General features: G+C 43.1%; 6 protein-coding genes and 3 long non-coding RNA genes across 24 annotated transcripts; 4 read left to right on the forward strand and 5 right to left on the reverse strand.

Moving 5' to 3' along the window:
• Positions 2,860–11,605, reverse strand: LOC110436795 (DNA-binding protein REB1). Of its 2 annotated transcripts, none has more exons than XM_021464296.1 (10): positions 11,446–11,605; positions 8,498–9,530; positions 7,813–7,897; positions 7,406–7,517; positions 6,531–6,643; positions 5,654–5,751; positions 5,454–5,530; positions 4,874–4,948; positions 4,198–4,260; positions 2,860–3,280 (listed from the first exon to the last, which is right to left on the reverse strand). In XM_021464296.1, exons 2-10 carry the CDS (start codon positions 9,518–9,520, stop codon positions 3,094–3,096), a joined length of 1,833 nt encoding a protein of 610 aa, XP_021319971.1. In that variant the 5' UTR covers positions 9,521–9,530; positions 11,446–11,605; the 3' UTR covers positions 2,860–3,093. The 2 variants fall into 2 exon arrangements, with proteins under 2 accessions (XP_021319971.1, XP_021319972.1); XM_021464297.1 differs by lacking the exon at positions 11,446–11,605 and adding an exon at positions 10,416–10,678 and having other exon boundaries at positions 2,912–3,280.
• On the forward strand, positions 12,149–15,757 carry LOC8080867 (RNA polymerase sigma factor sigA). Its single transcript, XM_002443872.2, has 9 exons — positions 12,149–13,148; positions 13,509–13,707; positions 13,821–13,913; positions 14,002–14,130; positions 14,333–14,386; positions 14,477–14,554; positions 14,642–14,704; positions 14,976–15,088; positions 15,277–15,757. Exons 1-9 carry the CDS (start codon positions 12,484–12,486, stop codon positions 15,383–15,385), a joined length of 1,503 nt encoding a protein of 500 aa, XP_002443917.1. The 5' UTR covers positions 12,149–12,483; the 3' UTR covers positions 15,386–15,757.
• LOC110436796 lies at positions 17,875–19,268 on the reverse strand. The gene is made up of 2 exons (XR_002454642.1): positions 18,975–19,268; positions 17,875–18,331 (listed from the first exon to the last, which is right to left on the reverse strand). It is a non-coding gene; the product is annotated as an uncharacterized LOC110436796 (long non-coding RNA).
• LOC110437075 lies at positions 21,697–22,407 on the reverse strand. The gene is made up of 3 exons (XR_002455134.1): positions 22,078–22,407; positions 21,923–21,992; positions 21,697–21,843 (listed from the first exon to the last, which is right to left on the reverse strand). It is a non-coding gene; the product is annotated as an uncharacterized LOC110437075 (long non-coding RNA).
• LOC110437074 (putative disease resistance protein RGA1) lies at positions 23,457–30,601 on the reverse strand. 3 transcript variants are annotated; one of them, XM_021465227.1, is made up of 5 exons: positions 29,628–30,601; positions 28,900–28,947; positions 24,893–28,786; positions 24,062–24,180; positions 23,457–23,956 (listed from the first exon to the last, which is right to left on the reverse strand). In XM_021465227.1, exons 3-4 carry the CDS (start codon positions 28,713–28,715, stop codon positions 24,104–24,106), a joined length of 3,900 nt encoding a protein of 1,299 aa, XP_021320902.1. In that variant the 5' UTR covers positions 28,716–28,786; positions 28,900–28,947; positions 29,628–30,601; the 3' UTR covers positions 23,457–23,956; positions 24,062–24,103. The 3 variants fall into 3 exon arrangements, with proteins under 3 accessions (XP_021320902.1, XP_021320900.1, XP_021320901.1); XM_021465225.1 differs by having other exon boundaries at positions 24,893–28,947; XM_021465226.1 differs by having other exon boundaries at positions 24,062–24,162; positions 24,893–28,947; positions 29,628–30,599.
• LOC110436888 lies at positions 35,012–36,128 on the forward strand. The gene is made up of 3 exons (XR_002454769.1): positions 35,012–35,113; positions 35,848–35,959; positions 36,039–36,128. It is a non-coding gene; the product is annotated as an uncharacterized LOC110436888 (long non-coding RNA).
• Positions 39,976–45,319, forward strand: LOC8080869. Of its 3 annotated transcripts, none has more exons than XM_002443873.2 (3): positions 39,976–40,591; positions 43,674–44,334; positions 44,431–45,319. In XM_002443873.2, exons 2-3 carry the CDS (start codon positions 43,721–43,723, stop codon positions 45,146–45,148), a joined length of 1,332 nt encoding a protein of 443 aa, XP_002443918.1. In that variant the 5' UTR covers positions 39,976–40,591; positions 43,674–43,720; the 3' UTR covers positions 45,149–45,319. The 3 variants fall into 3 exon arrangements, with proteins under 3 accessions (XP_002443918.1, XP_021320804.1, XP_021320805.1); XM_021465129.1 differs by having other exon boundaries at positions 39,977–40,591; positions 43,671–44,334; XM_021465130.1 differs by lacking the exon at positions 39,976–40,591 and adding an exon at positions 42,617–42,877 and having other exon boundaries at positions 43,671–44,334.
• Positions 41,370–42,182, reverse strand: LOC8080868. Its single transcript, XM_002445071.1, has one exon. It carries the CDS (start codon positions 42,180–42,182, stop codon positions 41,370–41,372), a length of 813 nt encoding a protein of 270 aa, XP_002445116.1.
• Positions 56,734–65,275, forward strand: LOC8080870 (protein FAR1-RELATED SEQUENCE 5). Of its 11 annotated transcripts, none has more exons than XR_002454956.1 (7): positions 56,734–57,223; positions 57,306–60,092; positions 61,075–61,820; positions 63,426–63,521; positions 63,673–63,772; positions 63,866–64,158; positions 64,227–65,275. XR_002454956.1 is itself a non-coding variant. In XM_021464837.1 (3 exons), the coding sequence occupies exon 3, from the start codon at positions 57,604–57,606 to the stop codon at positions 60,136–60,138; it is 2,535 nt and encodes an 844-aa protein (XP_021320512.1). In that variant the 5' UTR covers positions 56,734–56,909; positions 56,987–57,223; positions 57,306–57,603; the 3' UTR covers positions 60,139–60,385. The 11 variants fall into 11 exon arrangements, 2 of the variants coding, with proteins under 2 accessions (XP_021320512.1, XP_021320514.1); XR_002454960.1 differs by having other exon boundaries at positions 63,678–63,772; XR_002454957.1 differs by having other exon boundaries at positions 61,075–61,123; positions 61,737–61,820; positions 63,426–63,772.

Genomic DNA, 69,855 nt, shown 5'->3' on the forward strand with positions numbered 1-69,855 from the left:
ATATGGTTAATATATATCTTAGAAAAATCATATTTTTTGTGGTGTTGAATGAAGATAATTTTTATATAAAAATTATAGATTTTGATGAGATCTACAACTTTTTAGTTTTTAGTTTTTCTATTTGAAGTTATTAAGATGCTAAAAAATTAACAACATATTTACATCTAAGGGTATTTTTGACTTTTCACTCTCGCGGTTGACACAGTGCCTTAGAGAAAAAAAATATTTGAAGCAGTGGTGCTGAAGTCTGCTAAACTTTTTTTAGTGGCTCACAAGGAAACTGCGAGACGAATTTATTAAGCCTAATTAATTTTTCATTATCACATTTTTACTATATGAGTTAGGGATTAATTTGTTATTGATTATAGACTAATTAGGCTTAAAAACCATCTCATAAGTTAGTCTTAATCTGTGTTTAGTTTTATAAATAGTCTATGTTTAATATTTCATGTATATGTATAAATATTCAATGTGATAAAGATTAAAGTTTAGTTGGTGAAATGAAACAGGGTCCCACCTGACCTGACTGCGGGCCATGAATTTTGTTTTCTAGCATGCTATAACCTTAAAACAAACCGGACATAAGGGTATTTTTGTGTCTGACCAAAACTATAAAATGCTCATACAAATGAAAATACTATAATATCTAAAATCCAAAAAAAATTATCAACTGAACAAGGTCTTATAGCATGCGAGCTTGAACATATTGGCAGTTTTTGTTTTCTAGCATGCTATAACCTAAAAATTTGTCAACTGAACAAGGCCTTATAGCATGTTATACCGTGTCGCAAATTACAGATAAACTATGCAATTAGTTTTTATTTTCGTCTATATTTAATATTGCATGCATGCGTCTAAAGATTCGACGTGACAGAAAATCTTGAAAAGTTTTTAGTTTTTAGAAGGAAGTAGTCCATAGGTATTATAATAATCTATATCAGCTGGCTAAAACACTGTGAGACCAGCCATAAAGTAGTCCATAGTAAAAAGGTACCCATAAGTTTGCAAAATTTTTAGGTTTTGGCTGCTGTAGCACTTTCGTTTTTATTTGACAAATATTGTCCAATCACGGAGTAACTATGCTCAAAAGATTCATCTCACAAATTACAGGTAAACTGTGCAATTATTTTTTTATTTTCATCTATATTTAATGCTCCATACATGCGACTAAAGATTCGATATGACGAAAAATCTTGAAAATTTTTGCGAACATCGCCAGTGGCCACTGCCTCCCTCCTTGTCATCCAGATGGTAGTCGAGGCGCATCTCTTCGTGGTAGCGTCCTTCTTGTCCATGGGCACTCCAGTCCACGCGGAGGAACGAGTAGCCCGCTCGCCGGTCTTACAGTCCTGCGCCGGTCGGGGCTGTGCGTTGGCCCGCTCACCTCACCTGTCACCTGTGCATGCGCTGCGGTTGGCGGCCGCCTCGCTAGCCAGCGGCACGCACTGCGGTGGTGGTAGCACGGCGGTGGCGAGGCTGCTCGCTCCCCCCACAAACGACGGCGGCGAGACTGCTCATTCGCCACCGCGCGAACGTAGCGGCGGCGTCGCGTCATTGCGTGGCAACCCATTCCCTCCGTGGCGCCTGGACAAGCTGGTGCATAAAAAAAAAAGATAAACAGTGGCACATACATTTTACTTTCTTCTCTGTGCACTCTCTCAAGTCTCAACACCTCCTCTGTGCACTTTCCCAGCACAGCACTGAGGAACCAACAATCCTTGATGACAGCATTTTGCCTTGTTTAGTTGGCAAAATTTTAGTTTTTTTGGCTACTGTAACACTTTCGTTTTTATTTGACAAACATTGTCCAATTACGGAGTAACTAGGCTCAAAAGATTCATCTCACAAATTTTAGGTAAACTGTGTAATTAGTTTTTATTTTTATCTTTATTTAATGCTCCATGCATGTGACCAAAGATTCGATGTGACGGAGAATCTTCAATTTTTTTTGCGAACTAAACAAGTTGAAGCATCGACAACTGTAATATGCAATTTGATGTTCAAACACTCGTCTCTTGTTTCAAGTATTGCACAACTCACACACTGTGCCTAGTGTTAGGGACCATAATTTAGTGGTAGTTTTTCTACGTTGTTGATACATAAACTAATGCCATGCCTAAACACGCTAGCACTTCATATACAAGAAGTTTTTTTTTAGGAAAATTAAGGTGGGTTGTTCACGAATCCGCAAATAAGCTAATTTTTTTGTAGGTTTGGAATGGAGTATTTCCATAGAAAGAGTACATGAAATAAAACTATAGGAAAGTTTAGGTGGAAAGGTGTTTGGATCGAAGGAGTCGTCAATTCCTTTCTTGTGGAATGCTAGCAAATGCATGCGATTTCAAAGGGGAAAAAAAAGCATTCGATCCTAGCCCTTGGTTTCCTGTTCATCACGAAGTCCAAGAAAATATACTATGCTTTATCATTATTATAAGGCCTAGATTAGTTCACCCGAAACCATTTTTTTTTAGTTCTCATTCACACCAAATCTTGCGGCACATGTATGGAGCAAATGTAATAAAAAATCAAAACAAATTACACAATTTGCCTGTAAATCGCAAGTTGAATATTTGTACCCAAAACCAAAAAAAAAATAGGAACTAAACAAGGCCTAAATGACTTAGAATTTAGTACTTCCCGGTCTGAACGGACTCAGAGTAAAACTATTAGGCCGTCAACCATGCTTCGGTCAAGTTCTTGGGTTCATTCTCAGTAAATTATGCTACTGTTCTCACAACATATCAGCGAATAGTACTTTTAACCATAGCTTTTCCGACTTGAGTGATTCCTAGTCAGTCTAATCTGAGCCCTAGTGCCTAATCAAATATCAGAAGACAATTAGCCCCTAATAGTGATTAGTTGGACGACAAAACATCTAAATTCAGTGGAGGAACAACATTTCAAATCCAGATACATAAGCCCTCAACAATTAATAACAGAGTTTGTTGAAGTCACACTGTAGTGTGCACTGAAGGTCTGAAGCTTTAGAACCATATGATGCTAACATTTCTACAGATCCCATATTATAGCATACGTATTACAAAAGCTAAACAATTTTACAACAGCACACACGCTGAGGGGTTATGCTAGCCATTACAGGTCAGAGCCTCCAGCAAGTTCGCCGGCCGATAAGTCACCTGCTTTTGATTCCCTGTACGGAAGCATTTCTGGGCAGTACCGCCTTGCAAGCACTTCCACTTGCTCAATGAAAGGCTTATCTCTGTGGCCACCGAGCAGGCGGACCATCTGGTTCCATCTTTGACGGCAAAGCTCCCCAGACCTGAGTAAGAGAAAACACCCTGTTACTGTAACCACTAACCAAAGTGGTCCGATAATACTTACTCCCTCCATCTCAAATTGTAAGTCATTCCAAGAATCTTGGAGAGTCAAATTTTTCTAAGTTTGACCAAATTTATATGATAAAATAATAATTACTATGATACCAACTAAATATCATTAGATTCTTCCTTAATTATATTTTCATAATATATTCACTTACGTTACAAATCTTAGTATTTCTCTCTATAATTTTGGTCAAACGTAAAAATGCTTTGACTCTCCAAGATTCTTGGAATGACTTACAATTTGGGATGGAGGGAGTAGCTTTGATATATGGAAAGCATTCCATTCTATTTGAAAAAAAAAGTCGCTTAATGGGTATACAGTAACAATGTTTCATACAAATTTTACTATTTATCTATTATAAACAGAATATCAGAAGTTTTAGCTGAATAGGTAATTTGCTACACAGTAGTCTTGGTAGGGGAAAAAAACAAGCTCCATAATACTGGAATCTTTACTAAAAGGGACACCTAGGTCATCTGTAAAGTTTTCAAATTTCAAGCACGGGAAAAGGCAACAACACAAGCAAGGATCTCAGCAAGAAAGAAATGATGGCATATGAACTAGGTTCTCACTCTATGGTCCCCAAGAGCTCAAAGGTTCTCAGTGTTGTAATGCTAATGCTCTTTTCAGAACAAATGTTTTTTTTTTCCCTCAGAAAGGAAGAGGCAATCCATCAGATCAGATGGAATAACACTAAATGATTTGTAGTTCAGTGAAATCGAGGACTGGATCAACTCGATTAAATTTTATGTTAAAAAAATGAGAAAGAGCCAATACTAAAACTACTAAATTCTAGCAACAAGCTATGCTGAAAGATTGAAGCTAAGTCAGAAATCAGCAATCAACACTCACCTATGCTCAACAAGGTTCTCCCAGTCAACTTCTTCAACACAAACAGCATCAACATTTTGAAGCCTGGTTTATTGTTAAGAAAATTTAGTGCAGGCAACAAATAATATATCGTGATAACAAAGACAGAAAAGAAAAATGCTACCAAGAAACAAGACAATGCTACCAGGCAACAGTAACAGGAGGCATATTGCCTACAATTCAAACATATCAGCCACACATTATCAGTCTATCATGGTGAACATGGTAAATATTGTTCCGGTACACACCTCCTTCATCTAAAAGAACTTGCATTTCATTCTATTCATTCAGATTTTGTGCATGAAAAGAGTAAATTAAAAGAAAGAGTAATCAAATTCCATGTCTGGTATTAGGCCTGCTGGATGCTACCTAGGTGCTCTAACCACTAGGCTAGACACCCTTTGGCGTATTAGACCTATTTTGAATTGGTATAGAAGAAGGATAATTTGTCTGGTTTTAAAAGCACAAGGGGCAAGTTGCATTAACTCAAAAGCAGAGGGATCAAATACACAAGTTTTCCTTATTGAAATCATAGATTTATACCTCAAAGTTCAGAGGCACTTTCAGGCCATATCACAATCATAATCCCAACGACAAGCAGATGACATTTTGGTATGACAATAGTACAATATTTGATAAGTAACCCATAGAAACTTACGCTTCCACTAGCAGATAATCATCTTTATCTGCCCAGATTCCTTCTTTAACCAGTGGTGATGCCAATTGCAGGTACCTGTTATGTATGAATAAATTTCATTTAACGACTACATATGTCCGAAGATAGTATCTTCATACATAAGCTGAAAATTTAGGACAAACAAACCAAAATTAGAAATAAAAGGATTGGGTTTCAATAGTCAAAGCATGCCAAACTGACACTATAATAAAATCTCAAACATTTTTTAAGCTAGTAATCATTTTACAATAGTTTTGATACAACCAAACCATGTTAGTTTAGACAATGTGAAAAATAATTCACATTGCAGTAGAGTCTGTACCAATGCCAGACTGCCAGTTATCAGCATCAGCCTCACTGGAAAATGTCTCTTATAACAATAAATATGCCAAAGAGATACCATGCACTGCACTTCTACGAACAGAACTGATACCCAATCAGTCTGAGGACGGACAAGTCAGACCAACATAAAAGAAAATGCAGAAAAACTTGGAATATACAGAATTAGGCCCATATTCAAGGAGGAAATTATGTTATCCATTAAATGGCTGGCAACACTAACCACTTCTGGCAGCACTCATGGTTATTACGAGTGGTTAATTTATCACTGATAGCCTCCCAAGAAATGTTATCTCTTATCTGTCACAAATGAGTATACTTGATTATATGGAATAAAGGATACAACAATGTGAAAGAGCACTAATGGAAGATGGTAAACATGAAACTGATATAAAATATGCACAAGGATAAAGAAATACACACCTGACGGTGACCAGGGTCGAAGTATTGGTGGGCTTTCATACGCAAGTCCAAATTTACCAAGTCAAATAAGTTTTGGTACTCATCCTGAGTCCAATGCCCTGAACATCTCACCAAATGAGAGAGAGAGAGAGAGAGAGAGAGAGAGAGGGGGGGCAAAGTATTATCTTTCTATATCACATAATGAAACTTCAATTCACGGTAGAAAAAACTTAGGACACATCCTTTGCATTGTGAAACCCTGTTTACATCAAAATCTAATTAGTAAATCCTAAAACTTACGGTCTTTCTCAAAGTCTAATTTGTACATCCTTTGAAACTATAACTTGGTTAAATTTAGCGACTCAACACATTGTAACTGAAGATACAAATACACAAGCAGTCTAGCCATGTTATACAGAAGTACCGATGCTTTGACACTTTGTCCAAACAGGTGCCTGTCATTCAAAGCTGACACAAACCAAATGAAATTCGTGGTTGTTGCCATTTGCCATGCCTCTAATTTTTAACAGTGTGCTCAAATTAACCATCTGCACCCAAAATAAGGGGTACCTACTCCAAAGATGAAGGTGTAACTATTGGTGAACCCTGTATGACTCATACCGAGTTTCAGATTATATATATGACAAAGAATGAACACATGCTATGCAAATATCTCTGTGGAATATAACATAAGTTATGGAACAAAACTAAAATAAACTAAAGTAAAAGCCTATTTTATATCCCCATAATCTTGTTTTTTTATTAAACCAAATGAGTGCCATGAAACTAATGCAAGAAAAAAACATTCTGATAGTGTACACCAAACACAACAATGAAAAAGAAGGTATAGTTGTAATGATGAAAATGATAAACTTAAAGGCTATACAGTGGAAGACACCTCTTCTCAAATTTTTGGGCTTCATTCGTCTCCAAAGATCTTTTACATGGATTTCATTCTTTCCAAGTTCTTTTGCTAATACCCTCCAATTTCTGCCATTCTTTTCAACAAACCTGTGTCATGCATGGCAATCTTAATCACCTGAAGCCAGTCATCATAAAACATAAGATCCTACATTGCTTCTCACAATAAATGCCAAGAAAGTATGCTGCAATGTGAATGATACACAACATCTAGGCTTTATATTACGCAGCAAGTACAGGATATACAGTGACGCCAAGAGATAGGATATCATATTGAAGAAAAAATCATCAGTTACAAAGAAAATTCAACTGAAAGGAAAGTACTAATCTTAAACACAGTACCAAATTAAATATTGCATTTTAGGCTAAGTTTGTGAAGAATGTCTTTAAGGCTCGATGGGGGAGGCAGAGAGCATCAGAACGACATAGCACATTACCGTTAATATGCTATCATACTCCCTCCTCCAATCCAAAATTGTAAGTCGTTTTGGCTTTTCTAGATTCATAGTTATTACTATGTATCCAGACATAGTTTATATCTAAACTAGATGCATAGCAAAAGCTATGTACCTAGAAAAGCCAAAACGACTTACAATTTGGAACGGAGGGAGTATTTAATCTAACTTCAGTAATGCAGGGATGCTAGTAGCTACCTCGGCATCTCGTAGCACATTTATTAATTTATACTACACAGAATCAAGATAGAATTAAGGACTAGTGTTCCATGTAATCCAACATTTTGGTTGAGCTCTACAACTAAAACTAAAATGTAGAAATGTGAAGTAAACTTATTATATATAATGGAAAACTAAACTAAAGTTCAAAATTCTCAGTAGGAGGATTTTATGTTACCGTCGAACTATCTCACGCTCCTCTTCAGTCCATTTACGCTCAGCACTCCTTTGAAGTAAGATCCTTGCACGTTTGTATACGGCATCTGTGGGTCTATGAGGTAATGATTTTGCTGCAACAAATACTTAGTAAACCATCTGCTAACTAGATCAGGAAAACATAGACTTTGACAAGACATGATTCATTTTACATTATTCACAAGCCAAATTCCTAAATTATCAGCAAAGTGCATATTCAGCAAGAATAAAATTTGCAATCAAACTATTGCTTTCAGCATATGAGCCTAAAGACTGATTTCAAATTGTGTTTACAAGTTTACATGTGTAACTGATATACTAAGTACAAAAGGGAAAGCCGGTATAAGAGGGGGAATGTAAAATAGATAGCTCCAAATGTTTATGGCTTACCTATTTCAGGCCAACAACCCTTGAGCTCTGGATATTTTTTACAATCCCCAATCATCTCTAACCCTTTCTCTCCTAATTGCCTCATCTATATTGAGGAAAACATTAAAAGAAGTGAAGTCTGAACCATGGAGAGCACGTAAACTATAGCCACCACCCACCGATTTATTTATTTGGTAAACAGAGCAAGTAGAAACATGATATAGCACTGAAACTCCAAAAATATTTAATATATGTAGTACTGGTTACCAATCAAATATAGAACATGAGAATACCTAAAAATATAGGTTAAGACTATGTAAAGAACATTCTGAACTCTCCCATTAAAGTTAATGCAAAGGATGAGCGATAAAAAGTATAACAATAGCTATTACATGAATGTTGAATACTGAGTTGAAGTATCTTATACAAAGTTACAAACAGTACATGAATAAGTAAAAAAAAAATGAAAAGTTCATTTCATCAATATGTTCAGTAGACAACAGACAGTAATTGGCTAGTACATACATTAAAATTGGGAAAAGAATTGTCAAGGTCCATCTTTGTAAGTTGAAGAATAATAATCCACATCACTTAGTAACAAATAATAGTAATCCACATATACTTATAAGCAAGCAAAGGCACTAAATAGAATGCATACAATTTGTGAAACCCAGCAGTATATAAACTATAAAGCAAGAGAAGAAACCTCTGCATATTTCACCATGGCTTCCATTAGCTTCGCATCTTCCTCAGAGGTAAACCGTCGTCCATGCACAAGTTCAATTTCACCACTCCCATCACCCTCTACATCATCACTGCCACCTATATTAAACACCTCCACATCATCAGTGAAGCTCACTCGTCTACCCTTGTCCTTTCGCTTTGCCATGTTTTCTTTTTCTCTTTCACCGTCATCATTCTCATCCTCACACATTTTTCTCTCTTTGATACCCTTACCATTCTTGCCCTCTCCAGCTGGTGCATTTCGTCTTAGGTCAACACCAACATTATTTCTCTCCTTTCTCCTCTTTTTATTGCTCTCTGTCTTCTTCCCAATCTTTGACATGACAGATTTATTGCCCTCTTCCATGTCCCAGGTAACTAAACACTCCTTTTTCCTCCTCTTATCTTTCCCTAAAACAATTTTAGCAGAAGAACCACTCGAGGCAGTCTCATCATCCTGATGCTTTCGTTTGCACTTCTTTGACTTCCTATCATGTTCTCTTTCTCTGTTGTTCCTCTCCGCATCTTCTGACCCAACATTTTCATCAGGGTCAAGTACCTGATTCTGGCCATTAGTTTCAACCTCTTTATCTTTCTTCTTTTTCTTCCTATGTTTCTTCACAGAGCTTTTGCTCATAGCACCCTCTGCATGCTCCAAGCAGGGGTTTTCAGCCATCGTGGCTGACACATCAGCTTGCTCCATCTCAATGCTATGGTTCCTGTCACCAGAATGAATTGAGCTATCACAATCGCCGCCACGACCCTTGTCCTTACGCTTCTTCCCCTTCTTCCATCCCTTCTCTCCTTTGGTTATTTGGCAGCCTTTTTCCTTCTTGTTGCTCATAACAACAGCCTTGCCCTCACAATCGCCACCCTGACCCTTGTCCTTATGTTTCTTCCCATTCTTCCGTCCCTTCTCTACTTTGGTTATTTGGCATTCTTTCTCCTCCTTGTTGCTCATAACAGCCATGCCCTCTCTGCACTCTGTGCCGGAAACCCTCTCCATGGGCTCTTTGCTGCAGCCCAAAAACACCAGGAAATTGACCAGTATTAGTATTCTGTGAGGTTTCACACAAGTAGCACCAGTGGTGGACCTCCAAAATGGACCGAACAAGGAGCTGACTACTCAATAACTATCATGTTCGATACTTATGCTCTAAGTTACACGGATACGTGTATCAGTATCCGAAGGATACAGATACGCGGATACGGCAATTTCCTAAAAAATCCGATATGCGGATACATTTACTATTTTAAAAATAAAATAAAATAATAATAATAATAATGCACGTCTGAATTTAAAACTGATGATAATAAAACGCCACATAGCATTGGACAGTACTTGCAGCGCCACGTAGCATTCCCTCCACCAGTTCTAGGCTTCTCCAGAATGGTAGGGGATGAACTCACTGCACTGCAGATCGAGAATGAGGAGAGGAATACGAGGTGGGGGGCAAAGAAATCGAGCAACAACAAGCTATGAACTGAAGAAGAAGAGATTGAGAACAGAGAAGGGGATGATCTCACGGGAGTTCCCTGGATCCACGTCGCAGGGGCAGAAATTCCTCGCTGGCGGCCAGCGAGCAGCTAAGTTGCACGGATACGGATACGCGTATCGGTATCGGAAGGATACGGATACGCGGATACGCCGATTTCCAAAAAAAACCCGATACGTAGATACGTTTAATATTAAAAATAAAATAAAAAATAAAATTAATGGAACAAGAACTCACTACATACAGGAAATCAAGCAACAAGAACTCACAACACTGCTGAAATACAATGGGGAGAGGAAGATGAGGTGTGGGGACTGGGGAGGGGAGCAAAGAAATCATGCAGGATGCAACATCCTACGAACTGAACTACTGAAGAAGAAGAGGAGATCGATCGGATTTACTCACGGGATCTGGATCGCGAAGAACTGAAGAAGAGGAGCAAGCTGAGCAGGGCGGCTCCGTGGCTGAGCAGGGCCCGTGCTCGACTGCTCGTCGCCGGGACAGCGCCAGCAGTCGGTGGGCGTCGGGCAGGCGTCGAGCGGGCGGCCGGGCGTCGTGGCCTCGCGGCTTCAGCCGTCGCGGAAGAGCAGGTGCACAGACTCCACAGGCGGCTCCGCGGCTGAGCAGGGGTCGTGCTCGTCGCCGGCGAACAGGGACGGCGCCGGGCGAGCGTCGAGCAGCGTCGCGCTTCACCCGTCGCGGAAGTCGGGCGACTGCGGACTCGGGGTCGGGGCGACTGCGCGTCCGCGCTCTGTCCCAGTTAGGGCGACAGGCCTCCTAATGGGCTGGGTCGTATCCTAATTGGCTGATACGTGTATCCGGTGCTTGATACGTATCAGCCAAACGTATGGCATTATGTAAAAAAAAACGGATACTCTTCCAGTACGTACTGACCGCGTATCGGCGTATTCTACATTAATTTTGGTTAATGTAGAGCTGCAGAAGCATTAGCCGTGTGAAAACTGAAAAGCTTGCATTTTGGTTGTGTTTGAGCCTTCCAACAACTGATGTTGTCAGGCACTCAGGCATCTTGTCTGTCCCTTCAGATTGCAAAACAATCCATAGGCCGATCCGTTGAGTGCTTTATATTTTAAAAGGACCTGTGAATCGAGGTACTGAGGTACAAATGTTGAGAGGCGCACGAATATAACGGGATAAATATCAAAATTTCTCCAATCACAATACCCATCTCGCGAATTCAAAATTGTACCCAGTGATTTCCTAGCAGTAGAGTGTGTCATCGAAATGCAGTGCAAGGGATGGAAGCAAAGGAAGGGGTGCGAAAAAAAAAAATCCGACAGACATCTGAACTCGCCCGCATCATTTGTATCACCCAAATTTAGCTAGGGTTTAGGAGAGCACGCATCGCGGGTATCATCAGGGTATGAGTATAGAAACCCTAAGCAGTAGGAGAGGAGTTGAGGGGTGCACTCACATCGCGGTGGATACCAAGGAGGAGGAGGTGGAGGTCGCCGTGGGGGGATGCGGAGGCCGCGGCGGCCGAGTTGGAGGTGCCGAGCGAGATGTCCGGGCAGAGGAGCGGACCGGGAGGCGAAGCGGCGGCGCGGCACTACAGTTGGCGAGTCGCGAGAGTGTTGAACCGTTCGGGGTCGGCGGCCAGCTTATTCCTCACATGGGCTTCCAAAGGTTTCTTGGGCCGTGGAGAAAAAGGCCAGGCTTCCAAAGCGGGTTTTTCGGACAGTACGCGGAGAAATGGCTTCAACGGATTTGCCGATTCTGCTCTATCGATTTCCATTTTGGATACGAAAAATCTGATCTGTTTCTTCTTGAAAAAACAAACCAAAACAAAATACGAGAGAGAGAAAAAACATCAAGAGCTGCACAGGCCGGCCACTGTTGGTGGGCCATCGGGCGCCCCACGAGCCCACGAAACTACTAGTAGTAGAATAGAAGGAAAACAAAGAAAAAAATTGAAGAGCGTCGTGTGGCCCGCGTGCCGCGTGGAGGCAGCGCGATCTTTTTGGTGCCGCCCTGGCCGATCTCGTGGCGGAGGCACGACCGCAGCAGCAGGCAGCGATGACGACGAGCCGATCGGAAAGCGAGCGACGAGGGGGCAGCGCAGGGCAGGGCACCCAGAATATCTGCCGCCCACCAATGGCCTCGCGCCCCCTCGCGCCCCGCACCCTATCCTCTCCCCTCCCTCCTCGGCTCCGAGCAATCTCCCCCCGCCCCCACCTGCCCACCTCTCCATGCCGGCGCGCGCGGTAACACCTCCGTGAGTGCCCGCTTGTTCTCGTGGTAAAACACTAGCGGACCAGCGAGCGCCGAAGCTCTCTCTCGGTCTCTCCTCGCCCTCGTCAGTCTCCGTCTCTCTCTCTCTCTCTCTCTCCCGGTGGGCGGGCGTGTGGTGGCCATAGCTTCCCTGCCTCCACTTGTCGTCTTCGTTTCCTCGGCTGAGCCTGGTAGTAGGCTCAGTCCAGTTCCTCGCGGCCGGCCTGCTACTGCGCGCACCATGACCGCGACGCCGGCGATGATCGGGCTGAGCGCCGGCAAACGCCTCCTCGCCACCTCATTCGGCAACACCGACCTCGCGCCCCCGGACGCGCACCCGTCGCTGCAGTTCGCGCCCGCCGCGCCCAAGCTCACCGTCGTCGCGCACCGCGCCTCCGCCTCCTCGTCGTCCTCATCCTCGTCCCCCGCCGGCCACGCGCGCGCGCACGCCATCCGGGCGCTCAGGAACCACTCCGCGCCCGCGCTCGCCCCGCCTCTGCCGCTGCCGCTGCCGCCTCCACCCGCGGCGGACCCGGCTCCGGAGCTGGACTCGGAGTTCGAGTTCGAGCTGGAGTCCTCGCTCGAGGCCATCGTGCTGCTGCAGCGCTCCATGCTCGAGAAGCAGTGGCAGCTCCCCTTCGAGGACGAGGACGAGGACGACGAGAGGCTTACCAAGGCCGCCGTGGTGGTGGCGCGGTCCGGCGTCTCGGCGCGGCAGCGGCGGATGAGCGGCCGCCGGCGGGGACCTGGTCGGAAGAGCGTCACCGTCAGCCCGGAGCTGATGCAGAGCCGGAACCGCATCTACCTACGGGGCACCGTCAGTAAAGACCTCCTCACGCACAAGCAGGTCATTCAGCTCTCCAGGAAGATCAAGGACGGCATCTGGCTTCAGCACCAAAGATCAAAGTAATTTTTCAATTCAAATTCAAAATTCGTGCCCATCAATTGCACAATTGGAACGTCATTAGTATTTGAAAGTTAGCATCGTATCTCCCAAAACCAGTGTGTTTTTGCATTGTTAACATAGTAGCTACATGTTACATTGAATGAGTCGGAAATTGATACGCATATTTGTCATATCATGATTCATGAACCACTTAAAATACTCACTAGGCTGAAATGCATGCGCACATTACAAGTTTTCATCATTTGTTTTAAGTTTTCATGTAACATAATTGTGATCAAAGTTGCATGTTGAAGACTGAGTGTATCTAATGAATTCCAAATCCCTATCTGATTCCCCGATGTCCCCAATTTTGAGTTCAGGCTCAAGGAGAAACTGGGGAATGAGCCGTCATACAAGCAGCTGGCGCAATCACTGCATATATCGCCCCCTGAACTGCGTGCAAGAATGCGTGAGTCATTTCTTGCGAGGGAGATGCTGACAATGAGCAACATCCGTCTGGTGATATCCATTGCTCAGAAGTATGATAACCTAGGTGTGGAGTTGGCAGACCTTATTCAGGTGATGACATAAGCTGTGTCGATCAGTTAACATGTGTCTGGATATTCCAGCTGTTTATTTGTTACACTGTAAATTACTGTACTTGAAATGTAATGCGTCCATTGATATTGCAGGGTGGTCTGATAGGTCTACTCCGTGGGATCGAAAAGTTTGATGCCTCAAGGGGATTTAGGATTTCCACCTATGTGTATTGGTGGATTCGTCAGGTTAGAGCAGATTTTCTTGTCCTGCAGCAATTTCGACCTAATCAGATCATAGCTGAATTGAGCCTTCTATTCATTTGCTTGTAACCAGGGCGTTTCAAGAGCATTGGCTGATAACTCAAAGGCGTTCAGGCTCCCTACTTATTTGCATGAGAGGTTGATTGCAATTCGTGGTGCAAAGTATGCGTTGGAAGATCAAGGAATTGCTCCGACAGTAGAGGTAAGGAGGCTTTATTGATGAAATTTTGGCCACTTCTGTTCCAGCAAACCGCATAGTATTTCAAGATGCAATTTCCTGATTTATTATCTCAGTGATTTGGCTTATTTTTTAGTTAATTTCCTATTAATTCCAAACCTAAATATTAATAATAAGGAATGTTGAAACATTCTGATGTTCTTTTTGACTTTCTGGCAATCCTCAGAACATAGCAGAGTCGCTCAATATATCGGAAAAGAAAGTGCACAATGCTACAGAGGTAAAAGAACTTGAGTCTTACCTGGTGGGATTTCTTCTGGTTAATACATTTTGACATTTCTGCCATTCTTAAAAGCATTCACATATGCAGGCTGTGAACAAGGTTCTTTCACTGGATCAACAGGCGTTCCCCTCCTTAAATGGCCTACCTGGGGACACACTCCATAGTGTAAGCAGAGTTATATGAAGCATTCTATATTTTTGACTTGGGGTATGCTAGAAACTAACTTTATTCCTCTTTTCATCATGTTTTCAGTATATAGAGGATCAGAACGTCGCAAATGATCCATGGCATGGATTTGAGGAAAGGTATCTCAAGGTATGCACACTAATGTTCTTTTGAAGAGAATACTAATGCATACTAATTTCTTGTGACAGCGATATATCCATTAGTATCAAACAGTTGTTATAGCTTCAAATTTGTTGTTTGTTACGATACATGACCCTATCATAGTAATAACTAAGGAATACTTCTAGGCCTTTTTTTTTGCAAGTATGTCATTTTATTTCTGATGTACCTAGCAAATTAAAGATTCTCCTTCTATGATACTTCCACATCTGTTTTAACATAAATGCTCTGTTGGTGCCAGGAGGAAGTTAATAATCTTATAAATTCAACTCTCAACGAGCGTGAGAGGGATATTATTCGATTGTATCATGGCATAGGAAAACAGTGCCATACATGGGAGGACATCAGCAGACAGTAAGTATTCAGTATTCTTGTCTGGACTGACACAGAACAATCCATCTATACTCATAACCAAGTTTTTTTAAAAGTTGGATTGCATGCACAGTCTGCTCATACCTTGAGCACAACCATGAGAATTTGCAGAGACTTTTTTGTTTTGGATTTTGATGTTCTAATTTTGGCATGGAAATTATATTCTCCAGATTTGGGTTGTCGAGGGAGCGTGTGAGGCAAGTAGGACTCGTTGCAATGGAGAAGCTGAAGCATGCTGCAAGGAGGAAACATTTGGATGCATTGCTTGAGGAATATTGAATGAGATGTTTTTCATTTGAGTCGGTTCCACAGATGCAGTGGTTGTATATACTCGGAAGCATAGGGTACATCATCCTTGAAAAGGCTTTTACTGCCACTCACTCTGCAGATAACTATACATGTACATTTGTGACAATTAATAGGCATGCATGATTCAGATATCTATGGCTGCACAATCATCAATGCGACCCAACAAAAAGAGAAGCTGTTTTTTCTTGGGAAGCTTCATAATTTTTCTGTAATGTATGTATATGCAATGTACATTTAGCACCTTAATCAGTAGAGGAACATTTATGTCCTGGATCTGTATTCTTATCCAGTTACATTTACATGAAACTGGATAAGAATACGGTGCCTACGAAATTTCTCTTTCATGTGTCTGAAATGTGCAATCTTTTTTTTTCGCGAACGGGGCTTTACCCCGTGTTTCTGAAATGTGCAATCAAATAAATCTCAGGAGAAATTTCTCAATATCCTGGAAAACTTTGATTGACATGTGGCAGGAGTTTGGTCAAGGAAATTCTGCAAGAATATGTACGTGATGCCCCCATTTATTTAGGCCTGAATATTCCATCAGTAATCCTAGTTGCATCAAATCATCAAGTTGCATCAAATCAACCAGAAGATTTTCATGTCTGAAATAGCAATAGTATGGCGGTATTTGCAAATAATTTTGAGAAATTTGAAATCATAGACCTCAAGAAAAAATCTATGAACATTTTGGAAAACTTTTGGTCGACGTGTAGCGTGAGTTCTGATCAAGGCAACTCTGCAAGAATGTGTGTGATGCAGCAATTAAGGAAATGCTTGAAGATGATGGCGTCAGCAACTAGAAGCATGATTGTATATAAGAAGCAACTCGATCGTGTAAGCTTTGTTGTTGTTACTCCACCCCAAGTCCCTAAATTAAGCCCTTAAACTTTTATTTACTGGCTATGATAAAAAAAGTAGGGACTCAAATTAATATCCAACTCCAATAAAAAAATGGACCAAGTCCTTATCTCACATGGGACCCACCTGTCATTGACAAATTCTACATCAACTCCACCATTTATAATTCTTGTCTTGATTTATAGGTGAGGAGAGGAAAGTGGGTGAGACCCATTGGATAGGGGGTTCTGGATGTGAGAGGCTGAAACTATAATTTGGGAGGGCATGAAAAATGAGAGCCCAAGTAGAAAGTGGGTTGGAGTTGATTTTTTTGGATCAAGTTCTTAGATTTAGAATAGAGACTTTGTTTAGAAGGTGTGGCTGGAGTTGCTCTTAATGTCCATATATACAGTACAGTTGCTACGCAAATTGTAGTTGCTCTAAGAGCATCTCCAACAACTCCTTAAAATTTATTTGGTATATCTTGAGTTATAGCAACTTGGTATTTTGTTTGGCAAGTGGAAAAAAGATGTGTCTCTAACAAATTGGTATTTTGACTTGGTAAAATTGAAAAAATAGGCCCACCTTTCTCAAACCGGTACTGGGCCTGGACTTTTACGTGAAATTTGGGCTTACCTCGCGACGAATGATCTCGCGTCTCGTCATCGCGTGCTTGTCCGCCGCCGGTGGTCGAGTCGACCGTGACGCGTGACTCCGTTGACGCGCGACTCCGAAGGAACGAAGGCTTCACGGACGAACGCGCTACTCCGAACGAAGCTTGACGGACGAAGCCGGCCGGCAATTCCTCCGAAGGAAGCTTCAGGAACGAATCTTCTCTGAATCGTCCGTTTGTGGTGAGTTGGTCCTCCGATCATCAGTTCCTGTTTTTTTTTATAAAAACTGTTGTTCTTTAGTTACTGTATATTCCTTTGATTGTTCACAACTCTTGCCGTTACAGAAAACATGCCTACGAAAAAGTCCCATCTTCGAAGCCAATTGGATGATTCATCATCCGATGAGGATGACTGTCTCATTGCATTAGCTGCTGCAATTATCGACACATTTTCCAATGTCAAAAAGAAACATGGTGGCTCCATCCCAGGTCATAGGGTTTTACCGTGATAGACAAGACGGACACGACAGGATGTTCAAAGATTATTTAGCTGACAATCCAACATACCCTCCTGAAACATTCCGTCGAAGTTATATGTTCTGTCACTTATATGTGATTTGTTGTATGTTCATAAGTATCATTGTAGTTGTTAATCTATGGAATTGTTTTGTTTAGGTACAGGATGTCTAGGGATCTTTTCATACGCATAATGAATGCCGTTGAAGCACATGATGATTACTTTGTGCAGAAAAGGAATGCGGCCGGAGTACTTGGATTGAGTTCGTTCCAAAAAATCACTGCCGCAATGTGTATGCTCACATACGGGGTTGCTGCTGATGCGACAGATGAGTACGTGCGCATTGGCGAAAGTACTGCACTTGAGAGTCTTCGTAGGTTTGTTGCTGCAGTGGATAAAATTTTTGGAGAAGAGTACCTTAGATCTCCCAATAAGGCAGACATAGCACGCCTACTTGCAATGGGTGAGGGAAAAGGCTTTCCAGGAATGTTAGGATCGATCGATTGTATGCATTGGGCGTGGAAGAACTGTCCATATGACAAGCAAGGTCAGTACAAGGGGCATGCGGACAACCCCACTATCATTTTGGAGGCTGTTGCTTCGGATGATATTTGGATATGGCATGCATTCTTTGAAATGCCTGGGTCTCATAATGACATCAACGTTTTTCATAGGTCTTCTTTGTTTGATAACTTAGCGGAAGGTAGAGCTCCTCAAGTGAACTATTCTAACAGCCAACCATCCCAAACAAACAACTTCATCCTCCTCCCAATGAAAATTTTTTGACCTCTTTCCTCCCTTCGTGGTGCGGCTTGCCTGCACTTCATCACTACGAGGACTACTGTCTTGAGTGTCTGGAATATGCATCTCGTCCAAACCAGCAACATGATCCCCTTCTCCATGGAGAAGAATGTTGGACAAGAAATCTCCATCTTCTCCTTCCATTCTAAAATTAGTTTACAACAAAAATTTACAGCAAAAACAGTATAGTACCAGAACATATATCAAAGGCATACTACAACAGTATCATAGACATACTACCACAACAGTACCAGAGGCATATATTATAGTAAAAAGTTGTCTTCCTGCAAACCTACTGTAATTTCCCCGGCCCGATGAATCTATCTTGATTTTTAACAGATACGGTTAGCTGAAGCACAACTACAAGGTGACCCTGAAAAATTGAAATCTGACACGCTGAAAAAGATGATGCAATCATGCAGATCCCGCAGCTCCCGTGTACGCATGCAATCATGCATTAAATCCCCAAGCACATGCTATGCTTAACTAGCAACGCTGCCCTGCAGCATTTTGTCTGGAGTTCAGCGCAGCTCACCTCACCCCACCTCTGCAAGCAAAGCTCCGATCTCCGGATCACACTGATCCCCGCCAGGCGTGCCGGCGTCCAGTGGTTGCGTCGAGGGAGCCTTGGCTAGCGACCATGCTCGTGAGGAGCGCATCCACGCCGGTCCTCGGCGCGCTGCTCCCCTAAACCCTAGGTCGGCATCTAAACTAGAAGATCGACGTCCCAGCCCTAAACTAGCAGATGGGGATCGATTTGAGGACATAGAGTAGAGGAGATGACATACCTGATGGATGGCCTGGGTGCAGGCGGCGACCGCGAGTGGCGTATCGACGACACCCGCGTCTCCCTCCTCCACCGCGATCGGGCGTCGAACCGGGAGAGGAGAGGTCGCGATCCGGGAGAGGAGTGGCGTATCGACGACACCCGCGTCTCCCTCCTCCACCGCGTCTCCCTCCTCCACCGCGACCAGGGCTCGCGATCGCGCCTTCAGCAGCAGGGACGGGAATCAGGGACGGCTGGGGCTACACGCGTGAAGGGAAGAGAGATCCATCGGGCCGGGGACGTCGCGGGAAAAGATTGGCGCGCACTCGGAAGATCGCTCGCTCGCGCGCGCGGGACAGGACGTCGTAGCCGAAAACCGCGATACGGAGTCTACTTCGCGCGCGGAGATATACGCGTGCGGACTCGATGTTTAGCAAGTTGGAAAATATACCAAGTTAATTTAAAGAGTTGTTGGAGAGGTGTTTTTGTGTTTTTCTCAAAATAATAAGAATACCAAGTGGATTTGAGGAGTTGTTGGAGATGCTCTAAAGCAAGGTTGAGCCTTGGACCTTCTATTTTCTCCTCTCCGTCAACATTTTATTAAGGCCCGTACTCCTTCATAACGGGTAACGCCTGAGTCTGGGCCGGCCTCCGTGGCTGATGGGCCGTAAGGCCGCCAGATATTCCGGAAGACTTCGTTTGACGTGCTTGGCAGTTAGCACTGATCAATGTAATCTATAGAGATGTCCAACGGGCCATGTCGGGCCGACCCAACGTCGTGTCATGCCGTGCCGTAGATCGTCGGGCTACTATGGACCGTCGTGCCTAACGGGCCGTGCCTCTATGGGCTTTGTGCCTCCAAGACACGGCCCGCGGGCCAATTTTCGTGTCGTGCCGCCCGTCAAGCACGTCATGACGTGCCAGCCCACGACTCATCGAACCAACAACTCATTTTCATTAATATTTTTACCAAATATTAAAATATTTCATCATTTTCACCAATATAACAATTAACAACACATATATACAAGTCATAACTATACCAACATCATGTTCACCGAGCCACTACCGGGCCGACTGTTGGAACGGGTCATGCTCGTGCCGTGCCACGCACCTGGGTGGCGGCCCAGCCACGCCCTGGTCCCTTAGGGCGGGCCGGCCTGGGCCCAGTGGCCACCGTGCCGTGTTGTGCTCAGACCAAGCCAAATCACCGGGCCATGGGCAGGGGCGGAGCTAGGGGGGTTTATCGGGGTCAGCTGACCCCTATAAAATGTGAGAAATCCTATATAAATTTGTTGTTAGTTAGTGTATTTAGGTAGTGATTAGTGGAGCTGACCCCAATGGCTTGGCTATCTGGCTTCGCCCCTGGCCATGGGCTGGGCCATCGGGACGCGGGCCACATGGCTATGTATACTAATCTACAAGAATATATACATGCTTTCCCATGCTCACAAGAATATTTAGCCACAAGCTGACAAGCCTGCTTCAACAATTGATAATTGTACTTCGATGTGTAATCCTATGTATCAGTGCTAAAATCGCTTCTAAAATGGAGAGAAGGTGAGATATTTGAGGAAACTGATGTGGTTTCAGTTCCTTCTAATCCTCAACACAAATTTGACATGCACATGCTCCTATATAGACTAAATCTTGTAGTCTCGTTAGCAATCTACACGTCAAGCACCCGGCTGAAGGTGACATATTGGAGAATACTTCAGTGAAGGCCATGAATACATCAATACTAGCAAGATGGTGAGCATGGGAAAGCATCCAGGAATAGCATATTTCCAGGATTTTGGGTCCTTGAGTTTAGGCCCTAATGATGGGGGAAAATGATGTCAGAATTTATTACTGTGAACTAGTTGCTGGCTGGCTTGCTACATCCAAGACAAATATATCAAACTTTAAACTTGTAACTGAATTGCATACTGAGAGTTGGATAGGAGCATTAACATTAAAATAAACCAGGGCTCACTGACCCTGCCATACTACAAAAGTACAAAGCATCAGAAATAGAGAAATAAAGTTGCAGGTTATATTTTTTCTTGAAATAGTGTGGTAAACCGAACTACCCCTGTGGTGCCTGAGCAGCTGGCTAACTTCTGTAGTCACGGACAGATGCACCTTAAGGCCCATTTGGAGGGAAGAAAACTAGACAAATTTGCTGACAAGTTTGTTTGGTAATAAATAATTAGAATGACGTCCTAGCTATCAACTGAAAATCTTTTTCTAAAGAGATGTTACAATAACCACATCCAACCACTCACTCTTTCAGTCTCAACCAAAAAGAAAAGAAAGTAAATTTGTCATAGTACATGGGAGGAAATCCAAACAGCCAAGAACCTCAAATCAACCGAATGAAATTTAAACGATCAAAGTGAAAACGTATGATGCATCTAGAGGAAAAATTGTTTTTTTAAGTTCAACCGGGGGGGGGGGGACGTTCCCCACAACCCCACCTGAAACTTTATTAGTGTGGCCCATAAACGGCCCCAAGGTGGGGATTGCTTGAATGAGCATGTGCCAAGTCTCTTACTTCAATACTAGTATAGTGCCCGTGCGTTGCTACGGTTTTATTTAAAGGATATACTTAAAACAACAAACGTGAACCATCTATCTCTTTATCTCTACTAAGAAAAGATACTTTCGTAATTAATTATTATTAAAAAATTGCAGTAAAAAAATGCTCTTCAAAATAACCAGACGATAGGATTTAATATATTTGTCTCATGCAAGTTGCGACCATAAATATAAATATAGTATGAGGTACATCCATCCATGCATAAAGGCGTTACAATATCATGTATTGCATACTACAAACTATTAGTAGTAGAGATAAGCTCTGAATTGCTTCAGTAATATCCACTAAAAATTCCATCTGTATCTTCTACCTGTCAATAATAGATAGTAAATTAACTTATTAATTTGATATGCATTATTCAAATATACACAGAGAATATATATGCTCACAGTGTTGAACATCAGTCTCCCCCCGGTCCACTTCTTTAGGTAATTATACACAAGAAAGCCTGATTTTTTCCTGGATAAAAGCAAGTGTTTATTTATTGTAACTTAAACAAAAAGACTACTTGTTAATAAAGATGATACATATTGTAAGTTATTACTAGTTGTGTGTTCTTGAATCCATGTAGGGAATTCACGATGCCAGTCAAAAATATTATCCTTCCATGCAGGATTCGCCAATTTCATGGCGAGGTTGAAGTGATTCGCAACATCAGATAATATATCACGATATGGACTGCATCGATCATCACCTATCATCTTCTCTTTTAGATTAGGGCTAAGGGGATCCATAATGTAGACTAATTTCTTTGTCATGTCTATTATGAATAAAATGTAGAGTCTATCGTGATGATATGGCAATAGAACCTGTAAACAAACACCGCTATAAGTGGAACATATATTTTTTAAAAAGAATTTATATAACATATATCTTACAGTGTTGCATTCTTTAATGTCGTGGCACATGTCAGGCCACGGTCCAAGCAATTTTGATAGTTCTTCGTAGTTTATCTTGTCACGACATCTTTGATCTCGTCCAATCTGCAATATGTCCTGTTCATTGTTGGAAAAAAACATTAATTATGTTTAATTAATTATACCGTTATTATATACACCGCACATAATAAAGGAAGAACTATTTTAACTTACACAAAACTTAAGGTCCATGAAGCGGTATTTTATATCATCTATCAAGAACCAGGCATCATCACATGCAACCGTCCGAACAGCCATGTTAAAACAATTAGGATCCATGGGTATTTTTTCATCTAAAATATCTCTAATTGTTCTAAGATTTAAAGAGATTGGGTATGGAATTATGCTTCGGACCCATTCTTTGCTGAAAAGACAAGGAGGAAGATCAAGAATTAGTTGATCACATCTCTTTATATAGTATATTAATAGTATTATTAGTATAATATTAATAAGAGAAGCTGAGGTGAAGCTACCTGCTACCCAAGCCTGATGCAAACATTGGAGATAATCGTGGCCTCGAATCTGTTCATGGGCTGAGAAAGAGAGGAGAACGAGGCTTGTTGGTCAAGGCCAAGAGGCTAGTAAATATTTTTCCAAGTTTTTTTTTCATGTAACAGACCCAATTAATATCCCATTACTGTACAACTTTGTTCCATGCATCAAACCAACACCATCGAGGTTTCCCTAGTGCAGTTGCATCGTTAGGATTCAGATTCAGACAAGCACACACGCACGAGCTGCATCAGGCTAAACCAGATCATAAAACAGAAGTGGAGAAAATTACCAAACATGGGCCAGGCCTCAATGCCGAGGTCACTGGAGCGGAAATCCGGCGGTTAGCTGTCATCCGAGTTGGCCGGAGCATGGGGACGGCGGTCAGCGGCGACCTCTCGGCGAGCACCGGCGACGAGTCTGTTGGATTTGGGGTGGGCAGCCTGGGCTCATGGGCCAGGCGTTATCCACCCAGCAAAATTGGCCCATATAAGGGCAAAAGAGCTTGATGATGTACAGGGTCACGGCAATGTGCCTTATGCTTTCAGTTTCTTTCACAAGACAGGTTTCATGCCAATAGGCAATAGCCGCACAAGCTTTGAAATCATAACTCACAACAAAGTTACAACCAGATATCCTTACAACAATGCAACAATGTGTACCCTTAATAAGTCTTAACTAATGAAACAATGAGCACTAATACAAAGTATAGTATGAGTCCACAACCTCGTGCGCATTCTGCTCGCCATAATGTCTACGTGAGCATAAAAAGGCATGAAAAGAGCAGAAAATGAGCATATGTCTACGTGCTTATAAACGTGCGTGTGTGTGCGATCAGATTAACCTTCAACGACTGTGAAACTTGGGGTATGCTTCTCGACAGCTAAGGGTTTCCAAGTAGCTTCAATTTGTCGGATCTTGCATCTAAAAGGTCTAAAACGCCATGCTCATTCCTGGAATCTTGCATCAATAAGTAACAGACAATGATTTCATTGATGGCACCTGGGATCATTCCTGGAAGGGAACCACCACACACGATCAGCAACAAGCACAAGCCCAATACAGACGCTTTGTAGCTAACCCAACTTGATGGATACATGTTGCATTGTTTAATTATACCTTTTGTAACATGTACAATATGTATTTGGGACTCCAGTACCATTAACGCCAACGTTGAGGAATAGCATACTTCCAGGTTCTTGGGTTCATCAGTTTAGGCCCTGAATGTAAACTAGTTTCTGCATCGAAGACAAACATATACCAAACTTTTGTAATAGAGTTGTGTATCTTAAAAGGAGGGTTGGAGGGTGAACATTCAAACAAAACTGGGCTCACTCACCCTGCATCTAAAATAGAGAAATAAAGTTGTGAGTTACTGGGTGTAGCTAGTTATGGGGATGAAGCCTATTTTACCCATTTTTTTACTCCTTGGAGGTATGGTCAAGACCAAGACCAAGACCACATGTTATTCCCATCCCCCCCCCCTCCCCAAATGTGTGGCAAACCGAGCTCCCCCTGTGGCAATTTTTTTATTATTTTACTAGAGGACTCAATGTGGTGCCGGATTGTCTAATCTCCATAATTGAAGACACTGAGGTGCGCTTGTTCTAAGGCTGAAATGGAGGAGGCAAGGGAGGTACACAAATTTGTTGACTGATTGGCTAGGAAATAGACAATTTAGAATAATCTTCTACCTCTATCAACGGGTAGAACATAGTTTTGAAGTGGCATGCCTCTCAACAGAGATGCTACATAGCCCCTCCCAACCACACACTCTTTCATTATTCTTAGCCAACCCAAAAATACGACGCACATGAATGTGAGGAAATAAGACCAGCCTAGAACTTGAAATCGGCTGACTGAACTTTAAATGATCAAATGTACCTAAAAACAGGGGAGGGGGTAGAGAAAAGGTAGGGTGTATATAAAGAACAATGGCTAGGAATGTACCTTTAAGGGGATCGCTTGAATGAGCATGTGACAAGTCCCTTTCTTCAAGGTTGTCAAGGCGCTGCTTGTGTTGTTTGTAAAGGGATTTCGTATCTATGGCTGGGCAATATTTGATGGTAAGTCTCTGCAGAGCTGAATAACTTCCAACAGCACCTGGTACGGAGATCAAACTTTTACACCCGTCAAGAGTGAGGCTTTGTAATGATGGCAGGTTTCCCAGGGAATTCAGTGACTGCAACTTATTGCAGCCAGAAATGTCCAAATGCTCAAGCACATCCAGCTGCCCTGACACAAAACAAAGCTTCTCACATGATAAGATACTTAACGCCTTGAGGGCCGGTGGTAGATTTGGGAGTGTTACCAGGCTATCCAGGTCAACTATGAATATATATTCCAGGCAAGGCAGAGGATGGTTTGTTTGTGCTGGCGTTGCCGGTTGCTTTGGCACACTGGTGGATGCACAGTTTTCCATCGACGTACTCGTGCCAAGCTGCTCCACACGTACACTCTTCGATTTTGTATCCTCCCATGTGAACTCCAATTTCTCACAAGACCAAATTTGGAGGCTAGTGATAGACGGGGGAAGAACAAAGAGCTCTGTCAGGTTTTGGCAATCTTTTACAGATAAAGCGTTTAGGCGTGGCAGGACCTGACTGGTTGTTGGTGCTGGCTCACATTTTACCTGTGTGGGCCCCACTAGATTATGGCACTTAGAAACGTATAAACGTTTCAAGGATACCAAGCTTTGGAATACAACCTCAGGCCAGTAGATGAGCGCATCACATCCAGTAATATCCAAAGAAACAAGTTTTCCGAACCATCTCCAGATCATAAATGTAGGCTGCCTTGGACTTGGGAGGAAGAAAAAGTCGCACCCATTTAACGTCAATTCTAATAGATGTGACTCCACGTTCTCACTGTCTAGCTCAAGTGCTGCTTCTTTATCACGAACATGCAGTTCTAGTGTTGACAGCAAAGACATGTATCCACATCTAGCTATTAGCAGCAATAGCTGTGCTTTGCCTTCATCAAGAACTACATCCTTGAGATTTGGGGTTTCAGGTAGAGTAACCAGCTTTGGACAGTCCTGAATAACAAGTTTTTGAAGCTGAGGAAACGCCACTTCTCCCTCTCTCCCTTCAGCTGCCACCCATCTTTCCATGTTCTTCAGACTAAGTAACTTTAGTTTTTTAAGTTTTGGAAATGTCAAGGATGCCTCGTTGCTACAAAGGCTTTCTAATTTCTCCAGTCCTTCTAAACGAAGAATCTGAAGAGCTTCAAAATGGCTAAATTGAGGAAATTCCTCACACACTGTAAAGCCAACTAGACGGAGCTCCGTCAAATGCTTCTGCAGGAAACTAAGATCTTTCATCCATGTTGGTAAAGAAGTGCTTTTGTAACCCTGTATCCTTAGTGTCTCCAACCCTTCATGAGGTTTAAGGGCATCTAATACCTTCTTATGACAATCTGATACTGGTTCCTCGTGGCATTCACTACTCCATTCAAGAGATAAATGCCTGAGTTTCTCTTTATTTCCAAGAGTAGCAGCTCTTGCTTGTGCCTCTGTTACATTTTCCAGATAGCTTAGCATCAGTTTGTCACCAAGGTCCAGGTTTTGCAATTCTCCAATAGTACTGCAGCCAGAACTAGCACCAGCCACGAAATATGTGAGAATACACAGAGAAGTGAGTTCTCCAAGGTTTGAAGGCATGCACTTCAATGATGTGCATCCCTCAGTATATAGGTGCCGGAGGCTTGCCATATACTTCATATCCCTTGGAAGTCGACAAAGCTTCTTACAGCCGGAAACATTCAGGGTCTGTAGATTATACATGATGCTTATTTCTTCAGGAAGTTGTTTGATCCGCCAATTTCCTGAGAGATCAAGGTACCTTAGGTGTTGCAACTTCCTTGATCTGATTTTAAATTCTGACCTCCTAGGATATCTTATTGCTCGCAGAGAATTGTACTTTGGCATATGTGACGTCCAGTCTGCATATAGAGGCAACAATAATGTCTGGAGAGTTGGAGCTTGTTTCTTCAGAAAAGCAATCAGATGAGCAGCGGTCTCATCATACGACGAGAACAAGTGCCGACAGTGCTTTGATAATAACTTCTTCTGATCGAACCTATTGGTGATTGTTGCACATTCTTCACCTAAAACAGATAGGGCAATGTCATGCATAAGATCATGTATCTTGCACGTCTTAATACTACGAAAATGACTCCAGTTTTGATCCTCCAACGCATCCTGAAAAAATGACCTCCAAGCTAGCTCGTTGAAAATATGTCTTCCGGTTGTTTCAAGAGGGACATCCTCCTCAACCGGTACATAGTCATTAGCCATCCACAGCTGGATCAAATTGTCCACATTAATCTCATAATCTTTTGGGAACACAGCACAAAATGCAAAGCACTGCTTCATGTGAAATGGTAAGTTGTCAAAGCTGAGCTTGAGTATGGGTAGAATTCCAGTCTCCTCATTGCAAATGCTGCTTTTCTTTGATACAACCATCCATTCCTCTTTGCTAGTCTTGGTCCTCAGCATGGAACCTATGGCTTTGGCAGCTAAAGGAGAGCCAGCACATCTCTTAACGATTTCATTAACAATGTCGTCCAGCCTAGCAAATTCTGGCTTCTGCAGAATGAATGCTCTTCTCTCAAGTATTTCCTTTAGATGTACGTCATCTAGATTTTCCAAATTATGGATCTTTCCAGACTTTCCAGACATAATTTGAGCTATTTTCGCATCACGTGTAGTGGTCAGTATTGCACTACCTGTGCCAGCATGCTGAAGGCAGGTTTTCAGCTTTTCCCACTTGTTGACATCCTGATTCCATATATCATCCAAAACGAGGAGGCACCGCTTTCCGCTTAGTTCTTTCTGGAGATCTTGCAGTACCTTTTCACTATCTTTTTTTGTGCTATTGCAGATGCTTCTTGCAATATTACCCACGTCAAAATCATCTGACACACAATACCACTTCAAGAATTGAAAATGCTTCTCTATTTCAGGGTCACTGTAAACTAGCTGCACAAAGGTGGTCTTGCCTAGTCCACCCAATCCAACAATAGGAAGAACAAGAAGATCATCATTGTTAGCATGGTCAAGTAATATCTTCATAATCTTCTTCTTCTCTTGAGTTCTGGATCTGCTAACAATATCTTTTTCGGAGTCAATCATGACGTGATCCATTTGCCGCAATGGCATCTCTGATATTTTTTGTGGCCTGTGGCTGAAACCGAAGTCATTCATCTTCGTTACCAGGACCTCTATGTCTTGCACAATCTTCTGCAACTTCTTGCCCATCCTGCGGCGGAACATAATGGAATTACAAGCAGGGAGGAGGCTTACAACATCCATGCCATGCGTATTGCGGTGCCCCCTCTTCCTGGCTTCTCGAGCAAGTGCCTCGTACTTGAACTCATCGAAGACATCGTTTGCTTCATAGGATGCCTTCTTGAGTGCTTTGAGCCAGGCACCTACTCCTGGCTGTGCACCCTTCTCCTCTGCATCATCGATGATTTGTAGTATGGCTGGCAGCTGGCGCTCCAAGATCTCGCGCTGCTCCTCCATACCTTCCATCACCTTGTACTCATCAAGAAGGTAGCTGGACACCTTGTCCTTCACCATGGAGACCAGCGGCCCGATAACCATACTGGTTACCAATTCAGCCATTGCTGCACTTGCAGCTCTCAGGAACGCGTTCCTCAGAAAGAAGCGCACTGTAGCAGGGGAAGTGGCCAAAGTGGATGTGGATGAACGAATGAGTGGAATTGGGCAAAGCGGATATGGATGGAATCTTATTGCCCTTCCTTTCATTGTCGTGGTACTAAGTGAGGATAGCCGCCAATGAAACACGAAAAGTATAGCAACGACGATTTGGGTCCTTCCTGTCGTTGTCATGGAATTAGAGCAATGAAAAATACGAAAAATTCAAGTGTCAGTAGGTGAGAAGCATCCATCACTAAAGAAAACAAGAAGGTGCGGGGCACGTTCGTCTAACCGGAGGTGCAGTTCTTTTTTACTCGCTACAGTATCTTGCTGAACAGCCCTGAAATTTTTGACATGGGCCTTGTTTAGTTCCAAAACTTTTTGGGAAATGGGTATTGTAGCATTTTTGTTTGTACGTGACAAATATTGTTCAATTATAGACAAACTAGGCTTAAAAGATTCGTCTTGCAAATTACAGGCAAACTATGTAATTAGTTTTTATTTTCGTCTATATTTAATGCTTCATGCATGTGTCCAAATATTCGATGTGACAAGAAATTTTGAAAAATTTTAGGTTTTGGAGAGGAACTAAGGCCTTGTTTAGTTCCAAAATTTTTCGTTTGTATTTGATAAATATTGTCCAATCATGAACTAACTAGGCTCAAAAGATTCGTCTCGTCAATTCCGACCAAACTGTGCAATTAGTTTTTATTTTCGTCTATATTTAATACTCCATGCATGCAGAATCTGCAAATTTTGCAAAATTTTTTAGAACTGAACAAGGCCTAAACAAGGCCATGAACTGAAACCGCTGTCACCTACTACCTACTAGTATATGTCTATATATTTTCTAATGGTGTGTCTCGTTACAGCACAAATTGGGGCGATGCAACCAGATGAAGCGCACAAGGCAACGAAGAACGACGACGACGACGACGACGGCCTTGGCGAATGCAGCACGGATATAGCACTGCACTTGCAGTGATAGTGGATATGCTGGAGAGGAAGACGGCCGCTTACCTTACCTGTCGTCCCTTTCTCACAGCTGGGGCCTCGTTGGCTGGGAGGTAAAGCCAGCAGAGGACGGCGCCGTGCCCAACGGAGAACTTCGAGTCTTGCCTTCACCGGCGGCGAGCGGCCGGATCTGAGGTGGGAGACAGAGTCCAGACGCCAGTGCAGGAGAAAGACTCGAGGAGTCGCGGACGAGGTCGCGGGCCGTGTGGTGGACAGTGGACATAGCCCATTGGGCCTATTTTGCACTTAAACCTATGCTATATACTTTCGCAAATTAATGGGTCAATTCAAGCTGAAATATTAGAGGAGCCTGAACCCTCATTATCACTTTTGCAGCATTGTTCTTCATCTCCTGCTTGGGTGGATTTTGTACTGAGATACGTATCATACAAGTGCTTTCAGTTTGTAATTTTACTAGTTCGCGATACAAGTGCTAGTAGGACGCTGGATAGATGTAGGATGTGCTTTCAGTTTGCATCTAAATCAGAGCGCTATTTCTGTTTGAACTAGATGAAATTAACATTGGTGCCTCATGGATAGAATATGAACACCTGTTGCCACTTCAAGATGATGAGCTCGATCTACAAATATTACAGATTGGAAGTATAAAAAAAACACTTGTTGCAATTTTAGTTAGCTTCTGATTATGCATGATCACACCTGTTTTAGTTATCCTTATTAGCCACTCTATCTCCATGTGCTTTTCCCGAGTCGAATCGAGGCCCTAGATAAGACCCCCCTCTGGGCGTGGCGCGGGTGAGCAAGGACACTGGAGGAGCACGGAACTACGGAGGCTCAGGCCCACTGTGACCTAGACAAGACACAGGAGCGTGGGCGTGCCTCTCGCGATGGCATGGGCTTGTTTAATTTCCAAAATATTTTGCAAATTTTTTCACATTTCGCGATGGCATCTAAAGACACACATACTCGCTCTTGCTGCCAATGCAACCCGCTAGACTACAATTTGTAGTGCGCATAGACATCAAGCACTGTGTCTGAAGGTGAGACATTGGAGAAAAACAAGCAGGCTCACTTCAGTGACCATGAGTGTTTGGCCATGCTTGTCCACCAGTTTGTATTTCTCCAACTCTCACTTTCAGTGCCTGATCTGAGAGAGCCTCATGAAAACCAACAAAGAGATGACTAGTAACTATCCACGGTTGGGAGAGAAGCTGTTGCTTTCAGCAGGAGTGTGACCGGGCAATTTATAGCCATGCTTGGTGCGGATCGCAACTGAAGATGCTCAATCATGGAGCAGGCAGGGCTGGCCGGCAGCAGGTGTTCTGTTACACCTGCCCTTCATGCCAATTGCGCCTCTTGTGCCTTGGCGTCCTGGACAGATGCACCTCTGACTCTATCGCTTTCAGTTTCAGAGGACTACCCTAGTCGTGAGTGTACCGGTAATTTTTTTGGGTGTGAAGAACTGAGGCGTTGTTTAGTTTAAAAATTTTGGCCAAATCGACACGGCAGTACTTTCATTTGTATTTGACAAATATTATTTAATTATAGATTAATTAGATTTAAAAAATTCGTCTCGCAAATTACAGCTAGACTATGTAATTAATTATTTTTTATCTATATTTAATGCTCCATGCATATGCCACAAGATTCGATGTGATGGGAAATCTGAAAAATTTTATAAAATTTTTTGGAAACTAAACAAGGCCTAAATCAGAATTCAGGATTGGACGATAGTACAACCTTAACCTGAAGACTTTAAGCCCGACTTGATAAATAAATGCATAAGTTTTGAAGGGTGTTTTAGAATTTAGATAGAAGTGTAGAAATGTAGCGAAGTGTAGAATTTATCTTTTTTAATGTGGCTAACATGTAGATTTTGTTGGAGATCTATAATTGGAGAGGCCAATGCAAAGTTAATTTTAGGTATATTGTTGTGTCATATATTTATATAACATGTTATGTGATAGCTCATAATTTTTTTATTTTGAGGAGAAGAGAAAGACATGTTAGTAAAAAAAGAGTCATTGTTCCATGAATCATCAAGATCATAAGCTAAAATTTAGAACTAAAAGATAATTCTAACAATATTATGCAACTCATAAGGTTTCTTTGTTCCATGTACAAACTAAAGAATTGTAAATGTAAGAGATCACCACATCTACTCCCTCTATTCCATTAAAAATATCGTTTTTTGAGTTTTAGACTTCTTGTTTGACTGTCTGTCTTATTCAAAAAAAGTTATATAAATATTATTTATTTTATTATATTTTGTTTTGTCACTAAAAATACTTTAACAATGATTTATTTATTTTACTATTTGCATAAAAAAATAAATAAAATGAACGATCAAACGAGAAATCTAAAAGTCAAAAATAACACTTTTAATGGGATGGGGTAGTATATGTTACTCCCTTCATACAAAATTATAAGTCATTTTTAACTTTTTCAATACATTTATTTTGTTATGCATATCTAGATATAATAACATATCTTGCAAAATAGATGAACTAAAAAAAATCAAAAAGACTTATTGTTTGAAACAGAGGAGCTATCCGTTAATAAATCGATTCAAGATCAGATGATATTATTGGATGATACACTATGACATGACGCTAATGTACGTTGACCCAATCAGCCAAGGACCCGTACATCTTTGGTGATACGACTATGTATATAATCTTGTATGACAAAAGCAACTTGATACAAGAAAGAAAGAAAGAAGATTGATTGAGGTGACTAGATGGTAGCGTTATCACCGACATATGGTACACCGTATTGTTATTAGAATTAAAAAATATTCGCATCCTAATTTCCAAAGGAGGCAGATCGAGTCTGGGTTATGCCAAAATCCCAATTATGCCAAACAAATACTCTGCTCATTTCAAATATAAGTCATTGCAAAAATCTTGGAGGATCAAAGTATCTTAAGTTTGACAAAAATTATAAAAATTTATGATATCAAATAGGTATACTATAAAAAAAATGATGAAGAGTCTAATAATATAGTAGTTTTTATTATCTTATAAGTTTAGTCAAATTTGAGATGCATTAACTTCAAAGATTCTTAAAATGACTTGTAATTTAGGATGAAGGGGTTAAGTCTAATACATTACACCATTCAAATTTATGACATTAAATAGATATATATAAATTTAGTTAAAGCATCTTAAGTTTGATTAAAATTGTAGAGAGAATTATAAAATTTTATGACATTAAATAGATATATAAAAAGAAAATTAATGAAGAATCTAGTCAAATTTAAGATAATTTAATTCTCATTTTTTTTTGAAATGACTCGTTGTTTAGAATGGAATGGAATAAGTCCAATGTATATTAGGCCTTGGCCTTGTTTAGTTCAGCCTGAAATTCAAAATTTTTTCAAGATTCTCCGTCACATCAAATCTTTTGGCACATGCATAGAGCATTAAATATGGACGAAAACAAAAGCTAATTGTACAGTTTACCTGTAAATCACGAGATGAATCTTTTGAGCCTAGTTAGTCCATGATTGGATAATATTTACCACAAACAAACGAGAGTGTTACAGTAGCGAAATCCAATTTTTTTTAGAACTAAACAAGGCCCTTGTTTAGTTCATCCCGAAAAACAAAAACTTTTTAAAGATTCCCCGTCACATCAAATCTTAGAGCACATGCATGAAGTATTAGATATAGACGAAAACAAAAACTAATTGCACAATTTGCTTGTAAATCACGAGATGAATCTTTTGAATCTAGTTAGTCTATAGTTGAATAATATTTGTCAAATAAAAACGAAAATACTACAGTGCCGAAATTCGAATTTTTTTTCAGAACTAAACAAGGCTTTACATTATTCAAAGCATGCATACGGGTACATGTGTACTTTCATCACCGATACGTGGCGCAGAGCTCACATGCACGCTGTGCATGGGTGGACTGGGTGTGGCCGCGGCCGTGTGGTGTGGGCGCCGAATACTGTACTTGGGATTTTTACCCTAACAAACCGGAGGCACTCCTCGCGCAGGGAAGGGGTACACGTCGCCCCAAATCTTTTGATTGGTCCAGCTCCGCGCCACGTCATCTTTGTCTTCTCTCATTGGTCCACCTCAGCAAGGCCAGCTCCAAATATAAGCAGCCGCCCCACTCGCGTTGGCAAAAAAAAAAAAAAAAAAAAAAAAAAAAAAAAAAAGACTAGGGGCGACGACCACGACGCCGCCACTGGGGGCGACCACGACGGCAACGGCCGCGAGCGGCGCGACGCGGCCACCCCCTCCTCCTCTTCCTCTTCTTCCTCCTCCTCCTCCTCCTCCTCCTCCTCCTCCTCCCTCCCCTTCCCTCCCGTGTGGCAGCATGGCAGCAGGCAACGGCGCGGCCTGCAGGCGGCGCGACGGCACAGGTGAGGCCCGATGACCCCCTCCCTCTCCCCAATCTTCCGTGCGGCCTCCTCGATGCCTCCTCCTACAGGGATGGCTGCGCTCCTCCAGTGGTCGAAACCCTAGCTATCATGCTGGCCAAACCCTAAACTCCGGAATGCTCTCTGTCTCCTTCTCCCTCCCCTTCCCTAAACTCCCTCTCGTTACTGTGGGGATCTTGGCCCCCCTCCCCTCTTCGCTGTAGCAAGGAAGCTCGTCCGGTGCCCATCTTGCTGTTCTATTGTGTGCAGACCTGATATCCTTCTATAGTGATTATAAATTATTACATTCATGTTATCTGCTGAAGATTTAGTAGTCTGTCTCCACTTCAGAAAATTATCATATATACATTGTTTCCATTTCTTGCGTTGCTTCTTTTTAGTGTCCTAATTAGACATGCAAAGATAGTTTTAGATATGCCTTATGAGCAGTGTTAACTCTCTGCAAAACTAAAAGAGGAAGAAGACATTTGTATTGCACACTAAAAGGTACGAGCAAAGGTAACTACTGTTGTTTGCATGTTAGGGGCATCAATAATTATGTTTTACTCCTTATTAATTAGGAGACTTGATTATCTGGATTGTGGCCTTAGAATGCAAACCTAGACAGCCAAATAATGACAATAATCTGAATCTGAGAATGCATTTCTCAAACAAATAACAGTTTACAAGTTACCAATGACACTTAAAAACGTGCTCAGACTTATCTTTTTTTTCTTTTCTCACATCAGAGAGGTGGACATCAGGTTGAAGGAACAAGAACATGACCGATCCATTGTGGAATTAAAGGTGAGTTGTACAAAGATATTGCCTTCTGATTTGCTACATCAATCAGTTTCTATCAATATTATTGTTATTTGTTTTGCTAAATCGATTATTAAGTTCTTGCTATCTCTGTTTCAGGAGCAACACATCCTCTTACATGTATTTTTTCCTGATTACCATACTTTAAATTTGCCCTTGCAATTTTGGTTTCCCAGTTACAATGCTCAGGGAAGAGTTGCAGTTGCTTCAATAGCCCGCCTCCTATGTTGTTGAGGTAGTGAAGGTCATGGAGAAATCAAAGGTTCTCATGAAGGGATTTTTTAAAATTCTACTCTACAGTCAGTCCTTCGTATGAATATAATTTCTGCTTAAAGGTATTTATTCTTGCTGTCATATAAACAAAGCTCTAATGATTTATCATTGCTCTCTTGGTTAGGCTTACATGCTACAAGAGTACCCTCCTGCCTCCATTTAACACCTAGAAATGCTAAACAAGTAAAAGAATTATTTGGCCATGGTAATACAAGTATCTTAGATGCCTTGTACAAGTTAGCATCAGCCTCCACATTTTTCTATCTTGGCTGTCACATTGTCGGTATGTGTACTGACAAACAGGCATGGATCTAGCAGTGGGGAAGGTGGGACTTCAAACCCATCCTTACCCCCTTCACGATGGTGGAGGCCCTCCTAATTTTTTGAAACATGGAAGTGATCAAAGAGGTATTCTAGAGTTCTAAGATGATTTGGGCCCCCTCTTGCAGTCCAGTTTGTCTAAAAAATAATTTTACAGATCCCAGATTATTTAAACTGAGTACCAATTGTAAATTTTGTATCTTCTTGGGACAGCAAATTACAAATGTTTTTGAACTTCTGGTATAAGTTGCTCTTTTCAGTAAAGAGAAGAGCTCCCTGACATTGTTTTGTGGATACATGTTTGGAGCTGTGATTTATTTGGATGTGGTAGTTTTTTTGCAATACATGTGTTAGAGCCAATTGATTTGGATGTAGTAATTTCTGAGCATTCTTTTTTCTAGCTTTTGAGGCATCTGTACGTAATGAAAGTTGCATCTGTAGTGATGTAAATACCTATGCTAATTTTCCAATGTAGGAGCAAGTTAAGTGGCATGTGCAATGATGACATACTATTCCTGGCCAACAATCCAGTTTTGTTTCCCACGCCACATTGCTATTTGCAAAAATTATTGTGATTCAGTATTAAGGTATTCTGATGTGTGCTCTTTCTTTAATTGTTCTCATTTCTGCTCTTTCTTTAATCATTCTTTGATTCTTTACAACTAGGTACGTACCTTATGTGTCTGTTACGAATATGATTTTGAATTTCGTTGCAAGGGATGAGTATGCCATTATTTTTGAACTTTAAGGTTCAACTACTGCAGCTAGGTAACTCCTTAGATAGATATGAAATTTGTTTTTTGTTATTGTGTGTACTGGCCTTAACTATGTGTTGTTCCATTACAGGTTTGGGTTGTTGTCCCATTGCAGGTTTGGGTTCTCAGACCACGAGCTCAGCCAATTTCTGAGGTGACATTTTTATTTTTAATATCGCTTTTTGTGACCACTCCTTGTTTATGCAGTATATTGCATATTTTTTTCGCTGTGACTCTAGAGCTGGTTCAGTTTAGTTGAATCTCATGCGCATATCTTTAAACCTTATGTGTCATTTTGTGATGTCCTGAAGTCCACACTCCGTAGCGTAGTGTCATATGTAACTGACAATATTTTATATAGAATGTTACGTGCTCTTTTTTTCTTAAAAAGCTCCGAAATGATTCGTCAATTTTTTCATTGGATTGGTGTACATACAATGGGCCATGTTATTTCCAGTACAGTTCAGATCTTTGCATTTTAGTCTCCATGCAAACTGCGCATGAGGTTTACTCCTGCATCTAAAGCTCTCTGAGTTTACCAAAGATATCTAAAGCTATAGGCTGTTAGGTACAGGTCTCAAGGATATTATAGGCTACAAAAATATAGCCATGGTGCCTCTTGATTTTTCTTCATCTTCAGTGATACTACACTATTCTCTTAAGTTGAAGCTACCATGTTTTTTCTAAGCAGGAAACATATTTTATTGTGTTGTTATTAACATTTGCCCCCAGCCTATGTTGCTACTTTCTTTTGTTGCCCTGCATTTTTGTTGTTGGGTGAAGTATGCCACAACATGCGCGTTCAGTTATAAGATCAGGTTCGTGCCCATACATATGTTGTTGTTGTATATAGTTCAAATGAATTTATTGTTTCCTTTTATTGTGCAGGTCCAATGAGAATATAAGGTCAGCGCCTCTCCTCTTAAACTGAAATCTGGAGATCTCTGGAAGGAAAGTTCTCTGCCTTCATCGCCCTGTCCTGGTGAAAACTATGGAAAGCCAGAAACACCTGTCTTTTGGAACAACATTGCACAAGTCTTCGGAACTTGCAGAGCAGCGGCGGAGCAATGGCGGTTCAGATTCAAGAAAAAAAAATTGAAACACGTGAGCACAAAGTGGTGTCAAATTTTTGATAGGGCAAGATAACATTAGCGCCTTCATATCTCATTATGGGTTCAATATCACCTCCCTTTTGATGATGTAAAGAGCAAAATTTTTGTAACTATCCATAAGAGACCGGTTGAGGCCAATATATATATAAAAATCAGGTGGGGAGCGCCTTCCGGCCTTCCCCCATTGACCTGCAAAAAAATCTGGAGATGCACTTTATGCTGATGTGGATGCTTGTTGTTCATTTGGTTTTTTCTTCCAGAATTCCATGGCTACCACTGTGCAACAACTCCTGTGCTGTGAAGATGCACACAGCTACCAATCTGCAAGGTATGTGTTGGATGAAAAAATGTGCACATCTTTTTCCTTACCTTTAATAGGTGTCTTTCATTTATCTCAATGATAGTACAACCAATTTTTCTCTACCGTATGATAATATTTCCACAACTACGATACACATAGCTCTAATGGCTGATTTGAATGACAGGTTGCTCTGAGGTTTGAAGTTCTGATAATCTAAATTTATGTCCATGTGTTATTCTATTTGTGTAGTTTCTGGATTAAATAACCAATTGGAATCATCATAAGCCTTTACAGGACCTGCTCATATGTGCTGAAATGATCCTTCGTCAAATCCTTACATGCAGTGAAAGGCTCCAAAATGAGCCTCATTAGATTTCTCTCCTTCCAGAGCCTCTGCCTGTACTTCTGGGATCAAACTTAGATTCTTTGTACACTACTACTAAACATTGATTCTCTCCTAACCACTTTGAAATATATTAAATACCAAGGAACAAGTAGCCTTCTCCACCTATTCCTGAATTAAGCTTATTTGTCATGCCATCTAAGCATTTAATTTTCTCCAGTTTGGACATGACTTTCAAGATGCACAAGCTAGATAAGAGTACAGAGATTATCACAGGAACATGGTGATTTATCCCTTACATCAACCAAATCATTGTTGTTTGTGTAGCCCAGGTCAGTCTCTGCCCCCTGTACTATTGTTGCCAGCCAATCAACAATATTTCTGTGGTGAGGTCATGTTTGTGCTGAATGCAGCCCTACATTGGCTACTACCTGGTAACATTTTAATTTTTGTTCAGTAGTTTTATTCTTATAGTCAGATGGCCTACACAAAAAGAGACTACATGAGAGAAAAATAGGTTGCATCTCAAATAGAAGTGATATATCCCCTACCAACCATGAATGATATGAAGTCAATACAGTTCTTAAAACAACCTCACCATAGTCTATCACACAGATATTTAGGAGACCTAATTATTGTCGCTCCCACAAACCACACCGAAGGAGTAAAGGTAAAACTCTCTTGCTGGGTGATGTGCAGTGCCATTCAAAGTTAAGAACCTCTTCATCATGAGTGGAAATTTTATATTCTTAAGACTACTTTTCTATAATAATCCGAGTTTACTATTCCTTTTATAGTGCATTGTAACCAGCCAAATCCTTTCACTTTACTAAATGTTGGGTAGATGAGAACTTTCCTTCAAAATTTTGACGAAACATTATCTGCTTCCATTTGAATCTTGCAAAATAGATAGGGTCAACCTGCAGCTGCCAACTATGGTTACAACCTGTGTGTGCAACACTATGATTTATTCATCCACTTTATCATTATATGAGCCATCAGACTTCATTCACTCGCGCGCAGGGGCGCGCGTTTTCTACTAGTGGGAATTGTATTGTGGGTTACCAACATGCATGACTGCATGATCTATAGGCGTGTGCCTACCACCAAGGTCAAAAAAAAAACACAACAAGTTTTGTTAGGCCACACGCCAAACTGAAATGAGAAAGACGAAGAAGACGACGTTATGCCTGACAAGCACCCTGATTTGCGGTGGCAATGGCATGCACACTCCTTTGCTGGACTAACCTTGGTGACCCATATACAGTTGTTTGTATTCCGACGCCGTATGAATTTAGGCTCATGTTTAGATTTTTGGTACGGTAATATTTTTCGTTTGTATTTAATAATTATTGTTTATTAATAAACTAATCAGTTTCAAAAGATTCGTCAAACAAATTATTGATAAACTATGTAATTAACTATTTTTATTTTTATTTAATTATTTATACATATATTTGAAGATTCAGGCCTTGTTTAGTTTCCAAAAAATTTTGCAAAATTTTTCAGATTCCCCGTCACATCAAATCTTTAAACACATACATGAAGTATTAAATATGGACGAAAATAAAAACTAATTGCACAGTTTAGTCGGAATTGACGAGACAAATCTTTTGAGTCTAGTTAGTACATGATTGGATAATATTTGTCAAATACAAACGAAAGTGGTACTATTTCTATTTTGAAAAAATTTTTGGAGCTAAACAAGGCCTCAATGTAACAGAGAATCTTATAAACTTTTGAAATTTTAAAGATAACAAAGCCTTAGTACAGTCACACGCATCTGAAATACGTACGCTGTATAGGGTAGTACATAGGAGTACTCTACACATCCATACAGTCACACTCTGAACGGCGCTCGATCGCGCAGTGCGAAAGCGAAACCAACAAACAACTGCGAACGAACGACTGGTTGACTGCTGCTGAGTCGCGTCTCGCCTCGCCTCGCCGGAGTGGGTCGCCGTCGAGCCAGCCAGCCAGGCTGTCGGAAAGCGAGGCCGCAAGTGGGGGAGGGGGTGCGCCGGCGGTGCGCTCCAGCTGGCTCTCATGCATTCCGCTGCCGTCATCCCTCCCGATCATCCCACGCGACACGACACTGCATCCATCAACAACGCACAGCTTGCGTTGCGTTGCGTGCTCTGCCCGCGCGGCGCGGCGCCTAATCCTCTTTTTCTTTAGCTCAAAACCGGCGACTAAATTTCGCGCCAGCCGGCAGCCGGGGGGGTATAAGTAGTCGCCGCCGCCGCCGTCTTCGTCGTCTTCCTCCCCGATCCGCACCTCCCCCGCTCCCCTTTTTCCTTGACATCACGTTCTCACACCTCATCCACAGCCGATTCCTCCTCCTCCTCCTCCTCCTCCTCCTCTGCCCGGGCGGCCGGCTGGCCTCGATCTGCTTCCACCTCCCGATCGACCGGCTCAATTCCTCCGTCGGTTCGGCCTCTGGCGGCCTGCACGCGATGAACTCTTGCTTCCAGGGCCTATGGAGAGCCATGGCTGGGGCTCTGCCGCCGCCGCCGTCGTGCTGCCTCGGAGCTGCCGCGTGTAGGTTGCTTGCAACGCAGCAGCTATAGCAGCTGCGTGACTGCATCGTATCCATCAGTCGATCGAGTCCATATCGGCCTCCCTTGGGCGTCGTCTTCTTGAGCGCGGGAACAGAGGCAAGGCAGCAAATCGAAGAAGCCAGTTTTTGAAGAACATAATAGCAAAAGGTAAAATTCAGTCCAATTCAGTCTGTTCTGTTTAAGTTCCTTTCCGTTGCTCCTCAACAAAGCCCTTTAATTTTTGGCACAATACATGCCTACTACTTTCAGACATAGCCATACATGTATATGTATGTATGTATACTAGTACCAATTCCTTGTGTTATGCATACACATACTTTTTTGGATCATTGGTACCTTTTTTTTTTCATTGTAAAACTTGGGAGTGGTTGAGTGAACGAGTTAGGAGATTCATTTTCTTCCAAATAAAAAAAGCAAAGCAATCAGAGGGAGATGGAAAGAGGAAGGAGAAAGGAAAGGATGAAGAAAGGGGGCACATGCAGACTACTGACTGAGACCGCGTTATTGCCAGCGCAACTCATTTCTGACTCCCTCACACACGTCTTTGCTTTTGGTTCTGGTCCTCCTTTCCATGGTGATGCTGATGCTGGTCCGTCTCTTTTTATCTCCTCCCCTGCCTTTTGCCCGTTGATTATCAAAAGGACTGTGATTGATTCCAACAAATCTTCCAACCAATCAACAAAGTTTTGGATGAAAAATATATATAAACTGTAACGAACTCACGCCAACTCTGTTTGATTCTTTCCACTGTATTTCTCCCCCAATCTACCACCTCAATTCTGGAGCATATGCGCCTAAGGACAGATTCAGTAAGCGAGAATGAACCCAAGAACTGTTCTTGAATCTTGATCAACCACGATCGGCCATGGATTCGAGTTCAGAACAACTAGCTACTATGTACTACAGAGGGCATGTCACAGTCCGGTCAGAAGAACAAGAACTTGGATTTTGAGTTGCATTTGAACGGGAGCGCGGTGCCGTTAGGCCAGAAGAAGCGCATCTGGCACGCAAGGCGCGTCCACTGGTTGATGGTGACGACCCCGGCGACCTTCCAACGCGTCCTGGCCTCCCCTTCCACCTCGAACGGCACGACGCCGTCGCGGAGTGCGGCCTCCATGGCGGCGCTGTCGGCGGTGCCCAGCGGCGCGCCCTGCGCGCGCGCCACGTACGCCAGCGGCAGGGCGCCCCTGGCCGGGACGCGGAACGTGTCGGCGCGGAGCACCGCGAGCGCGGCGCCGTCGAACGCGAGGCGGCACTCGAGCCGCGAGAAGGTCGCCGCGGAGTGGGCGTTGCCGTTGCGGGCCTCCACGCGGAGCGAGAGCTGCACGTCGTCCAGCGCGCCGAGCTGGTCGTACACCAGCGTGTCCAGCCTCGCCGTCGCCGCCGGCACCGCCACGTACGGCGCCCGGGGCTGCAGCAGTAGCACCACCACCAGGATCGACACGGCGCCCACCAGCACCACCACCGCCAGCACCGTGCACAGCACCGCCGTCGCCCACTGCAGCGCGTCCGACCGGTGCCTCCTCCTGAAGTTGTACGTCCGCCGAGGCTGCTGCTCGCGGACGCGGAGCTGGTCGTGGTCGTGGGCGCGCCCGCTCCGAGTCGGCGATTCCTCCGTCTGGCGAGCGTCGAGGTGGCTCCGCTCCGGCTCATGGACGGGGCGCGGGCCATGGGCATGGCTGCCACCACCGCCGCCGCCAGGGGGCTCGCCGCCTCGGGTGGACCACGACGACGACATGGGAGGCTACAGCGGCGACGACAGCGATGGCCGCCAGCAGCATGCCAGCGTTAAGGAGAGAGGCGAGCTCTGGGCGGAGGGCGGGGGTAATATAGCTAGCTTGGGCACGACGCGGTGCCGTGCGCGGCGTGGCGGCCGGCGACGTGGCCGTTGCCCGGTGCAGGAGGGGTTCGTTCGCGCTGTAGAGGGCAAAGGTTTGGTATCTCTCCTCCGCACGCTCATTTGTACGACGGAGGAAGCATCGGCGCCGGCCGGCCGGACGGACGGGAGGAAGCTTTGGGCTTCGGTTAGTTAAAGAAGTGGAAGCAAGGGAGCACGCTATGCCTAGGCTACCTGACTACCTCACTGACAGCCACAGCCATGGAGCCTTCTTTCGCTTCCCTTACCTTAATCATGGTATCTCTCCATTGATGCTGCTCATGGGAAGATGCCTTGCCTAAGTTGCCTTTGGCAGCCTGGGCTTTTAACAAAACAAAATCGGAATGCTAATGACATTTCCACTGCTGCCATCATTGCAAAAGCACCCGATGCCTTTTTGCTTTGTGATGCTCTGTTTGTTTAATCAACTTGGTCTTGCTCTTGGTGGTGTTAACAGTGCCTTTTTGTAGTGCTTTTCGAAACAGTGACTGCCAAAGTGGGAATATACTGGGACTAGCATTCGTCTTTGTGGTATAAAATCTTGTGAAGATTCTAAGGTTAGACTAAATTCAGTATCTAGTACTACTAGATACCACGAGCCTCAGAAAAAAAAATGTTGCTTTGGCCTGATCCTAGCCAATTTTTTTTCGAAGATCCTAGCTAAACCTTGTTGGACTAGCTAGAGTTGGATTGTAAATCTGTGAAACAGATACTTCGCTTTGCTCCAATGCACCCATACTTTGCTTCTTTTGCAGAGAACCAAGAGTGATCTGCGTATAGATTTTTTTTTTCAAAAACAAAAGAACGTGTAGAACTTTTATTTGAGTATGTTCCATAAAGTTATGCTAAATTCAGGCCTTGTTTAGATACACCAAAAAAATCCAAAACTTTACAAGATTCCTCGTCACATCAAATCTTGTAACACATGCATGAAGTATTAAATATAGATAAAAAGAATAACTAATTGCACAGTTTATCTATAAATCACGAGACGAATCTTTTAAGTCTAGTTACTCCATAATTAAACAATATTTGTTAAATAAAAATAAAAATACTACAGTGTCAAAATCCAAAAACTTTTTGCATCTAAACAAGGCCTCAAGAACGTATAGAACTTTTATTTTTGCATGCTTTTTCCTAAGGCGCGCACGTAACCGAAGATCCAAAGTTCCAGACTTTAAGATCGCTACTAGCTAACAATCATCCTAAAGGTGTCTAGGCTATGTCATTCAGATTTTGTATCACTGGAAAACTGAATAGTCACATTATGTGATTGCTCAACCGTTTCTCCTTTCCTGCAATTTATTCATTGATGTAAAATCTGACAGCATGGACGTTCCAAATTTTCAGCAGCAGCAACGGCAATGGAGGGAGCTGGTTTGCAGTGACGCGCGCGCGCCATGGATCCCGAGCCATTTGTGCGGCTCTCAGTCGGGCAGCTCGGTCTGAAGCTCCCCGGCGGGAACGCCAGCAAGGCGGCCGGCCGGCTGTGCGACTGCGAGATCCGGCTGGGCGGGTTCCCGGTGCAGACCGCTCCGGTGCCGCTGATCCACTCCCCGGCGTTCAACCTGGACCCGTTCACCAACGCGGCGGTCTTCTCCCTCGACGAGTCCGACCTCAGGGCGCTGGCGGCGCCGGGGTGCTTCCGGGCCCCGCGGACGTCGTGCCTCGAGGTCGCCGTGTACTACCTGGCCCGCTTCGGCGCTTCTTCTCGCTGCGGCGGCGTCGTCGCTGCCGCCTGCAGGAGGAAGCGGCTGGTCGGCGTGTTCAGGGTGGAGCTCGCGTCGTCGGAGTGGCGGGACGGCAAGCCCGTGCTGCTCCACCATGGGTGGGCCGGCATCGGCAAGGGGGAGGCCAGCGCCAGGCCGGAGCTCCACCTCAGGGTGAAGCTGGAGGCTGACCCCCGCTACATCTTCCAGTTTGACGATGACATCGCGCTCAACCCGCAGGTCGTCCAGCTCCATGGCAGCATCCGGCAGCCCGTGTTCAGCTGCAAGTTCATCCGCGACAGGCGGTAAGAAAAGTGTCTCGATCGTTGGCGATCGATGATTGTTACCTTCCATGGATGCATCAAGGTTCATCTGAATGCTTTCGTCTCCAATGCAAGCAGGCCGTCTCAGAGTGACCCGTTGGGCGGCGGCGGGCAGTACTGGTCGAGCTCCAGCAGCGAGGAGAAGGACATGGAGATGGTGAGGCGGGAGAGGAAGGGGTGGAAGGTGGTGATCCACGACCTGTCCGGCTCGGCCGTCGCGGCGGCGTTCATGGCCACGCCGTTCGTGCCGGCGCCGGGCGGGGACACGGTGGCGCGGTCCAACCCGGGCGCCTGGCTCATCGTGCGCGCCGACACCACGGGGTCCTCGGACAGCTGGCAGCCGTGGGGTCGGCTGGAGGCGTGGCGCGACGCGGCGGCGGCGAGCGGCGGCAAGGACACGGTGCGCCTGCGGCTGCACCTGCTCCCGGACCGCCACGACGACTGCGTGCTGGTGTCGGAGGCGCCACTGAGCAGCGACAAGGGCGGGGAGTTCTTCATCGACATGGACAGGCAGGCGCCCTCCGCCACGGCGGCGGAGCACTGCGCGGCGAGCCTTGGCGCCGCGTGCGCCGGCGGAGGGTTCGTCATGAGCTGCAGGGTGGAAGGGGAGGCGAGGAGCAGCAGGCCGTTCGTGCAGCTCGCCATGCGCCACGTCACGTGCATGGAGGACGCCGCCATGTTCGTCGCGCTCGCCGCCGCAGTCGACCTCAGCGTCAAGGCGTGCCGCCCGTTCCGGAGGAAGCCGAACAAGAAGGCTGGCTCGCCGTCGCCCGACCTTCTCGAGCTCGACACGTAGGAACACAACAGCACAGGGACACAGGAGACGCCCGCCCGCCGACTAGCATCCATGGCCGGGGGCCGGCCATGCATCCATCTAACTCGATCTGTAAATTCACTTAATTTCAAAGAGCTGGACCGGACCTTTTTGCACTTTGCAGCAATGCAAAACTCTCTGTTGTTTGATTGACGCCTTGTTTAGATGCACCCAAAAATCCAAAACTTTACAAGATTCCCTATCATATCGAATCTTGCGGCATATGCATGAAATATTAAATATAGATTAAAAAGATAACTAATTGCACAGTTTGCCTGTAAATCACGAGACAAATCTTTTAAACCTAATTACTCTATAATTAGATAATGTTTGTCAAATAAAAACGAAAGTGCTATAGTGTCAAAATCCAAAAAAACTTTGGATCTAAACAAGGCCTGATTTTTGCACAACGGTTTGTGGTTCGTGCGTTCTATCGCCGGCGGGCATACCCGTGCGTGGAGTCTGGACGCCGGCGCTGGCATCGTTGACGCACACTCGCAGGCTCTGACAAATCTTTGACCATGGCCCCACCCGTCAGTCACTGTCCTTTATGCTTACGTGGGCCGTGCAGAGGGAGCAAGCCGGCGGGTGCTTCCTCCGCGCCAACTGGAGGCATCTCCCCTCGACATCGTAGTCCTCAGGGCTGGCTGACACCACACCAGAGGCCAGTGCTGGCTAACTGAACTTCTTGCAAGATTATTCTGAGTTTCTACTTCTGAATCATAGAGGTTCTTGATGGTGTTAATCGGCATGTAGTTCTGAACTTGATCTGAGTTTTTCTCCTGTAAACTTCCTGCTGGCTCATTCTGAATTTCTTTGGTTCTGAATTTACTATGAATGGGATGCATGGCAGAAATCAGTACAAATTCTTGTTGATGAGTGTATAGTTTTGTACTTCCATTTGTTAGCTCTCTTGGGGTTGTTTCATCTGCTGTAAAATGCATTGTTTGCAGTTAAGACTAGTTCAAATGGTAGTTAGTGGGAGAGGAGTTCAGTTTGCCGTGGGAATGGTTGTTTTGTCCTTCTTCAGTGAGAAAATGCAGCATCTGCATAGTAGCTCTACTTGCATAAGTACTGTTTGAACATTTCTTCCTATCTTCATGAGCACGCTAATTCTTGCTTGTCTAACTGCAACATTGTGTGTATTGTGCCTGCAGCAGCTGATCAGTTGAAAACTCCCCGATGTTGATAATGAGACTGCAGAGACAACAGAGGATTGATGTCCGGGTGCCCTTGATGTCCTCCTTGCAACTTGTCACCTCGAAAGATCTCAGTTTGTGTTTGTCCCAGAGTTGATGGCATTGAGAGTTTGTAGTGTCAGGGAGAAGCAGTTTTTCGTTTGGTCTTTCAGCTTCAAAAATTTCAGAAGATACCAAATTGGTAGATCAAGAATGGCTGAACCGTTTGGTTTTGAGGTTTTAGCTGTAGAATGCATGGTTGCAATACATCTGAAAATACTGTTTGCTGATTTATCGTAAGAAAAAAACACTGTTGACTGGTAGAAAAAGTACGGGTGAAAAACCAAGCGAACCAGTAATCATATTGCTTCTAACGATCCATATCTGACATCCGACGGGAACACCTGAATTGTTTCAATCCCCATCGCTGTGTCCTTTTCAGTGGCCCTAATTTTTCTAAAATTTGGTAGGGCACTTGACAACGCTATGTTTCAAAAATTTATCGCCTCACCCATTTGAAGTGATTTTAAGCATATTCGTTACACAAATGGAGTTTAGGGGGTGTTTCAGACTGCTCCAAAAACTCTACTTCACAAACTCCACCATAGACGAGCTCCACAAAAACTGGAGTTTGTGGAGTATCTTTTTAGGTGCTCTCACAACTCCACCTTTTCTCCACCCTTTTTTCTCGAATTGAGTACATAGAGCTGAAACCGTTTGGCTAAAAAATATGGAGCGGAACTGAAAAATATGAAGAAGAACAGTCCCAAACAACCCCTTAACTCTTTATGTTTTGAAATGAGTTTAAGCATATTTTTTTAATACGAAGGGTAACCCTCTTGCTCTTGCACTTACCCAAGCCCAAGGTTGATTTATTTTTTTGAGCACTCACGACCCATGAGCCCACATGATTTAGCTCGTGATTCTTAAAAAAAAAAACCTCGTCGCGGGTCATCACGCGCTTCTTTGGAGTCCATTGTTGTACTGGCGCGCATGAGTAAACGTGACAAGGGTCAATTTGTACAGTACGCGATGATTTTTGTTCGCCTCGGAATTTTGCATCCCACTAGCGAATACCTCGATGTGGCTTGAAAAGCTTATTACATTATTCATCCTAATGTTTGACTTTTTTTAATATAAAATTTAACCACTCGTTTTATTTAAAAAATTATATAACTTATTTTTTGTCATGGCTAAATTTATTAATAAAAATTCTTTAATAATAACTGAAATTTAATTGTGCTTGCATATTTATTTTAATAAGACGAGCGGTCAAAGTGTGCTGAAAAAAAACATTCCAACAACTTTGTCTATAATGCTTTCTATTTTTTTCCGAGCTGGCTATGCTACTATTCTTGCTGCCTATATTTTCCTAGCGAGTCCTACTTGCTATTTGTGTTTCCCAACTTTTAGGTGAATAAATCCCACAATTTAGCATCTAATATTACTAAGTTTCTTCGAAATGTTGTGAGCCAACAGGGGCCGGGGGTAGGGAACGAAGCTAGAAAAAATTATAGGAGGAGCTAAACAAAATTGCTACATCGATTTAACTTTATTATAACCCCTCACAATAGAAAAAATATATTAGCTTGAAGTAGTCTTATATTAATTCAGAAAATATATCTAAAAATAAAGATCTCAGCCTACACTATCTTATAAATTTGTGTCTAAAATTAGAAAAAAAACACTAGAAGCTAGCCCCACGGCTAGCTTCGTCCATAGCCGGGGGCATGAACTGCCGTTTGCTGGCGCAAGCAAGACGAACACCGAGAAAGCGACCGGATGAAACACGTTGTGAAACCAAGTCGGCTCCCATTACATCAGAGATCCACCAGCTCACATGAAGCACGCATCGACTGGGTCCATGGACCGACGCGTGGCCCACGGACAGATTTACTTCGTCGTGAAGGAGTTCTTTCTCCAATGAAACGTCAAGTGGTGGCCCACCTTTCCCTAGCGAGCAAGAGGTATGGGAATATTTAATGCTTTATACATGTGCCGCAAGATTCAATGTGATAGAAAATCTTGTAAATTTTTAGATTTTGAATAGTTTAGTCTCACTAGTCAGACTAGCTAAAATTATTTTATGGAGCTAAAATTTAGCAAAGGAAACCAAACATACCCTTATATTCAGATGATTCAGTCTAATTACTTGCTGTTAGGTCGGTCCGGTCAAGCCCGGTTACATGGGCAGTGGCAATCGTCCTCAACATGCTGGCAGCAACAGTGGTGGTGGGGTGTACTGGTAGTGAAGCCTCATGCACCCTACCTAGCAGTGCAGGCGGCGAATCTGCAAACCCTGAGGTTCGTGTTGATTTCATTTTTGGCATAAAAATATGAAAAAAAAAGTAATTTAGCCTCCTATTAAATTGTTTCTGACTACTTTCATTCTAGTTACAACCAGCTGGGGACGTTGACACGGGTCCAGGTCTCGTTCCGCCTCGGGTTGGGCGGCACGAGGCTGGCTGTGCTTCGTGCGGACCCATTCAGGGTGCCTGCCAGGGGCACCCAGGCGCTGCCCTACGTGGCGAGCGCGCAAGGTGTCACGCTGGGTGACGCCGGGAGAGACGCCATGGAGGCTGCAGTCCGCGAGAAGGTCGTGGGATTCAAGCTGGACGGGGAGGCCAGGGCGCGCTGACAGGTTGCCGGCCTTGTCTTCATCAACAAATGGACGCGTCTCTCCTGCGAGATTCGGTTTTTCTTATTTAACGGGACAGCACTCACGTTCCACTGTAACTCCAAATCTAAATTTCTGTTCTTCTGATCGTTAGTCTAACAATGTATGTGTTGTAATGGAATATAAGACATAATCATATTCAGTTGGGTCATTACCTGAATGTCTTTGTTAACGGTTCACCCCACTGACGCGTGGATGGCGGCTCCAGTATCAGGAGAATTTTTCTTTTTCTTTTTCTTTTTGACAAGAGAGCCGGAGAAAATTGTATGAAACGTCAAGTGGTGGCCCACCTTTCCCAAGCGAGCAAAAGGTATGGGTATGGCCATAGTATCCGAATCCCCCTGCTTGGTTCAAAAGCCGGTTCGTTAGCATGGCATGGCAGACACTCATTCCTGAGCCTCACTGCAGGAAGCTAGCGACAGTGTCGAGCCCAGGCCAGCACAAAGATGCGATGCGGATTCTCATACTCATTCTATGCTGATTGTCGTCACAGGCTTTTCGGCATGCATGCACACTCAAAATGTCAACGGGGAATTTCCGTTGGAGGTTCCTGCCCCAAACCCGTCCCCACGGAGGCAAATTCCCCCCATCCCCGTCCCCGTGAAGGGTCACGGGGAGAATTCCCCCCATCCCCGTCCCCGCTCGGGGATTAAATCCCCGTGGGAATCCCCGTCCCCGCGTCAATTATATAAACAACAGCAAATCACTTACATAAATAGCAGCAAATATCTAATAATTCACATGCAAATAACAGTCATTTGTCCATAATTGCCTACTGCATAGTTCATAACAACACAGAAACAATCATATTGTTCATACATTCACCACAACTGATTCATCAACTAAAAATAGTAACTAAGAATCCAAACATCGAGCATAGGTTTCTTGGCGCCTTGCCACAATAGCACAAGGCCAAAAGCAGCACCTTGCCACAACAGCACAAGGCCAAAAGCAGCACCACAAGTTTACATAATTACATGTTCGTGGGCTCATGCCAATAACGTTACAACACAGAATGATAAGTTCTTAAATGAAGAAGCAACACAGAATGATAATTTGCTGCATCCTCCTCCTCCTTGGTGCTCTTGCCGCATCCAATTCTTCTCTTCAAACAAGTGCTAGTCCCTATATACAAAAACCAGCAAAAATATATATAATTAATTAGTCCAGTCAATAAAGAGAGTATAGGATGTTTTAGTTTCAGTTACACATACCTCCATCCCATCTTGGATCTCTTGAAGACAGCTCCAAAAGCTAACAGCTCCATCACTTTCTTCACCTACAGAAAAGCATGACAAGAATTAGTTTGAGACCTTTCTATTTATCGAGACTGATGAAAAATGGGACAGCTAGCTTATCTACCTTTGTACTTGTTGCACAGCCAGTTTTGTGAACACATTAAAGCCTCCAAAATATCTGAATTAAGCCTACTGCGATGCTCAGAGAGTACCCTCCCACTGGTGCTAAAGGCTGATTCAGACGCAACTGAACTTACTGAATGGCAAATATATCTCTGGCTACCTTCCTTAATATGGGATAGCGAGTCCCAGCAACCTTCCACCAATCAAGGATCTTGAAGTTTTCTGTCTCAATTGGAACCAATTCATCTTCCAAGTACCTTTCTAACTCTGTTTTGAATCTAGCTGCTGCTGGCCTTCTACTAGCAACACGTGCACTGATTTGAGACAATACACCCGAACTAGAAAGTGGGGGAGCTGAGGATTCTGTATTATCTTCATCCTCTTCCACCTCATACTCCTTCATCAACTCATACAAAGAGTTTCTAACCTCACTAACTTTCTCTGTGCACTCCTCATGTGATTCACCAGTGAGGGTTTCAATGAACCCTAGGAGATAGTCAGTCTTAAACCGAGGATCTAAAATGGTGGCCAATCCCATTGGTCCTTGGATTTCCTTCCAATACTTATCAAACTTCTCACTCATTTCAATGGACATTTTCTCAATAATGGGATTGCCACATACACTCCAATTCCTAATTTTCTCTTTAGTCTCACAGATTTTTAGGAGTTGGATGTTGGCTGTCACATAATCTGTCCCCGAAAACACAGCTGTGATGTCATTAAACAGCCTGAGCCTATCAACCACCTCTCTACAAAAAGCCAATTCTTCCTCACTAGGAGCACAATCATACGACTTGTCTACAATAGTTGCACGATTGAAAACAGCCTTGCAAGGCGAAGCAAGGCTAAGCATCTTGTAAGTAGAGTTCCACCTTGTTTTGCAATCTAGCCCTAACTTGTGTTCCAACTTAACTCTAACATGTTTGGCAATCCTTCAAACTTCTCAATTCTTTTAGGTGTGGCTGTCCAATAGGCAACACTATCACGGATCTTTGCAATTGAATCCTTAATCACTTCTAAACCATCTTTCACAATCAAGTTCAAAATATGGGCAGCACAACGCATATGCAACAGTTTTCCATCTAATAGCAGTTTTGACTTGCCTATCTTTTTCAGTAGTTTAGTGATTACCTTGTCATTTGTGCTGCAATTATCAAGAGTCAAAGTTGAGATCTTCTCATCCATGTTCCATTCCACCAATGCATCATAGAGCAGTTCACCAATAACTTCTGCTGTGTGTGGAGCAGGGACATATATGAACCTTCAAACAAAAGACAAAGGCAATAAATTATAGCAGCAATAAGGAAATATTATCGCAGCAGTAGATAAATTCAGTTTTTACACAATACCTCATGATAATATTTCTTAGTACCCATGAATCATCAATGAAATGAGCTGTTATAGCCATGTACCCTCTTTTTTGGTTATCTGAGGTCCATAAGTCTGTTGTAATAGCCACTCTAGACTTGGTACTAGCCATGTAGGACAGGGCCTTTTTCCTTTCTTCATTATATGCTTCCATAATATCCTTCCTAACAAATGGTTAAAAAGGCACAATTCAGATTTAATTGTATGATAAAGTAAATACATAAGAATTGGTACAGAAGGAACAACCAGTACCTAATAGTGTTTCGAGTCACCATCTTGAACCATGGCTGCAATGCAGTCACAAATCTCCGAAAACCAGCATGGTCAACAATGCATAAAGGATACTCATGCAGTGCGATCATAGCAGCAAGCTCCTTCCTAGCAACTTCTGGATCAAAAGTGTAGTTCTCCACAGACACTTTCCCTGCCTCCATGCAACCGAACCTCAAAGCTGATTGTTGAAGTGTCTTGTTCTGGCTTGCCAACTTAATCCTTTTCAATGTACAGATTTTCAAATGATCATGAAGATGACTTGTTCCATTTTTGCTTGTCCCTCCAAGCTGCTTATGGCAATGAAGGCATTGAGCCTTGACAATACCACACACTTTCACCTTCTTGAAATCCTTCCAAACAACAGAAGTAAGCTTCCTCTTTGTGCCAAAGTCCGTGTCCTCATCCTCCTCACCATCAGAAATTGGAATGGGATCAGAATCATTAACAGATTCATGTGCAAGTGATTCTTGCCTACTGCTGCTCCCACTGGCTGGAGTAGTGAATCTGAAAAATAACAAATAAATTTGCATCATTCATAATGAGAAAAATACCAACAGATGTTAAGCTGCAAATAAAAATTAGTACAACTAGAATGCATGTCATGAAATCTGCAATCATAAATAATATGCATAGAAATTAATTGAATTGCAAGTCTACAATCATAAGTAAGCCATACAATCTAGTTCATACATGGCAAAATAATGCGTTAATGACAAAAATAAAAGGCGCAGCGAGCTGGAACCGAACCCAATATATTTTAGCAGCCGGACGCCACCCTCGATTGACGCTTCTGGAGTAGTCGGAGCAGGAGCTCCTGTAGCTGCAAGCCGGCTGGTCTTTTTCAATGCTGGCTTTGGTGGCCGACCCTTGGCAATAGAGCCCGACGATGGGCCACGAGCTGAACCTAAGGCAGTAGCAGTAGGTCGCACGACCGCGTGGTGCCAGATCCATGCCGCACGAAGGCGGATCCAGTAGCAGGCAGCCCGTCGGCGGAGCCAGACAGCCCATCGAAACCAATGGCGTCCCTTGTGAGGACCGCCGGACGTGGGTTAGTGAGTCAAGGACGCAGCCATGGAAGGCAAACAAAGGCCTCTAGCGCTTCTAAGCAGGGACCAAGGAAATAAGAGATGAACGATGTCTCACCTTACATCATCTTCGTCCAAGCTTACAATTGGTGATGCCGGGGGTGAAGGAGAAGCCATGGTGGGTGGTTGCCGGACTCCGGAGTGCTGCGCCGACTTCCCGTTCTCCAGCTCCAGCGTCGCGCCTCCGCTGCCCTCCAGCGCCGCGCCTCCGCTGCCCTCCAGCTCCAGCGTCGCCGTCGCGCCGCTTCCCTCCCTCGGAAACCTCGGTGGTGGACCGTGGATGTGGATGGTCCGATGGTGGAACCGTGGAAGGGGAAAAGTGACCGTGAACGTGGCGGCTGTGTCTGTGTGCGGGTGGAAAATGAGAGGTGAAAAGGAAGAGATAGGGTTAGTGTTTTGCTTCTATGTATATACATGTACACAGTTATGGGCCTTGATTGTTGTGGTCTACTGGGCCTTTATTATTATCGGGTCTCCACGGGGAACGGGGACGGGGGAGGCACACCAGACCCGCCCCCACGAAACCCGACGGGGACAAATTTTGTCCCATTTAGCTCCCCGTGGGGAGAGATTTTGCCCCAAACCCATCACCAAATAGGGGAATTTCCCGCGGGGAATCGGGGATCGGTTCCCCGTTGACATTTTGAATGCACACGCGATTGCTCTTGTCTTCATGCCGCAGTAACACGCGATTGAGTTGTCACCTACTCTACTCTTGCTAGGAAACAAGCGATGAAGGTATGGGCTTTTTTCTCTTTTGCTGCTGGGCCGTCGATGCCACAAAAATTCAGAGGGCTATTGGAGTTTCTGGGCCGCGCCATGGGCCACAGCCCATATCCGTCATTGCGCTCCATGGGCCTGTTCACCTGCTCGTTGAAGCCACAACTTGCACAATCTCAGCAACGGAGCAGCGTCTCCATTTGCTTCGACGGCCCCTTGGTCTCCGTATGTGAAAAATATTATGCACTAATTTATTATAAGAGAAAAACACAGTATAATGGTTGATAAATCGTGCTGAGAAGTTCAAACGAGATCAAGTGTGTCTATGCGAGTGACCTATCACCATATCCTATTTTTCCGTGCGCGTGAACATATCTGGAAGTTCTAGTTTAGTTTTGGATAATTGATAAAACCTTAGTGTACTAATTATTGTTCGAACTGAAGATGAGATAGTATTGGTTCACACCAAGATGTGGAGCAAGATGATGGTCATGGGGATGGTGATGGACTAAGTGATGGATCAAGTGCTCAAACATGGAAAAAAAGGAAGAGAAAAATAAAATGGACTCAAGACAAAGGTATATTTAATAGGACTAAATATACAATTTTCTTTTGCCATTCAAGACACTAAATGGTGTGTGTGACAGTGTGAATGGATTTAGAATAGATAACCATATTGTATAATAAAGAGGAGAAATCTTTAATTGCAACGGTTATCTAATGCCGCTAAGTGTGAGTCTTATTTACATATACTTTGTGCTTAGTGACGTATTGAGATGCATAAGAAAGCACGGGGGAATTCCTTGCGAAAAACTATCTCAAGTGCTAACATTAGTTTGATGACTTTGGGAACAGGTAGCACTTGTTTTGAGCACGTCGTGGAGTCTGGACACGAAATTCCAGCTCAGAGCTCACAGGGCTTAAATTGCTTAGCAGGAGCTCTCTGTTGCATTGGCGTAATTAGCTGGAATTAAATCATAGCCGAGCTGAAATTTCCAGGAGCTGAGGCGCCGAGCTCCTCTCTTAATAGTACAACTATTTGTCCTAAATTTGACCACGCACTCTATTGCATCTTGACCGGCAAAACAAACATCTTATTTTATACCTTTGCCTTGAGCCCGTAAGATTTTGGTTTTCTCTTTCTACTTTTCCAAAGAGTGAGCACTTGATCGTCACTTATGGCCATCTCCATCACATTGAGTGCCACCTTGCTCAATCCTTGGATGTGGACCAACCTCTTAACCACAACACTAGAGTATAGGGTTAGTCCACTTGGTTGTATCAATTAGACAAAACCAAATATAGAGCTTTCAATCTCTCCCTTTTCGATAACCGATGATACCCATTACAAAGGTAAGAATTGAATTTAAATTCCAAGCTAATAACATACACAAGTGCATGTCATTAACTTGGATTGGATTTGTGTTGTTTGCCCAAGCATTTTGACCACTTGAAAAAGATTTGGACTAGTTTCACAAATCCAATTTGGTAGTGTTAGCTCCCCCTATATATGTGCAAGTGTGTTTGGATTAAAGCCTGCATATATGTTGGATAAGAATTGTGGAAGAGTTATTACTACCAAATGATGCTAAGATGTATAAGGTAAATCTTTAAAGCATGATATCAATCGGAGTTGCACATTTATTTCATCCCTAGCATCATGGTTAGCTAGATATCAAAGAACTTTTCTCAAGACAAGTTCTGCTCCACCTCCACTGTCCACCCAAAGCAAAAGCTTCAAGTATGTCTGTAGAAAAGGGGCAAGTCTAGCTCTAATTCTTCTAAAAGAGAGATCTGTAAAGGAAATAATTGATTTATATCAACGACAAATGAAATGTTCATCTTGAAATTGGAAATCGTATTTTTTTGAAAGTCTTTATAAATAATGACTGGACTAGTGCCTGCACGTGCAAGGAGGTAACTGCTGACCTACGTTATTGTTGGTCCAGGGTATAATGAACTTAGGGCGGCTTAGGCTCTCGCTTCTCGCAGTTTTTGCTATGGAGGCGTGTTAATCAAACATCTAATAAATGTCTCCTTGCAAATAGTCTTGGGGAGCCAGAGCTATTTTTATCAGCTTGTTCGCTTGAGCTTATCAGCCGAATTTGCCACACAACAAATCAGCGAACAATACTTTCTGCCATGTCTTATTAGCCAAACGAAAACATGATTTCTCCCCACATGCTTGATATAAATTATTATAAAATTTTCAATGGAGCTATTTTTTAGAATATTTTTCAAAACTATTTCAGCTCCATCAGAGAAAGCTAACTAGCCCTTAGCACTTGACTTGAAAGCTCCTCAATAGGGACGTACAGTGAATGATGGTGAATCCAAACTTTGTTGAAACAAATTCTTGTGTCTTCTCTTGGTATGCTTGATTCTCATTTATATTGATATTCTTGTGACTTCAATAAATCTATTCCCTTTTTGTAACTACTTGTGTGTAAGTTCCGAACAAATTTACTTAAGAAAACATCATAATGTCACCAACATGCGTTGGTTTGATATATATGCATTTCAAAAGAGGAGTATATCTTGTATTTTGAGTTCCTTAGAAAAAACAACCATATCTAGACAAATAGACCACCTAGGAGACCATCCGTTTTTTTAACTAATTTTGCTATTATGTAAATAATAGAAAACACATATTCATACGTGTCTCACTTGTGGAATAACGTCTAAACTACTCTCAAAACTTTCTCACCTGCCCCCAAGCCGTCCTCGTCATAACTAAATTATACAGTTTACTTATAATTGAGATAAATCTTTTAAAACTTAGTTAATTTATAATTAAATAATATTTATTAAATATAAACAAAAATACTATAATACTTATTTTACTAAAAATTTTGCAACTATACAAGGCCTCATCCCTTCGATGTTCGATCCATCCCTGCCGCCAGTGAGACTCTTCTATCACCGCGACCCGTTGAGTCCGTGACTCCTCGACCCCGCTCCCTCGTCTCCGTTCTTCTTTCGTGAGTCCACGACCTCTCACGGCGGCCGGCCGCGAGGTCCGCTCTACTCGGCTTGGCTACTTCCCTCGGAGTCCCCGTCTCCTGCAGTCGCGTTCCTGCTGTACGCTTCGCCTCTCCCTTCGCACTCCTCCTTCCCCAATCCCATGCCACCGACGCTGACTGCTCGCGCTACTGCAGCTTCGCCGCCGACGATTCTGCTACTGAGCTGCGGTGGACTTATCGGGTCTGCCACACCCGTCGGGGCTCCGCAACCCCTATCGGGGACGGGGACGGGCGAAAGATTGCGCCGATACGGGGGCCGGGGGCGGGGAGCGGGGAAAAATCCAGATATCGGGGACGGGGACGGGGTAGCACTCCCCGCCGGCATGCCCCCGTTGCCATCTTAGCGCCCAACAGCCAATCAAGGAACCAGAGGTACCGTCTTTCCCCTCCCCAATTCGAGCCTCCTTTCTTGCATTTCGGTCGAATCCCAGGTCTCACCGAGTCAATTCTCTAGGGTTCTTGCTCCCCATTTCCGCAATTGGAGCCACCTGCTTTTACTTCCTCCTCTGTACTCGCGGAGTTACCAAAGCTTCAGATTTCTTGCTTCTTGGCGGCAGTTTGGTAGGGGTTGGAGTGCCAGAGCCGGAGCCCGCTGGAAGCTGATTTGGATTGGTTCTTGAATTGGGCGTGTCGGCCGGCGTCAGTGAGAAGTTTCCATGGTTCTTGGTTTGCTGTTGGAGTGTATGAGATAACACAGGGAAGGAGATTGCGGGAGGGTAACAGAGGTCGAGGAGCGGGCGGCGGGGCACGGGATGATGGAGCCCCAGGTGGTGGACCTCGAGGATGACAGCATCAACTTCTGGGCCTCCCTCGGTGTTAGCCCCCACGTGGACCAGATGCCACTGCACAACGTCCAGATCGTCGACCATCAAGCTCAGCCACCACTGGCGGCGGCAGTGGCACAGCCGCAGTCCGTCTGCAGGGACCTCTTCCCGGTGGAGTCGGACGCCTGCCTGGAGCCTCGGCTGGGGATGGAGTTTGAGTCTGGTGAGGCTGCCAAGACGTTCTACATTGCTTATGCTGGCCGTGTTGGGTTCTCCGTTCGCATTGCCCGGTCACGCAAGTCTAAGTGCAGTGAGTCCATTATCATGCTAAGATTTGTGTGCTCAAGGGAAGGGTTCAGTAAGGAGAAACGTGTCGTCGCGGCTGCGAAGAAGACAAGGAAGCGCCCTGCCTCCATCAGGGAGGGTTGCAATGCCATGCTTGAGGTGCTCCGCAGAGGTGATAGCAAGTGGATTGTTACCAAGCTTGTCAAGGAGCACAATCATGAGGTTGGGCTGCCCAGTCGAGTGCAGTATATCGCCATCGAGAGTGATACTGTTGTTGACCCTTACATTGGTATGGAATTCGAGTCCCTTGAGTCCGCCAAGACATTCTACTACTCGTATGCCAGCCGTGTGGGGTTTGAAGCTCGTGTACGTCAGTCCCGCAAGTCGCAAGATGAGTCACTTAAGATGCTGAAGCTTGTGTGCTCTAGGCATCGATACCATTCAGGGCGGGAGAACAATGGAGAGGATACCAAGAGAGTACGTGCATTGGACCCCTCGAGGGATGGTTGTGATGCATTGTTTGAGATAATTCGGAAGGGAAAAGATACCTGGACGGTCTCCAAACTCATCCTAGAGCATACCCATGAGCTGAACCCAGCACCAGCAAGCAAAGTTCACTGTGTTCGGTCACAAGGTGAGGTACTTGTCATTGCAAATAATTTTGCGGACACACGTAATCTCCTTCTGAATGGCCAAGATTCTCAGTATCCAAGAGAGATGAGGTATAATGATTTAGGGCCAGAGGATGCTCAAAGCCTATTTGAATACCTTAAGAAGCGACAGGAAGAGGACCCTTCATTTTTCTATGCTGTGCAGCATGAAATGAATGGGCACAATGCCAATATCTTCTGGGCTGATGCTAAAGCTAGGATGGCTTACTACCATTTTGGTGATGCTGTTAGGTTTGAGACAGCATATCGGAAAAACAAGGAGACTATCCCTATCGTCATATTCTCAGGTGTCAATCATCATGTGCAGCCTGTTGTTTTTGGCTGTGCACTACTTCTTGATGACTCTGAAGCATCATTTACATGGTTGTTTGAGAAATGGCTTGAAGCAATGCACATGGGTCCACCTGTTTCTTTGCTATCAGAGTTGAACCAAGGAATGACAGCTGCTGTTGCCAAGGTATTACCCAATACCCACCATATTTTCTGTGAAAAGCATATCTTAGACACAATGAAGGAGGATCTACATGGTACGTGCCCAGATCCAGAGGCTTTTGTAACTGACCTAAGGAAGTGCATTGATGGGTCCAGAATAGAAGAACTGTTTGATTCAGGTTGGAACTCGGTCATCATAAAGCATGAGCTCAGCAACAATGAGCTTTTACAGTCTCTCTATGATATTCGCCAACAATGGGCCCCGGCATACACAAAAAAGGCATTTTATCCCAGAAACCTGATGCCAACAAAATGTGGAAGTATCGAGAAGGCTATTGAGAAGTACTTTTCGTCCAAGACTGAATTGCGGGTGGCAGTTTGGCAACTTGGACAGGCAATTTCTAGTTCATTTGAAGCTGAAGTTCAGGCAGATTATTTCACAATGTTTCAAATGCCAGCGTTGAGTACAGCCTCACCAGTAGAAAAACAAGGGAGTTCAATATTCACTAGCACAATATTTGCCTTATTTCAGGGGCAGTTTGTTGATTCTTTTGGGTACCATGCAGAGAGACTTGATGATGATACAGTACACAAGTATCGTGTCAAGAGATATGAAGGTGATGAGGAGATACATACCGTCTATTTCAATCCCGATCGAAGTACAGTGAATTGTAGTTGCTGCCTGTTCGAGAGCTGTGGTATCTTGTGCAGGCATGCTCTCCGGATTTTCATTATCGAAGGAGTACGTGATCTTCCAAAGGCTTATATCCTGAAACGTTGGACAAAGCATGCAAAAAATATTATCACCTCTGATAACTACACTGATCTGAGGGGAGACCATGAAGATCCTTCAACTGCAAGGTTCAATGATTTGTGCTGTCATGTGGTAAAATTTGCAAAAGAAGGTTCAAAATCCTCTGAAATCTATGCAGTCGCTAAAGATGCACTATCCAAGGCTTTTGATGAGGTAGTACAGTCGTCGAAGAACTTTAGAGGGCAGAAAAATCCGCAAAGCTATACAATGTCACTGAAAAGGCCAATCAAGAAGTTTGGTAAGGCCAAAGATTCCTCCGGTAAAAGCTCAAAGAGGTCAGCATCTAAAAATCCACTCATGGAGAGTGATGATGTTACATGACCATATATCTTGAATCCAGGAACAATGTGATTTATCTGTCCTACCTTGTGTGTAGCATCATGCAATTTAGTAGTACCAATTAGTGAATTAGATTGTAGCTGGCTGCAGGATTGGCTATTAGCAGATCCAGTGGCTGTAAGGGTTCTAGTGAACCCCTCACCTCAGAGGTTAATGCTCAAAAGAGTTGTAGAAAGATGCCTTTTTGTGGAAACATTTATAAATACTACTCCTGACAGACCACTTTTTATGGGAAACTGTGATCTTAGGTTTCCATGTCTCATTGCAGACCAATGTGATTTTCCTGCATCTGCATGCTAGTTGCAGTTCAATCTTGTTGCTGCCAGCACGGTAAATATTGGTCTTTATCACCCTGCAAGTGGCAGAACGCACAGTAGTAACAGCTGTGGTAGGATGCTGTATGCTTAGTGGCTATATTTAGCAGTTAAGTACTCCCTCTGTTCCAACCTGTAAGTCGTATTGACATTGTCCTAAGTCAAACTTGTCTATCTTTGACCAAGTTGAAAAATATATTAACATCTACAATATCAAATGAATCCACTATCGAAATATTATTTCCTGGTGTGTGCAATGAATATAGTTTGATGTAGCAGATGTTTGTGCATTTTTCTATAAACTTGGTCAAAGTTAGAGAAGTTTGACTTAGGACAAAGCTAAAACGACTTACATTTTTTAACTGATACAATGATTACATTTAGCAGTTAAACTGATGCAATGGTTGAGTGGGCCTTGAATTGCATGCATGTATGGCCCATAATAAATACTTTTTCCTTGAGGTTCTCATATTTATAGTCATTCAAATGAAATTTAATGACCTCTTACATAACTATGCTCAAAAAAAGAATGACCTCTTACATAACAATATGTGAACTAAGATCTTGAAGTGTTTCTTTAATTGTTTTTATTCTGCACATATAGGTAGCTACCAAACTGCTTACAAGGTCACATACCACACAAACATTGTAAGGTATGATGGCACTTGCTCACTGTTTATTTATAACATTGCTTGAAAATGTGTAGCAGACATTACATTATACATAATCACATGTAGTGGTTAGTATCCTTTGTCCTGAATTCCAATGGTCAATGTTGCAAAACATCATTACTATCACTACCTAATAGTTACTGAGTCATTCATACCTGAATTGATTGGTGCCTTGGTGGCATGTGCTCCCCCCTCTGCATACCCCATTCTTGGCATCCTCTGTCTAAAAAAGATCCCATTCTTGGCATATATCCAATGGTCCTACTCATCTGAAAAAAAGTTCCCTCTGCTTGTCTAACTTAGCTGCATCTCATGGCTTCACAAATGGAACAGCTTCCTTTTGTCCTCCTGACCTTGGTATGTTGGGCTCTGCTGCCATTTATGCAGCATAGTAGAGCGCAACAATAATAACCAGATTGATGCTACTGAGTCATTCTCTTCCATTTATGCAGCATAGTTTGGCACATACTAGATTGATGCTATATTGGGTCCCACTGCCAAGTTCAGAGTTATTTAACTGGTCCATGTAGAGCACAAGTTAATGAGTGTGTTTTTGCAACTTCTGAATTATGTGAATTTGTATTCTAAATTGCAGTCAGTTCTGATAAGTTCCATTATAAAGTACACATGGGGATGACCATTCATGCGATGAAGTGAATATACACATGAACTTATGCAGGTCATATATATTCTTGATTCACATTCTTTTGTTAAATTGATATTAAAATTTCTCAATCTGTGGGGTTGCTTGGTTACACTGCAGTGTACACATAGAATGGTGAAAGAGATGCTTTGTTGAGAGCTATAATCATGTATTTCAGCTGGGCTGAATAGTTTCCTTTACTTGTGTACCATATTTTGTTATGATGTGCCCTTTCTATGCCCTTTTATATCCACAGCAAATGTGCTTCTAAATGGTTATATAACCTTTTAATATTCTGATTAACAGTACTTTACTTTTGGTTTACCAGAATGGTGACTCTTTAGCAGTCATAGCTTAGAGCGATACAATTTACATTATGCAACAATATGAGTTTGCTTCCTGTATCTTTTTCTTTCATTATTCTGTACTACCATGTTGTGGCTTGCTTTTCAATCCAATTCGTCATTCACTGGACTGGAAGTGTAAAGTTCACTTTTGGATGAAAGGCCTGGTTGTTGTATTGTCACTGTTCTATCTTCTAAAAAATGGTTCTTTCACACTGCATGTACTTTATTACTGTTCTAAGTTTGGAACTGCAGACAAATCCATTCTTGAGGCCTTGTTTTGGATTGGTCTAAACCCTGCCTATCTACGTGGATTGTTACGGACTATGGAACGTAGGGGGTAGGAGTGGGAGATTGGAGGTCGGGGTTTGAAGGCACGGCGTCGTACGGGCGGCGCCGTGCTTGACTTCTGGGCGGAACAACGAAACAGAGAACAGAGGGGGTGCAGGGTAACCCGCCAGGGGCAAGAGAAAGAGATTAGATCTCAATCCCTGACTATCTCATTCCAACAGTAGTGTTCCATACTTATACAAGAATCTCAACAAACCCAAATCTCACTTAACCAAATATCTAGCTAATCAAACGACTTCCTAAACTTTAGGATCCTATGAACTGAAATAGCCCAGGGCGACTGCTGGCCCAGGCCGTGGTGACCGGTGACCGCGTACCAGCCCCTCAGCCCTGATGCCTGTGCTGGTACGTGTTCCCGGTCATGACATGGATGCACAGGGAATTTGAACTAAATTCCCAGCATCCATGTGGATTGCAGGATTGGATCGGTATGCAGCATCCAAACAGGCCCTAACGTTGATGTCAGGGCTGCATAGTGGGCTTTCCTATGTTTTTTTTAAACAGATTTCCTTTGTCTGCAAACTGTTAAACATATTTTTGAAGACTACATGGGGTCAATGTTTCTCATGACTTCTCATTCTTGTTCCCTCTATCATTTCCCTGACATTTCTGTGCCACTGTAATTTGTTTACCACTTAGTCACCCTGCATTCATAACCTAATCAAGATAATAGTCGCATCTTCCACTACTGCTATATTTACTGTGTGTTATCTATCATTTTTTACCAGTGGTTGCTGTGGCAACACCCTTAGTTTGAGTCTTTGTTTCTTGAGTGAAAATTTTATTAGGCTTTCAATGACCAAGAACTTAAGATTTTAAGCCCCTAACTTTATTGCAGTGGCATATCTGTATTTTAGAGTCTTGTCAATTCTACGAGTTTTCTCCTTTAAGTTTTGCATTATATCTTAAAAGAAATTAAAGCTGCCTGTTTTTATTTTGTGTTCAGGCATCAAACATCAACACATACATGTGTATGAATGTCAGTTCACACTGCACATGGGCCAATTGAGCTCCTTTTGAAATGTCTTGATCTTCCTTATAGGTAGTTTCTTCTGCTCACTTGGACATCTTTGTAGAGTCTAGCACTTGCTTATTCCTAGTTAGTTTTAGGGGCACCTTTATTTCCACTCACTTTGAGAAGCAGTCAAAATTTTCTCCTAGTCTTGGAATGAGTTTAACACCACATACAACAGCTCAGTTGATGGTGAGACGTGTGCTGAATGCTGGAATGAGGCCTTCACATTGGTTTTGCTCCAATGGTACTCTACAAATGATGTAATTCTTATACTGTCGGTCAGTTTCTTCCTCTCACTGTTTTGGTACCTGTGCATAGCTAAAGCCGAAGACGATGTGCCAATGCTGTGTTCTCTTTTTTCTGTTTGACAGGATGCTAGCACCGAAAGTGTTCAGTAGCAACTGCATGCCATATTTCAAGTTGGCAGCAGGCTGAAAGAACAAAGAGCTTTTTGTTCACTTCAGTTTCTTTGAGATCCTTCTTTTTGTGAGGGAGTTTCCGAAGATCCTGTCAGCATGAGCTTTGACATGCTTTCAGCTGGAGGTCACTCTTTCTGTGTGTCGTCTTGTCAATGTAAACATGTTGTTACAGTACTGAGCAAAACAAAAAGATGAGTGGAGTCATCAAACATTTCCCCCATTACAGAAGCAAGTGTGATGAAAAGGTGACACCTCTTGTGACACATGTCCTCACAGTTCACAGCAGATCTGATTCGGTGGCTGTATCTTGTAGGGTGCTGTTAGACATGTTCCTTGGGGGCAAGAAGCTCAGTTGAACCTTTCTGGAACAGCTCCACGCATGAACATCACGACGCAACATGGTCAGTGTACAGTGGATGATAAGTAAGAGCACGCACAGAAAGAGAAGGACCACTGGAGCAGCGTGCCAAGATCTGTCGAGATAGAAAGCAAGAACATGTGTGCACAGACACGGCACAAGATCTAGCTCGAGAAGCGAGCTGCGATCGCCGCCGACTGTCGGCATGCTGACCACTGTGGCATCTTACCTGAGAACAGGATACGAATGGGAGGAGGAGGGGAAGGACCACCTTTCCTCCATCAAAGAATGCAAGGTGGGTGCATCAGTGACCACTGATCAGGCATGTGCAACCTGCATCAGGCTCTCCTCGTTTGGCTGGGTGTGCGTGCAAAAGAGAGGTGGTGATGTTGGTGGTGGGTTTTCAGTTGCAAATTGCAGTGTTTGGTGACAGTCGTGCGTGCTGTTGCAAGTGTCATGCTCAGAATGGGAGCTTTCAGTAAGTCCAGGCTCCTCCTTTGGTGCTTCCAGTCCCAGGCAGACGTGTCCCAGCAGCGGTCATCTCCTCCCTGCTCATGTCTCCATCCGCCCGCTGATCATCCCCACCAAACCCGACGCCTCCGCCGGCCCACGGTCTCGCCGCGCGGCCGAGATAGGGACGGATGTGTGCTGTGTGTTGTCGCCGGCGTGGAGCATGTGGCCGAACTGATAGAGCACTTGGCTGGCTTGCCATTGGCCGCCGGTGGCCATGGGTGCATGCCTGGGTTTCTTTAACCTCCCTAGCATCATCGGTTCTCGCTCACGGCTTTTCTTGCCTTGCTGAGTTCATCACCTGCATAATGCAGGACACATACATGGCCGCTGTATGTAGCTTGCTTAGTTCCCTCCCTCCCCAATTATCATTCTAATGTCAAACCTTTCTTATCCTGCGGCTGGATAATTGAGTGTGCATCACTTGGATAATATTGTAATTAGCTGTTGCATCCCCTTTACTTGACTCAATGTGGACCAAGTGAGTTCTCTTTGCTCTTCTTTCTATACCATAGGATGATGCAGAGGTGGACCAGTTGATCCAACCTAGTCATGTTCTATAGTATATATATATGCTTAAACTGAAGTGAATGAATGCTTCTTTCCATGTACTACCTTATCTATGCCGAGTTATAAACAGTGTTTAATGTTAGTGGTGACTATATAAAGTGAAAAGAATTGGGCTGTGCACTAGATTATGAAGTGAAAATCGACGCCAAATCGCGAGAAATACTCTGGTGATCCGTGTGTCCCATAGTTTTCATAGCGATTGATCTAGTGCCCAAACCAAAAGTGATCTGAAATCGCCTCCCCTGTACCAAAGCAAGTTCTGCTTGTATCACGGCTACTAAGTTTGGTTGTGATACGCAACATCGCGAAAAGCGAATTCGCCTCCCTTGAATTGATATCTTAGCTCTTCTTTTGGAGGCTCATCATCAACTTGAATGACATCTTAGCTTTGCTCATATTATACACACATATAAAATCAGCTCGTGGGGTGAGCAGATGGTGATGCTCACTCGAGTAAAGGCCGGCAAAGCTGCCGCGGATGAAGAGATCAGTGTAGGAGTTCGATGCAACTAGCCTAGTTGGCATTGGGCCTCACCCTTCAAAGTATTCCCAGAACTAACTTAATGATTTCATCACCCATATATATAATGCATTCTCAAGTGACAGTGCTTTCTTGTGAACAACAAGTACATGCTATATATAAAAACGTTAAACTTGATATGCGGCCAAATCAAGGCCAAGTCCTCCTTGCTAAAACAAGATTCTGGCCAGTGTTTTTCTATTGTGTTGTGTGTTGCATTGTAGCATCGTCATCCATCACTGGTTCTGAATCCCAACGCAAGAGAGCCTTTGGAAAGGGGGACAAAAAAGAAGGCAGTGGCATTGTTCCTGGCTTGGCTACAAGTGCAAGCGAGGAGCTATGTGCTAACCCAGTTATTACTAAACTCCAAAGGTGAATTTACGAAAGCATGATGCATCATGTCCTGTCGTGCTCATTCAACCGCACATGTCATCTCGATAGGATTGAGTTACAACTTTCAGAAAAGATAGGATCGTGTTAGAACCATCTTCATAAAAATCAGGAAAAATGAAAACGATGGTTTGGCCATCCATTAGAGCAACTCCAACATTCTTTAATAGATCATTAGCTAAATCTTTGACTATTCCAACTCCTATAAAAGAGTAGGGAGGAAATTTGCATCGTATCTCTAACCGTTTCTAATAATTTTGCTCCTGTGTTCAACTCGGCCTCTTCCACCGACCACCAACATTTCTTCTTCCATTGTGTCGACACATAGACTTCCATGGCTGACTATGTCAGACCAACGGCCATAATAGGCACCCTAAGAATCTCCAAAGCGAAATCTCAATTGCCTGACGACTCAGTACTCTCGTATATGAAAATAGTGGTCAGATAATCAATTCTGATGAACCTCCTAGGCAGAGACAATGGCAGAACTCTTCCATGGCCGATTATTACTGTCCATCGCCGACATCCTCACACCAAATATCATTAGAGACTGTAGCAAGAGGTTTTGTATTCTCTAAAACACTTATCAACTTTATCTCACGTCTCAATTGCAATTTCGATTATTTAACAATTAGCAAATGATTTTTTTCGAAACACATATGAAACTTTTGTTGTGGCATACCCTCTCTATTAAAATCCTAGGTCCGCCAACTAATAGCCACAGCTGTTCTCGACTTGTCTTAGACGTCATTGTTGGTCTTCTCTGTGTCGCACTTTTCTCCAAATATTTCATGACCCTCTCCGATGTGATGTTCGTAAGCAAGATAACATTAGGTAGCAAAAAACTCTGAAATGTATCGCTTAAGAACGAGCTCACCTCTAAATTTAATTGTTGCATAGCTTAAATTATTAGACCTTGCATAACAGTTGGAGGATAAGTGAGTGCATCCAAAAGAGTGATGTCCTCATCAGTTCTTCTGTCCTCATATATATGGACCTTTAAGATTAATTGAAATTATTTTGAATATTATGTGGGTCAAGCTCAAGCCCAATTATCCTAACACGATAGCTTACATAGAACATAAAAAGCATCATACTACGTAAGACAACCTAGACAGTGTGCCATTTTTTCGCCACACAAACAAGTAAACATTGCTCAACACCTGCACACACATATATAGGCCAAGTCAGTCAACGTCCCATGACTTGTAGGAATCAAGGCAATCAACACTTGTGAAACAAGAGATCCATACATGCTTTGATTCAAGGCATGTATAAGTGTATTCTCGTTGCATCCATCGGTCACAATTATCTAAAAAAAATACATCGGTCACATTCAGGTCTTCCATGTATGTTTCTTTGTGAAGGTTACCCATGTAAATATAATTAGGTATATATATTTTAAAACAATGGTAGAAGTTCTGCCACTCAATTAAGACGAATGAGTTTATGTACAAGAAAATATTTAGATATATAGCATCAACTGCATTCAAGCATGTGTCTTTCATGTATTATTTGATTACATGAATGCATCATGTGACCGATGTCAAATGTAGCGTACAAATTCCCTTTACATCAAGAAACAAGAGAACTTTGCAAATTGCAAGTATTCCTAGCTCAGTGGAGTAGTAGTAGCTGTCCAAGAAAGGTAATGGTGGTTTAAGTGATGGAGGCAACAAAGACAGAGAATAGGTATCAATGTGGTCATGCTGTGGAAGGATCTATATTGCTCGTTCCAATTAGTATGCTATGGATATTATAGCTCATCACTAATCATACTAAATATATGGATTAAAGAGAAAGAAGGCAACGACTTTGCTGGCACTATCTAGATTGCACAAATCTGAGAGATCCTTGAGAATCCTTTGCGAATTTTGAAAGAAGAGGTGTGGGCGTTGTGTTTTTGTTCTTATTTTCTGGGTGGGGGCCTGGCATGCATTGCGTTGAAGCTATCATATTCGTTTGGAAAAGACAACAAATGGTCTACTGTTTATTACCATTCCTTGTCCTAACCAAATTTTGACTGATTATGATAGTCTATAGTACAGTTTTGCAAATGGTTTTCTAGGTTTCTAAGTTTTTTTTGCAAAAGTGTCTATCACACGTTTTTCTAGGTTTCTAAATAATACTCCCTCTAGCCCATTTTACCTGGCGTGAGAGCCCGCGGGTACTGCAGGTACCAAGGAGAATACAGGGACATACGAATTGCATTAACTGGATGTTGCGATCAGCACCGCGCCGCCGGCCACGAGTCGGCCTTAGGCCAGTCTCAATATATATAGTTTTATAGCACAGTTACCAAAACTATAAACTAGTTAACCGAGGTACAAGAGTTTTATGAAGATGAAACTCCTCTCTCATCTGATGAAACTCCTTCATTTAATGACTCTGCCAAGTCAGCAATTTTGCTTATGTGGCACCTTATTTAATATGTATGACACTCCCATGAAACATGCATTGAGACTGGCCTGGGGTTTCATTAGAGTTTCATGCACATTAAATATGCTGATGTGGCACTATATTAATGAAGAAAGAGATGATAAGAGTTTCATGGGAGTAGAGAGAGTTTCATCCCCATGAAACTTCTATGCACTGTTTCCAAAATATTAATGTGTTGGAAACTGTGTCATGAAACTCCCATTGAGGATGGCCTTAGGGCACTCACAATGCAGACTCTATCATAGAGTCTAAAGTTATTTATTATCTCGAACAATGTGGACTTGGAGTCTAAATAAGACTTGGAGTCTTATTTTTTCTACATCTTTGTTCAATAAATATGCTGCCACATCAGCAAAATACCATAAATAATATGTAGTTAATTGTCTTGGACTCTGTGATAGAGTCTTGCATTGTGAGTGCTCTTAGGCCAGTCTCAGTGGAGAGTTTCATGACGTTGTTTCCAAGACTGCCATGTCATATGAAATAAAATAAAACTTGGATAAAACACCCACTCTCAATGGAGAGTTTCATTTCATAATTTCATAGGCATTTAATTCCAAGACTCATAGAGAGTTGGTAATCGTGTCAAGAGAGTTTCATCTAGATGAAACCCATTTCTTCTCTCTTCTTAAATACACTGCCATGTCATCAAAACAGCCTATGTGGCAACTTATTTAATGCAAATGAAACTCACATGAAACTCTCATTGAGACTGACCTTAGTTCCCAAAAAATTTGCACATGCATGATGTATTAAATTTAGACAAAAACAAAAACTAATTACACAGTTTACCTGTAAATTGCGAGATGAATCTTTTGACTCTAATTAGTCTATGATTATACAATATTTACCACAAACAAACGAAAGTGCTACAGTACCCAAAATCCAAAATTTTTGCCAACTAAACAAGTCTTTAATCGTTTTCGGTTAGGATTGCTGGAGTTGTTTCCCGCTGAAATTCTGCACATCTGTTTGGCTCCGTATGTCTGCACGTCTACACGGTGGAAACCAAATACCTAATCTGAGCGCCAATTCTCAAAAATGAAATCTGGGCGCCTTGGCCAACTCCCTCACCTGCGGACGATGCCATAGTTAGAAAAAACGCAAAAGAGTAGGGGACAGAGTACTACTTGCATGCAGCGACGTCCGTTTGGT

The sequence above is a fragment of the Sorghum bicolor genome, chromosome 7 (genome assembly GCF_000003195.3).
Source record: "Sorghum bicolor cultivar BTx623 chromosome 7, Sorghum_bicolor_NCBIv3, whole genome shotgun sequence".
In the NCBI taxonomy this organism is placed as follows: domain Eukaryota; kingdom Viridiplantae; phylum Streptophyta; class Magnoliopsida; order Poales; family Poaceae; genus Sorghum; species Sorghum bicolor.

Excerpts from the sequence above, each read along its gene's own strand:
- LOC110436795 (XM_021464296.1), bottom strand. The coding sequence starts at position 9,520 with ATGGAGAGGGTTTCCGGCACAGAGTGCAGAGAGGGCATGGCTGTTATG. Across the intron at positions 4,261-4,873 it reads GATTATCTGCTAGTGGAAGC|GCTTCAAAATGTTGATGCTG; the intron begins GTAAGTTTCTAT and ends ACAATAAACCAG. Across the intron at positions 3,281-4,197 it reads GAGAACCTTGTTGAGCATAG|GTCTGGGGAGCTTTGCCGTC; the intron begins GTGAGTGTTGAT and ends TCTCTTACTCAG.
- LOC8080867 (XM_002443872.2), top strand. The coding sequence starts at position 12,484 with ATGACCGCGACGCCGGCGATGATCGGGCTGAGCGCCGGCAAACGCCTC. Across the intron at positions 14,705-14,975 it reads TTGAGGAAAGGTATCTCAAG|GAGGAAGTTAATAATCTTAT; the intron begins GTATGCACACTA and ends TGTTGGTGCCAG. Across the intron at positions 15,089-15,276 it reads TGGGAGGACATCAGCAGACA|ATTTGGGTTGTCGAGGGAGC; the intron begins GTAAGTATTCAG and ends TATATTCTCCAG.
- LOC110437074 (XM_021465225.1), bottom strand. The coding sequence starts at position 28,799 with ATGACAACGACAGGAAGGACCCAAATCGTCGTTGCTATACTTTTCGTG. Across the intron at positions 24,181-24,892 it reads TTCAAGCGATCCCCTTAAAG|AAACTAGTTTACATTCAGGG; the intron begins GTACATTCCTAG and ends TCTTCGATGCAG.
- LOC8080868 (XM_002445071.1), bottom strand. The coding sequence starts at position 42,182 with ATGTCGTCGTCGTGGTCCACCCGAGGCGGCGAGCCCCCTGGCGGCGGC.
- LOC8080869 (XM_002443873.2), top strand. The coding sequence starts at position 43,721 with ATGGATCCCGAGCCATTTGTGCGGCTCTCAGTCGGGCAGCTCGGTCTG. Across the intron at positions 44,335-44,430 it reads AAGTTCATCCGCGACAGGCG|GCCGTCTCAGAGTGACCCGT; the intron begins GTAAGAAAAGTG and ends CAATGCAAGCAG.
- LOC8080870 (XM_021464839.1), top strand. The coding sequence starts at position 57,604 with ATGATGGAGCCCCAGGTGGTGGACCTCGAGGATGACAGCATCAACTTC.